Source organism: Pholis gunnellus (assembly GCF_910591455.1).
Source record: "Pholis gunnellus genome assembly, chromosome: 9".
Taxonomy (NCBI): Eukaryota; Metazoa; Chordata; class Actinopteri; order Perciformes; family Pholidae; genus Pholis; species Pholis gunnellus.
Window position 1 is genome coordinate 5,505,540 of NC_136535.1, and position 72,089 is coordinate 5,577,628.

Sequence of the window (72,089 nt, forward strand, 5' to 3'; positions counted from 1 at the left end):
CTTGTAATAAACTGACTATTTCAAATTATCACTATTTTATACTTCTACACAGAAACAAATATTGTACATTTAACTCCACTACATTATTGAAGATTCGGATTAATACGCCCCCCCCCATATAAAATCAATAACTGATCTAATATTTGTTGATTAAAATAAAAACGTTGATCGCCAGGAGATTTTACTTTTATTCTGAAGGAAGATTCGTCACGCTTCCTGCGCCGCTCATCGTGCCTCCGTCTCACTTGACGCATCTTCGGACGAGGAGGGTCTGAAAGTACGCAACACCTAACGATTGGGTCATAGTTTGAGAGAAACGTCCCGCAGCAGAGGACGGGAGAGATGCGGTCTTCATCCACAAATTATCACAGTCCCTTATTTTCTCCTCCAGCCTGCAAAGATGTGCACGGCAGCATAAGAGAGACATTAAAATCGTACAAAAAGCTTTCCCCACACAGATGAGTCATCGGCTGCAGCCGGAGAACGTATGGGCTGCGCATTGAGCGACGTTAACAGGGGGTGAAAAGAAGCGCTATGTCCTGCAGCAGCCTGCAAGGTCAATATCGTGCACAACACGAGGTTCAAACAGAAAAAGACGGCACTCTGGGTATTCAATATGTGCACGAGGCAGAATGCTTTAAATTGCCTGGTGAGCGGGACATTAAAGAATGCGTCTCTGTGGTGGATGAGTAGATGAGCAGCGAGGTCAGTGGATGTAATCATCTGCCTCCAGCTTTAAGAAAAGTCTTCCACCTCACACTGAACATTATTTCTATTTTCTCACAAACAAACCAAAACAGAAGTGGCTTCTCTTCCCTTCCAGTGGAGAACAAGTGATGCAGTGCCCTCTAAGGGCGCCCTTCCTGTGGAGAAAATGCAACGAAGAGCACTCTGTGTGCCTTACATGCTACAACACATGCTGGCGTCTCTCCTCCATGCAGCTGGTGCTCTTTTTATCCTTTAGTCTCACACCTACAGACGAAATCAGACCCGACTCCAGAAATCAGAGAAATACATTTATTGGCTAAATGAGAGGAACAAAAACTGATAAGCAACCGTGTGCTTTACATCTCATGTGGGCATTTATTTCATCAATGGCTTTGACAACATTAAAAAGCTTACAGTTTTGGATTCATGCTGGTCCTGATAATCTTTATGAAAACGGCTGCACGTTCTCAGAGCAATTTCATGTATCAATCAGGAAGACATTGTAGAAATGGATGTATATAGAAATATACCCTGCCTTAGTTACAATCCGTCATCGACGCTCAGAAAAACAAACATCGATGTGCAAAAAAACCCGAATATCTTTTCATAGCTCACAAGCTACATTTTGCACAAACAACCGACGTTGGAATGTTCTTTTCCATTTAAAAACTGTACATATTGCAGTTCCTTTCAATCCAAAAGCATCATCGTTTCCCTCCAATACAGAAAACAAAACAAAAATCATTAAAGCAACCCATTAATCCCAGTGACAGGCATGATTCAAAGCACAAACTAAAAGCCCTTAGTGTGCCGAGGTATCAATGAAGGCTTTCATTCCAAAATAAACTCTTCATTACTCAAGTAGTAATTCATGATACTACACTTTAATGCAAGTCTGTCTTTCCAAATAAGAGTATATCCTCTAAACACGGCTGTTCAAAAATAACTATTTAACGTAAAGCCAAAAACACTCCATTTACCATGACGCCATTTTGGAATGAGACCCTTGATTAAAGACAACAAGAGGCCGTGTGTCCCTTAAAGAGCTTCAGACCGATGAACAGAGTTCTCTGTAGAACTGATGATCAACAAAATGACAGCAGTCTGCGTCAGGGAAAATATCAAATGATTTCTGATTGTGACGCACGATTACATAATTAAAACAGCAAAAGGACCGCCGCCTCGAAATACATAATTGGTATTTTGATAGATTGGAGGCGAGGACGAGGTCACATGGTGTTCTGTCAAAGTGCCCTCAGGCAACACAGCGGATCCTTGAAGTTAATCTGAGTGGACGCTTCGGCCAGAGACGTGAACGTCTGATCGCTGAAGTCAGTTACTCTACAACAGCAGGCCTGCACAGCTGGCTCTGATGCAAAACATAAAACATAAAGCACACTTAAAACACCGCCATGTATCTGCAGTGAAGCTCGTGGTAACAGTCGGGCTAAAGGATTCTTAGTTTTGAAGGATCTTTAGTGCGTTCAGTTAAATAAAATGGAGCCTGTGGGTCCGATATGAAAAACAAAAGTACTTCTCTGTCCAAGTAATTAAAAGTCCCATAATAAACTCAAAGAGCAGAGCAGGCTGCAGGGTGGGGTCCCATCTCCACATTATGAACACTAATGGAGATCACAGAGATGGTAAACAGCCACAAGATGGCCACCACAATCACTCACAAGAGACGCTGGAACCAAAAGCTCAGAGCAACTGCAGCGAGAGGCGAGATCAGTCCATCTTAGAAGACACTGTGTGCATATAATGTCGAAATAAAATCAGATAGAGTCCATCGTAAGAATGTTTGGTGGGTGGAGAGGTCTAAGAAACTGGCAAAGCAGTTCATGATGAAGGAGAACTGACCCTTTGCTAATTGGCCCGCCCCTCAAACGCAGAATGGCCAATCATAGCGTAGCATCAGTCAGCTCCGCTCCATAGACTCTCACGCAATGGTTTCTGGTTTTCTTCCTCTTCAGGCTGGTTTGGTGGATTTGGAGCTCGTCGTTGTTAAACGTTGCGTAATAGTGATGCTCGTTACCCAGAGAGGTTTGAAGGAGGTATAGGTTTCTAAAACACTACGTTCATACGTAAAAACCTGTGTTAACATTAGCAGAGCACGCCACAGCAACACTTCTATGCTACGCTAGCTACTGAAGGTATACTGAATGTATACATATGCTATCGTGTTTTAATGATTGCATCTGTGAATTTAAAAAGTGAACCCTACGGACTAAAAGAGTGAAACCGCTAAAGGATTTTACTCTTCGTTAAAGGGTCCATCTCTTTAGGTTCCTTTCCATAATGTTGTTAGACGCTTATAATTATCACGCACTTGTGAGGTAGTGGTTCACACGGATCTGTAATGGTTGGCTTTAGCTTCCATCATTGGATTTTTAAACCTGTTTTTGCTGCTGAGTCAGTTGGACAGCCTGGATAGATCCTTCAAACACATACTGTAGATCCTACAGTATGTGTGTGGGGTGGGGGGGGGGGGGGGGGGGGGGGGATCTTACACACCAGTCTGTTCACAGGGGTTGAGGAGGACCTCGGCCCATGTGGGGAAAAAGCCGTATAAAATCTGATAATGTGCCTCAAGTGAGGCCACTCGTCAGGGCGTGGGAAGATGAATTCATCCGTTAACCCATTAATGAAGTGATCATTTCCCAACTGAAACCAACAGAAATGAGCCACGTTTGTTCCGTTCCGGAAAAAGCTGAGCGGTACGTTTAAAAAAAAAAAAAAAGATATTGACCTCCAAACTGGTCGGCTGAAAGCCTTTTATAAACCGATATGTCCTCACAAAGCCCGCCTGCACATCACCTAAAACACCCACGGGTCAGCCAATTCCAGCTTCCAAATTCATAAACTGAAAATCTCAGAGGGAACATTTCTGAGCGTGTAAAAGTGAGTTTACGTGAATGATCTTGAAGTGAAAACATATCTACACGTGGACAAAATCAGATCAAGCTTAATTTTCCCAGTGCAGAAAAACTCAACACCCCACAGTAAGAACAAAACATTAAAAATAAAAAAAACAGCAAATGAAGGAGATTTCACTCTTCATACTTAACAGAGTGAGTCAAAACATGGCGGCGGCCCAGAGGTGATCAGACCCACTGATCCAACAGAAACAGCTGAGCAAGAGCGCTGAAAAGAGGCCAACGCTGCACAGCCCCGCCTCCTCGTGATGGTAGTCATTTTATTTCTTTAGATGTGTGGCGGCCACTCCAGATGACAAGTAGTGTGATGCTCTTCATCCATCTCCTCTCTCCATCTGCAGCAGAAATGAGTGTCTTTGTCCCCAGCAGCCTCAGCCTGTTGATGCAAACACAGGGAGGAAGTGATGGTGCACGTGAGTCACTGTGCTGGATGCAGTTATCCAAAGATCATCACGGTAAACATGAAGTGTGCACACGAGTGACCCGGGTCACTCACTGGGACTCTAGCAGCATTATTAACAGCACCCATTCAGCTCCTCTGCTGAATAATTACAAGCAGTACTTTTATAAACAACACAACATCAAGCAAACATGCATTTATTGCTTCCTTTTCTAAGGTGTTCGGTTCTGCCTGCTTTTCTCACTTTCATGTTGCCACAAATCCTGAAATCTTTTGGATTTGGACCAAACATCCCTTCTGCTCTGGGTATTTGGGCTCAACATTTCTTAAAAGTTTGACATTTTGGGAAATGCACTGAAACTTGGCTTTCAATATGTTCAATATGTCGAATATGTTTTTGTCATCCTTGGTTTAATCAGTAAAAAAAAATCGGAAGAAATTACGTTTTACAAAAGAGATATAATTTGTTAGTTAGTGAGCTTTAGAGGTGCTGATCGGCTGATTGTGTTAACGTCAAACTGATGCAGTTTCCCCTCGATTCTGTGTGTTAAGCTGCTCGCTGTAGCATCAGATTTAGCACAGACATGACATCCAATAATAAACTAATCTACACTAAATAATGGTCCAGTGAAAGTGGACCTGAAAGTACACATTTTTGGATGAAGCTAGTGGAGGATGATTAGTTTTTCTTTACATCCGCCCATTTTTTTCCATCATGCTTTCGTTTTCTGAATTTGAACACTGACTAAAAGAGTGAACTTGTGCTTTTTAATAGGGGTGTTTGCTGGTACTCGAGTATCAGATAGTCCACTGAGGAGACTCACAAGCATCACAAGATTTAATTCAATCAGACTTCAAACGGTCGCCCTTCTGTCTGCCCGATCATCTGTTCAGCAGGCAGCAGCTCATTTCCTCTGGAAAGCCTTTTAAAAAACATAATTGTGCTTCTAATTTCCCTGGTTTCCTGATCTCCACCCTGACACCAGCACACACGATAACACAAGTGTGTGCGTGTGTGCATTACACAAACACACACCATGCCCGCATGAGCTCATCTGTCCGCTGCTGATTATGAGTCATAGGAAGAAGCACAGATGCAATCAGTGGCTTTTGCACCAAAGAACGAAAGACAACAGATATCTTTCCGTACCAGTAAAATGCTTCATCCGACATGTTTCTGTTCTACTGAACATCAGAAATTAAGAATAACAATTCCTGAACGTTTCAGCCTCTAGTTTTAGGCCCTACTGCTGTAAAGAGGGTCGGTTACTACGTCCGCTTTGCTTTTTTACACTGAACCAAACAATGTCGGCATATTGCTGAGAGATGGGACGATCCCAACCAGTGTCCATATCGGGTTCCAGTATGACATCATTTTACAGACAGCAGGTCACATGTACTCCACACACTCTGTAGAGGCCACTGAAAAATAGTGACATCTTCAAATGTCTCATATTGTCCAACCAAACAGTCAAAAAAACCAAACATCAAATCCCAAAAGCATTTTTGGCCTTAAGAAATGACGGTAATGATGAATTGATCTTTAAATAAACTGAGGATTATTAACTAATTGTTTCAGCAGCTTTTATAAAGACTCTTGGATTACTTTGTTGATGACTGAGGTGAACGACCCTTTAACAACCTAAATGATATCGCTGCTCGCTCACTCCTTCACTGATTAGGGTCAAACTAGTCCTCCGGTTCTCTTTAAAGGGAACATTCTGCATGTTTTATGTGGCTGTCCAAGCAGAGTTGATGGTAAATGTAGTCAATTAAAGCCATAACTTCCTTATTGGACATCCACATATAAAAAAGGTGCAGAGATTTCCCTTTAATGAAGCCACGTAGCTGAAATGTGTCTTTTTAATTTTAGGATTACTGGGGTTGATTTTTAAGTGCATTCAGTCTTTTTCTCTCTTTCTTTCCATTTCTGATGTTTTGACTTTGTGACGCTAAGCAGCGTGGTAATATTCTAACTTCTACGTCTTCACGCTCTGGCGAGCTTACATTTGGAACAAGTTGATCTAAATTAATTTGTTTTCTAAAACTTAGCCATTAGCCAAAGTGATAACACCACTAATGACTGGACTTCCTCATCTAGTTTGTGGTTTATTCACTTAGCTCACTTCTAAACCGCTGTGTGCAGACCGAGGAGGATCCTAAGCAGGGTGAGTGGTTCCTATTCCCACTGGGGATGAATCATGGTTCCATGAGGTGCATTTCTATCCAAGTGGCCCATTCTACTGTATCAACCGAAATAACAATAAGGCCACAATGAGTTTGCATTGGATCAACAACGACTTGAGTTTTTTAAAGGTTGTCTCTGGTTTCTTTTGAGTCAATATTAATAAATTCATTTTTATGAAAAAGCATAAACCCACTTTAAGTCAACAGTGCCATTAAAATGGTCTGTGCAGAGTTCTGACAGGAAGGCCATGAATCATGAGGAGCGCAGCAGGAAGCAGATTGGAGTTCTTCATTCATGGCAACCAGAACTGGAGGTCCTGCTGGTGTGACCGGTCATGCAGACTGAGATGAGCCTTCAGAGGCTCACACCGCTGTGCGCTTTAATAAAATGTCCTCAAGTATCAGAAAATTGCAGTGACATCACAGCCCAACGTTGAATTTTAATGTGCAGTGTTTGCTTTCTGGTCAGAAGCAAAAAGCAAACAGAGGCAGTAAAATAACTGGACCCATTGATCAAGTGTCTCAGAATCACTTCTCGGGTTGCAAAGACTTCTTTAAGAGATATTCATGAAGCTTCCTACGGCAACGTTCAGCAACAAGAGGGACGACTTCCAACGTCGCCATTTGACATTCAGAGCTGAAAACTAGAAACGGTCATGATGTGATGGAGTTTTCCAGACAGCTGTGGTTTGAAATATGAATATATATTATTAGCATTTACTATTAGCCTATTACTTTGTATACTTACTAAGGTAATCTATGCAAAAATGTTCAAATGAAAACCCATAATGATATTTAGAAATACAGCATTAACATAGACTAAAAGTCATTGTTCTTTTGTCAAAATGATCTTTAAATAAGCTTATTGTCATCAGGCATTCCTGAAACAGCTCTCCTCTCACAAAACATATCCGCATGAAAGCTCCAGAGTAAATAATCTGAGAGAAGACTGTTAGAAGTTAAAGTCCCAGTGAAATGAAAAATAAATGTTCCCAGTTTTAATCCTGTGTGCCTGTTTTAATTGTTCATTTATCTCTTATTTTATGCCAAATATTAGTGTTTCTTTAACATCAAATCCCTGTCTTTGATTCTGTGAAACGCTTTCATGACTCATCCTGCACTCAGGGGCCATTACAAAAAAAAGAACCGTCCCACCAAATGAGACGTTGGGCGACTCGCTAGCCCCACTGCTTCTATAAACACTACACTTCACTGCTTGTGGACTGTAGTCGGTTAAAGAGTAATATGAAGACGCTAGACGAGATGCGTGTTCCAAAACAATGAGGTCTAATTCATTCAAGGGACACTTCAACTGGGCTCTGTGTCACTGCAGAAGATTTGATTTACATCTCTCATTCAGTTTCACTTCACTGGGACCTCAAGAAAGTTGATAAAACGCTTTCACTCCTCGTCCTAAGAGGACTGAAAATGCATCCCTCTTGGAACTGATTTCCTTCTCGGAGACGCTTGATGAATACGGTGGTGATTTGTGTGTAGATCTCCAGTTTGGCTCTGCTAAGATACATGTTGTCATCGATGTTGGCGGAGGCATCGCCCTCTCAATCTGTGCACCATCTTAAGTCCAGATTTGTTTGAGACATTCAAAGGCCCCCCGAGTCTTAAACACAACAGGTTTACCTCCTGGGATTGTTGCTCAACACCTGGATGCAGTCGGATATTTCACTTGTGACTTTACAAATTTTGATAGAGAATGTGGTAATTTGGTTTGTTTGGGAGGGCGTCTGGTTCCCAGGGTCCCATGAACGTTCAGAAAACACGCTCACATTTCACTCGGATACCCTTTTTTCCCTCTCTTCAGCAAAGTGATTTACAAACTCACTTTAGCACTGAAGGAGCGAAGAAGATGAGAACACGAGGAGGAAGGATAAGGGCGGTATACACAAGGAGTAAATACAACAAAGAGGATTAAAGGAGGTGGAGTTAGTGCTAGTACAGTCCATCACAGTAGAAGCAGGAAGACAGTCAGGAGGAGATTCAAACAGGAAGTAGGGTCTCCAATGGTTGGCGGAGGCCCATGTCAGATCCAAAAACCAGGCAAAATGCTTTGTGAGTGTATAAATATGCCTTTGGATTTGTCATGCCACCAAACAGCTCCCACCATCATTCATTTAGAGATGGAAGGAAAAGAAAGAAGAAAGAAAGTGAAACGAAGACGAGGATATCGAACAAACGCATCCAAAAAATAAAATAAGACAGAGCGAAGTGTGAGAGGGTGTTAGACGTGTGCAAGGGGTTTCTTACAGTAAGGCACAGTCTCAAAGTCACTGATATAGACCGCACCTGAGGACGTCGGCTCTGAGGACGTCGGCTCAGAGGACTCAACTTCCTCTGCTGTCCGAGCAGCGTCGGTCCCAGTGGCCGTCGTGTCGTCATCTTTCCCTTCTTCCGGTTCAGAGGAGTTATCGTCAACCTCCAGGGCGGCTGGAGAGGGAGGGGTGTCCAGCTTGTCCTCTGTCAGAGAGAAAACATTTCAGCGACTGATCTATTCCATTGATTCCAATGGTTTTTTTACCCTCAAATAGCACTAGATCCACCACTTTAGTCTAGACCAGGGGTGGGCAATTATCTTTCACAAGGGGCCACATGAGACACAGGGAGTGTTGTGGAGAGCCGACCAATAGACTGAACTCAATCCTGCTCTTTATTATTCCACCTCTTTATAAAAAGCAGTACATTGTATAGTTTTGATAAGAGTAAATATTATGATCGGTGGTGGAATGTAACTAAGTATATTTACGTAAGGACTGTACTCAAGTACAAATTCAAGGTACTTTACCTGAGAATCTCTATTTTATTCAACTTTGTACTTCCACTCCACTACATCTCAGAGGGAAATATTGTACTTTTTACTCCACTACATTTGTCTGGCAGCTTTAGTTACTAGTTACTTTGCACAATACATTTTTCAAACCTTTCCTAACTACCCAAACTAAACAGAGTATAAAGGAGTTAAAATGAGCTCCACCTTTAACATCTGCAGCAGGAATAATAATCCAAACAAATATACATTTGTAATATCCATAATTAATAGTAAAACACTGACAGGGATCATGTTTCTGCAACATTTTTACTTGTATTACTATTGTTTGTAGTCCAATGACCTCATTCTCTGTTTTTGAGTTCAGTGTGCGAGTGCACTGAAGGCCGGTTGAATGTCTGAGGTGATATGAGAGGATACGAGACGGCCAACGGGCTGGATATGGCAGGCAGGCCGTACAATAGACAAATACTGAATAGATTACCTTGAAAGTTTGTTCATACAACCGTGGTGACCAGACTGTGGTAAACGTCACCATGACACACATTCGTGTTTTTTTCCCTCTGTAAATAGCTTCCTGCTGAGGCCCAAAGCGCTATGAGAGCAGTAAGAGTCAGCCAACAGTAGAGTTCTGGACTGAACACCTGAACAATGAGCTGTTTTGAGCATTTAAAGCAACGCTCCACTCTGCCAAAGTATAGCCTCAGAAAGCTGCTAGCATGACTGTAGACGTTTAGCCGTGTTTAGTTGGTTATTTGAGGTTTCGATTACCTTGTGATGGAGCAGCAGGTGTATCCTGGTCCATCGTCACGGCAGCCTTGCTGACCTCAGAGAGGGAGGGGCAAGAAACCTCAGAGGGGGCGGGGTCAGATAGCGGCGCAGCGACGGAGTCTGTGGGGACGGACTCTGGTTCTGACACTATCACACTCTGCTGGGCTTTAGTCTTTTGTGAAGGAGAGGAGACGTCTATGGCTGCACATGAAAGGGGGGAGGGGAAGAGATTAAGAATAAGGGAGAAGAAAAAGTAGAGATAAGACACAAGAAGTCAAGCAGAGAAAATACAGAGTTAAAGACAACTGGGTTTAAGTATTCTACCCGTATCCTCCTCTTTCTGTGGCTCAGCAGGTTCATTGGAGCCGACAGCTTGGCTCTCCATCATCGCCTTCTTCTCCTCTTCTTCCTCTGATTCCTCTGATTCCTCCGATTCCTCCTCCTCCTCTTCTTCTTCTTCTTCTTCTTCTTCTTCTTCTTCTTCTTCTTCTTCTTCTTCTTCTTCTTCTTCCTCCTCCTCCTCCTCCTCCTCCTCTTCTTCTTCATCCTCCTCTTCCTCCTTCTTCTGGGGTGGGCTGGCCTCCACGCTGGGAGGTTTCAGTGGGCTCTCGCCTCCCATGCTGCTGCGGGGTGACTGCATCTCCATCTCCTCCCCCCAGTCTGATACAGGCTGGTGGCTCTCCAGAGGCAAGAAGGGGCTGAGGGGCTTGCCTCCCTCTGGGGGCTCCTGAACTGCTGCCGGGGGCGGGATGTGGACCTTGGGCCTGGGAGGCCTCTGATCTTTGGGGCTTCCTGCTGATGTCGGTCGAGAACGAGGTGGGGGAGATGTAGGGGAGTTGTCTTTGCTCTTGGCTGGCTTCTCCTTCCCGGTGTCTTTCTTCTCGTCGCGTTCCAAGTCGCTCCCTTCGTCGTCTTCTCCGTCGCTGGCATCCTCCCATTCTTCGTCGTCATCTTCTCCGTTTCCGCTCTTCGGCTCCGCCTGAGAAAAGATTTGAAGAGGTTTATGGGAAAGTAATTGAAACGAGTTTGCAATCTAAAAACCTGCAACAAGAGTTGTTGGTCACTTGGGGGCAGCAAAATGAGCCGTTGATTCAATGAACCCGTTCGCATACAGGTTGTCAATTTACACAATCACCATTTAAATCACTTCTTTGTTGAGCTTTTAGGTTTGGTCTCTACCAACTCTCTGGCTAAGTAGCTGCACTATGTTCACCAGCTAGTTTACAGCTTTGTCCCTCTGCTGTTTGTTGCAGCAGTACAGTGAGGTTTAACGCTATCAGAGCTGGAAGACACTGAAACATCCTAAAGAGTTAGGGGGAACTGAAGAGTTGGGTGAATTAATCTTTATTATTAGACATTTTAAATGTGTCAATTATCTTAAGCACTTTCTTAATGAAATAATGGCTTTGAGATGCACTTTTCCAGGATTCTTCTTCGTTCTAAATTAAACTTATATCAAATCGGTTTCCTGTCTGGGCCTGACTCCAGCAGTCATTAATACAGATGAAGCTCCTCTACCTTCTGTGCTGCGGGAGGTTTGTTTTTTTCTTCCTCTTTCGCCTTCTTTTTAGTCTTCTCCTCTCTCTTCGTCTTGTCCTCCTTCTCCTCCTCTTCCTTTTCTCCTTCCCAGCGGTTATCATGCATGCTGTCAAAAGGCATCAACACACATCAACTTTGGAAGCAGCAAACTCACAAATAAAGACATCAAGTCTCCCAAAAACACACACAATGCATTTTACAGCGTAAACAAATCAAGGAAGAACAAAAACACAACTGGTTCGCTCGCCAACATCCAGAACTCCCTGATGTCCTGTACACTATTCCAGTACTTCCATCTTGTACTTAAGTAAAAGTAGCAATACTACAGTGTAAAAATACTTTGTTAAAAGTTCTGCATTTAGAACTTTACTTACGAGTAAAAGTATTAACATCAAAAAATACTTAAAAGTACTCATTGTGGAGAATGGCCCAATTTATAATAATATGTATTATATTACATTATAAATAAGACTGCGATAATGTGTTCAACACTTTAACTTTGCAGCTGGTAAAGGTGGAGCTAACTTTATGACTTTATACACTGCTGGGTAACTTCACTTGTAATATATCATAATATGGTTTATTTCTATTTTGTAGTAATAATCTGAAAAGTAACTAGAATTTTCAGACAGATATCTAACGCGGTAAAAAGTACAACAGAGTACAATGGAGGAGAAGTATAAGTGGCATAAAATGGAAATACTCAAATGAAGTACAAGTAACCTGAAGTACAGCACTTGAGTAAATACATTCCACCACTGCCAGATTCACAATAACAGGCCAACAAATGGAAATGATCAATAAATCAACCTTGAAAAAAAGAATCAAATGTTACGAGTGATAAAGCAACATCCCATCGGTTCCACAGTAGACATGTTTGAGCAGACAGATCATCTTTGGAGGACAGACTGTGATGGATTTACCTGTAGCTCGGTTTCTGTCCTCGGCCCCTCCCTCCTCCCCGGTCGCCTCGCTGCCCCGGGGTCCTGCCCTGGGACAGGAAGTCACCAAATGACGAAGCTTTCGGAGGCCGCTTGCTGTCGTCTGGAAAAAAAAAAAATATATATATATATTGATGGAGAGTGTAAATCATATCGTTTTGGGACACTTTATCTAAACGGTAAGGTGAATTCAAGAGGAGAGGGACTGAAAGATGGGAAAATAAATGGTGGACGTGTGTGGTCAGAGGGGAGGGGAAATACTTTACAGGAAGTGATGCGTAAAATTAAGAAGCAAGAACCACAACTCGTGATCCAGACAGTGAGTCAATAAGCTAAGTATCATGACATTTGATGTTTAAATTTGCAAATGAGCCATTATCTAATTTAGGAGAAATCTACAGACATAAATAGACAAAGTAGCAAAATAATAAAATAAATGTTTCCTTTCCACTGTGACAGTAGACGTGTTATAAAGCAAAATAACCCTAAATCTCAAAACTCATCACTGAATGAAAAACTTTTTTGCCTTTAATGTTTTGTTTTGCGTATTTAGTTAAAATAAATAAAAATCAGCTGCAGTCCAAGAGTTGATGTGTTACGTGTCAGAGAGGACACTTGTGTGACAGCAGCTGTCCTTCAGTGTCAAACTGCCTCAGAGTGCATCTGACCTCTGGCACGAGGTCAAACGTCTGTCCGTTAGCTAGAGGGTGATGAACGGCACAGAGGAGGAGGAAAGGAGAATTCAGATTTAAAAGAGGAAAAATGAGAGCTAAAGACTGGCTTCCATGATACTGTGTGTGTAACAGAGAACAGCTTTTAAAGCCCCCTGAAACAGAGCAAAAAACATGTGCTGCGTTCAAGTGAAGGGCAGCATAGGTTGTAATTTTAACATGGAAAGTCAAGTGTTCGACATGCTGAGGGTTCATTTGGTAGTGGAGGTCGACATTGAATGTTCCTGACGCGGCGAATCATTTTGGTTTTATATAAATAAAATAATCAGGAATGACAAAGACGATTTAAAATGTAAATGTTCCACCTAAGAAGCTGTATTGAAAACCACATTAATGGGTTGTAAATTAGTACATGAATGGAAAGATCCCTTCAACAAGAGACGATGAAATGAGAAAACATGCCCGTATGGGAGGGATGTGACGGAGAGAGTGATAGTGAAAATGATTGAGAGAGGAAAGACAAGTAACTAAAAAGAAGTCAAAATGAGAGAAATAGAAAAGATGAGCCGTCAATGGAGATATGAACAGAAGCAAGAGGGAAAGGAACGTGTAGATGGAAGACAGATGGGAAGAAAACCAAAGAAATGTGTGGGAATGTAAACCGTCACAGTTCAGGAACGATGTGGGAGGAGGAGAGAGGATGGGGGAAGAAATGAGAGAGAAGGTCAGAGAGGAGATGCAGCGAGGTGGGAGGAGCTCGAAGGGGAGGATGTGATAAAAAAAAAAGTACAAAAGAAATGAAGGGATCAGTGAGGAGAAAGAAAATTCTGGATGAAGAGATTGAACAGAGCACCCTGGGGCTGTGAAGAGGACACTCAAGTCATTCCAGAAATTAGAAATAGAGGGGAAAAAGGAAACACACACACACACACACAAGCCAAAGCAAGCGCATGCGTTAATGTGGGGCAGGTGTAGTGTCATAATCTGTAACGTGCTCTCCAGTCAGACACAAAGAACCCAGAACTGAACAGCTGTTAGGAATAATCTTCGGCTTTTGTTTGAACTTTCTTGCCACAGAAAAAGGCGAACATCCCCCTCGAGGTACTCAGAGAAGCGACACAAGCACTAAGAAATATTTCCAATTTCCAATTCCAAAGCAACACCCTGAGAAGAACTGGACTGTGTTTGTGGTCAAACCTCACTTTCACTCGGTTTTTTGTGACACAAATGGCTAAAATGTAAACAAGGCCTGTTTATGTTAATATGCAGAGCAAGGCCCAAATCATTTGCAGGACATTTAAGACTTTTTAAAGATTACACAGCCCTATCAGAAAACATGAAAAACATAAAATGGGAAGAATATTCTGCAATAATAAAAAAAATATTTACTGTGCATTTGTGTTCAGTCAAATGTTTTGCATACGACATGTTCGGTTATGTGCTTATAGCACATTAAAGAAGGCCACCGCTGGATGTTTTCATACTTTTAAAAACTGAAATGAATAACTATTCAGGTTGTAAGTTTGTGATACTTAAACATACTAACATGGTGAGACAGAAGTGCAAACTACAATTAAATCATACTAATAACAGGGAACTATGTTGATGAAAATGATAAATACAGCTGTTGTGCTTCAGACAGACACACAAATGGAAACAAAATAAAAAACAATGTAATCTCAGTCCCATGCTGTGGTCTAACCTGAGGCCCCGCCCCGAGGCTCTGTACGAGAGTTACGCCCCCGGGCTGCAGAGAGGACACACACAAACACATTACAGTATGTACCCAACCCACACACACACACACACCTTGTCCACAAGAGAAGTCAGAGACATGATAACGATGTAAACATTATTCACTTTGCTACAAAACCAAAACTGTCACTAGCGAGGTAAACGCGTGAGACACAGATGTATCGAGGGCTACCTGTGTAAAAACCTGCTCCACATAAGTGTTTATTTTACTAGAATGTTGATATAAGTTACTCCAATTGTTGAGTTGCATTTATGCATTCGAAAATATGAAATTGACAAAACTGTCTTCACTTCCATAAAACTGTAGTTTCAAATAGCACTTTGAGTATTTCTGTTGCCGTCTCACTCTAAACGCCTTAGTTTGAATCTTTATCATCTTTCACATGTCAATCAGTCCAGAGTGACTGGTTGTTTCACCAAAACATGCAGTTGTGCTCTTTAAATGTGCATTAGAAAAGCTCCCTTGTAAGGAGACGACTTCAGAGTCTCGATGTGCCTCGAGAACCACTCCAACGAACAGATTGCTTGTTAGGTGGCTCGTACGAGTCATTGAGGAGAACATGCTGCGTTCAACAATTTTCTCTTGGGACAAACTGTTTACAGGTGATCCAGACCTGTTAGGAGTCATGTCATCAGTCTGCTGTTATCCAAACCTAACTTTTTCATTAATTAATTATATTCCATTACTTTGAAAAACATATAAATTACATTTCATAAACATGCTGACATTTGAATTATAGAATTCCGATATAATCTAAATGTATTCATAAATACTAACAATATCATTAATTTAATTGGCTATTGTGTAACACTACAATATTAATTCAAACATATTAAATCATTTGCCCCCGTCCTGTTGCAGTTATCGATCGCCTTGCTGTGCCGACATGTTATATTGAAGCCTTTCCCTTTTATTTCACTGACCGTACCGGCCTCAGGTGATAATAATTTGGTGCTTATTCAATAAAGGCTGGTTCATAATGGTCGGAGCTATTTGTTCACTTGTTATTACTGTAATTTCACTTCATTGAGAGAGACTCAATTGGAGCCATTAAAGGAAAAGTGGGGACCTTCTGAAAGCTCCTCTCAGCACAACTTCGAAGGTTGATTTGGACTCCGGGGAAATACAGCGAGCATTTACATAACGAGCTTAATCAACTGTCATTTACATAACAGCCTTAATAAGCTGGAGGAGGGAGGTCGTGTTGTGTGTGTTTACGATGTGTCTACAAGACGGTGTGATGCAATGTCAGACGAGCGGATAAATGTGATGGAGGTGGTGACATCGTCCTGCCAGCTGTGTAACCACAGCAACAGCACGTGTGTGTGTGTGTGTGTGTGTGTGTAGACTTGCCTCTCCTGCCGCCTTGCTCGGGTGTGATGCCCTCTGAGGCCACATATGTGTCCTCCTTGAACCTGTGAAAAAGGCTGCAGGGTTAGAAACACACACACACACACACACACATCAAATATCAGTGTGTCCTTCTCATCACTCCTGTCAGCTGGAATAAAGATGACGAAAAACACTTTCTATCGTCCTAACCTGCCCTCTTTCCAGAGACGGAGGAAGCATTCAGATCCTTTACTTTAGTATACGTCATAAGTTAAGCTCCTGCATTAAAAAAGGGAGTTTAAGCGAAAGTATGTCAGTATAATCAGCTAAATGTAGTTAAAGTATAAAAATGTCTCGTGTGACTGGGACTACTAGTATACGTATATTGTATGTGTATGTCAGTGTAGACCAAATATTTCAAAGTGTTCCTCCAGGTTCTATGAAATGATAAATATCTGGTCCTCAATGTATGCGTGTTGTGCACTTTGGGGATGTTGAGGAACATTTCTCACAAAGCATAAATTGAAGAAGTTAATTTGATATTTTTGTGACTTCGACTGCATTCTGGTTGTTAGTCGTCTTGACGCTCCTTTTGAGATGCATGACTTTAATTTTAAATCGATTAATCGACTACTTTGATGATCAAATCGTTTGTCCCTTTTTCAGCAAAAATCCAAACATTTGCTGGTTAAAGCTTCTCATATGTGATGATTCTCAGATTTTCTTTCAGAGTATTTCTTGAGTTTTAGACTGTTGGTCAAATAAAACAAGCATTTTGAATACATCATCTTGGCCTTTTACCATTTCCTGACATTTAAAACAATTAATTAGTAAATCAAGAGAAACACCGGCCAGATTAATTGATAATGAAAATAATTTTAAGTTGCAGCACTAGATCACAGAAATCAAGTACACAGAACATTCTTGAATCAGCAGCTGCTCTGCAATGCGACGTGTTTCAAGCTGCTCCTCCTCAAGCAGCATCACACAAATCTGTTCAAACTCAGGTTCAATATCGTCTTCCTCACATGTTCTCCGTCTTCTGTGCATCCCACTCTCGCTTCCACTGGCCCGTGGCGTTCCGATGGCGTGCTAGTCTCTCCTCGTCAATCTGCTCACGCTCCTTCTTCCAGCACAGGTACTCTGCTCTCTCCCGGCCGGTCATGGACATGGTCATGTCCATGGAGCCTTTCGGTCCAGGCCTCCGACTCTACAAAGACAGCAGGTGTCACAAAGTGAGGAAAATGAATAATGCTGCAGCAGAAAGTACAAGACTGGGTGGCCGTTAAAAGCCACAGGACCTTTTCAAAGAACGACATTACTCACAGTCCACTCTTTCTCCAGTTCGGCTCTTGTCTTCACGTTATCAAAGTCCAGCCCTCCCCAGTTCCGGACATGTCTCCTGCTGCCCTCTTTGCGGTCTATGTCTGGTGCCGGGCCTGAACGTCTCGGGTCGTCCAAGAAGTTACGGAGCGGCTTGTCTCCATCCGGCTAAGGAGAAGATTCATTAATGTAAAGCTCTGCCACATTTGACGTGTCCTCCATGTTCATTTTGACCACAGACCAAGTAAAGCCTATACAAATGAAGCCTATAGCAGATAATACATCTGGGATCACTTTGAGAAAGAAACGGGAAATATGATTCATCCATGATTTAATAAAGGATTTTAATGGTTTTTTTCAGACTGCCAGCTACTAGGACTTCCTTCAAATGTAAGCAGGGCAGTCTTTTTTCTATTTTTGAGGAAATATGAATGTTGATCAATAAAGCTGAAATCTGAGAGTCTCAGAAGACAAGAGACAGGAATCTCGGATGGTTTTGAAAAAAATAATTAAAGCACAACAGATCAATACCATCTGATGAGCTAAAAACACGATAAAATAATCTGTAAACAGTGACTCTCATACCCGCTGTCCTCTCTCATACTCTGCTATTTGTTCCATCTCTTCATTCATCTTCTCAATGTTTTGTCGCCTCTTCTCCGCCCATTCCTGTCCAAAAAAACAACAACAAAGGGCTGCATCATTAGTGACAGATTACGATTCATTATTTTACAACTACAAGATGTTAACATTGGCACTCAGACCAAAAACATAAAGGATTAATCAACTCGGGAAAGTTCACAGCTGCAAAAAATTATATTTATTTTATATATATATATATATATGGGGCGACTCTGGTTGCAAAAATAAGTGTGGTTGTATAGAAGTCTATGAGAAAATGACTCTACTTCTCTCTTGATTTATTACCTCAGTAAACATTGTAAACATGAGTTTATGGTCTCAATCTCTAGTTTCAAGTCTTCTTCAATACAGCATGACGTTCATTTAGTAAATGATGGTTCATTTAGAGTCAAACAGAACATAAAGTGGAGTAAGCTTTAGGGCGGGGCTACACAGTGATTGACAGGTCGCTGCCGCTACCAGAGACATATACAGTGTCTCTACGTCACTCCAAATATAGTCACTTCCGTTCACTGGTTGCAAAACCCAAGATAGCAACTGTAAGTATTCCAAACAAAGCAAACCAATGAGTGACATCACGACGACTACGTCCACTTCTTGTATACAGTCTATGGTTGACACCAACGCCACCAGCCTGGCTCCATTCAAATGAATGAGGAATGGCTTGTCTTTCCAATACAGTAGTCTGAGGTCATAACGAACCACTTTCCCTCTCAGGTAAACTGATGAAAGAGGATTCCAAAAAAATAAAGAAAATACCACCAGGTGCATCATAAGACGTACATGAAAATTATAATTCTGCTCTTCTCCAGTTTCACGGTGACTTCATATCAATCAATTAAGTTTAGAAGCTTTAAGAATAGTAGTTCATCCACACTCACCTTGGATTTCCTGTCTATGCCACCTGGTGTCCCTCCTCCGCTGCTGCCTCCTTCTCCTTCTCCGCTTCCGCCTCTTTCACCGCCTCTTTCACCGCCTCTTTCACCGCCTCTTTCACCGCCTCTTTCACCGCCTCTTTCACCACCACCTCCTCCCCTTCCCCTCCTTCCTCCTCTGCGTCCCGGTCCTCCTGACTCCCCAGGTTCTCCATCTCTGGGTGTCCGAGGTTCCCATTCTCTTCTCTCCTGGCGGCCTCCTCCTCCTCCTCCTCCTCCTCCTCCTCCTCCTCCTCCTCCTCCTCCTCCTCCTCCTCCTCCTCCTCCTCCTCCTCCTCCTCCTCTCTGACCTCCCCGACCCATTCGTCCCGACCCCGTCCTCCTGGGGGGGCTGTGGCTATCACTCGGCCCTCCCCGGTTGCTGTCGTTCGGCCCCCCCTCTGTGGCCGCCATCGCTCGGCCACCGGCCGCCATCGTTCAGCCCCCCTCTGTGGCCGCCATCGTTGGGACCCCCTCGGGGGCCGCCATCGTTGGGACCTCCTCGGGGGCCGCCATCGTTCGGCCCCCCTCTGTGGCCGCCATCGTTCGGACCACCTCTGTGGCCGCCATCGTTCGGACCTCCTCTGTGGCCGCCATCGTTGGGACCTCCTCTGTGGCCGCCATCGTTCGGCCCTCCTCGGTGGCCGCCATCGTTCGGCCCTCCTCGGTGGCCGCCATCGCTCGGCCCTCCTCGGTGGCCGCCATCGCTCGGCCCTCCTCGGTGGCCGTCGCTTTCCTCTGATGTCTTCCGGCCGCGGGGCGTTCCAGGTTTCCAGTCGTTTACGACTCTCTTTTCCTGCAGGAAACACACAGTAATTACAGCATGGTTTAAGTTACTAAGAACCATATTTTAATAATTTCAGTCAGTATGTGGAGCAGGGGGTCTCAACATGGCGGTCCGGAACTTCAGGGGTAATAAAAGAAATCCTTTTCTGGTCAGAAGATTATTAGGATAGCTTGTTTCAGGTCTCTTAAACCAAAACATGTTGTAAATCACTGTAAATAATCTGAGCACACGACTGCTCTATCATATTCTATTCTAGATGAGTATTGCCTGTCCTGAATTTAACTTCTGTACGTAATTTAAACACACTCAATCTCCTCAATCTGAAGAATTGGTGCCATATAAAAAGTACAAAAGACTAATCAGGGCTGTAGATTATGCAAAACTACAACATGATGAAAACGGAGAAAAAAAAGGCAAAGACTGTTCATCAGTTTCTCAAGGAGCTCTTTAAGCTCAGGGATCAGGAGTCTGTTGAACAGACTAATGAATCAAATTTGACCTTTTGACTTTAATGAATATCATTTTAGACGGATACACATGTGGAGCAGATGCCCCCCTGTTGCCCTTCAGACCCGTCTGTCTTGTAACAATTGCAGGTTGAACTCCAGGGGGTCTGCAGTCACCAGTGGTACATTTTGAGGAAATTTGGAACTCAGCAGGAGCCGACGGCACCATTACACCAGCGTCCACCTCTTGGACCCGAGCTGCCCTGCTGCAGCCGGCTGATTAGAAACATGCTAAGAGTTTTAATTGCTACCTTCCTCATTCAACTATGTTAAATCAGCTTTTTAAAAGCAGATATTTTTCTTCACCGCTCTTGTGTCGTTTTTTGGCCGCAGCAGACAGCTGTTTTCCAAACCCACTGTACACTACCTGCTCAGTCGCAAACAGCAGACACACAGCAAGGGCATTTCTTACATCTATACTTAATTTGCCCTGGTCCGAATCAGGCGTCAAGCCTCAGACGTTTCTGCCGAGTGAAGTCGATGCGGGAAGTGTCTTACAACTTGCATTCTCTCTATTGACCAGCAGGGGGCGAAAATAAGTCAGATTGTATGGAAGTCTATGAAAAGAATGACCGCTTCTCACTTGATTTATTACCTCAGTAAACATTGTAAACATGAGTTTATGGTCTCAATCTCTAGTTTCAAGTCTTCAAGTGAAGTGTGTTTTAGGGCGGGCTTCCTGTGATTGACAGGTCGCTGCTGCTACCAGAGCCGTATACGGCGTCTCTACGTCTACGTCACTCCTCCGCTTTCCAAATATGGTCACTTATGTTCATTGGTTGCAACATGGCGGCGGCCGTATTCCAAGATGGCACGGTGAAACCGCCAAACTCGAGGCTTCATAACTGCAGTCCACAAACTAATGGGTGACGTCACCTGCTAGACTACGTCCACTTCTTATTTACAGTCTACGGTCTGAATCAGGGGCCAATTTGTTACAATGTTGCATAATGCCTCCAGTTTAATTTTGTGTTACAACTGCAACATTTACAAGCGCACCAACATTTGCAATGTGCAAGAAACTGCTCTTAATTGGTCAGTATTTCCATGCGAGAAAACTCCTGGAAGTTAACAAAGAATGAAAGAGCAGACTCCCCTCTGTTTCAGAAATAGATTAATGTGACACCGTCCAATTTTACAATGGAGGGAGAACTACGCAGGTCAGTATTGGCACGGGTCATCATTTTTTACATTGTCTGCATTTATCAGTTTAGACAAATCATTCATTTGGAAAATGACCACCTAAAAAAAATACACACAAAATTCTAAAAAGCTTCATGTGAAGCCAAAATCACTCCGGCTGCTCTTCTTTTTTCCCCATATTAAAAAAAGGAAAACTTTTAGGGAAGCTGACGAGAACGGAGCTCACAACGTGATCCGTTTGTGTTCATATGGTGCTGGGTACACTGTGATGCATTTAAACAATTTGCAGTACATGATACCAGATATAAAAGACTGAACTGAATTATATACTGAACAGGAAGAGTTGGATAACCCGATTAAAGAGCTTGTTTTACAGGATATAATCTGCTGGTACAATATGATGTCGCTATAACAGGTGCAATCATCTCAAATTGGCTGACCAACAGATGAAAGCAATCCTCTCAACTCTCTGATGCCAACTGTTCGTATTTTCAGTCTGTGTCATGTTTTCATTTTGTGCTAACAGCATGATTGTTTTTTTATGCCATTTTCCCAGACTGTATATTTTCTACACAGAGTATAGAATTGATAGTTTTGCTAACAATATTGCTGGTTTTATTGGGCCATTACGGGCAATGTGGCAAATTACTCAGCAGGACTACTTTGTGGTAAAACTGAGTCTTTCCTCAATGTGATGTGCATTTAAATCACCAGATTAACCAAGAACAGACATTGACATCTGTTAACTCTGAATGTAGAATGACTTAATTCAGCCTCCAGAACTACTATATTAAATCATTTATCAATATCAAAATGTACATATACTGTGATAGAACAGGATCACTGTACATTACCATTAAATACACAACGACTCTTCATCCTGACATCACTGTAGCTCAGAATGATCAAAGATCTTATCTTGGTGATAAGAACTGAAAATATAAACTAAACCATCTGTTGTCTTTGCTAAGACAAATAATCCACTGTTCATCCATATTTTCCCATTATAAAAAAATATTTCTGTTAAATAGACCTCATTGGCTTCTTTTCTCCTCTTTGTCAGCAATTTTATTTACAGACATCAAACATTCATCAGAAAAAAATCGTACTATATGAAAAAGACATGTAATAATTCTTATTCTAACTATGTTATCATATTGTTTATAGTTCACCTTGTTGAATATCCACTATTGCAGTTTTTTAAGCAGAGTTTATTACAGATATTGCAGATTTACACTACCGTTCAAAGGTTTGGGGTCACCCAGACAATTTCGTATCAATTTTCAGTTTCTTCGCAATTTCTCGCATTTGGAATAGCTTCATTTCTAAGAACAAGAATAGACTGGCGAGTTTCACATGAAAGTTCTCTTTTTCTGGCCATGTTGAGAGTATAATCCAACCCACAAATGTGATGCTCCAGATACACCTATGTAGATATTTCATTAAAACCAGACGTTTCCACCTAGAATAGTCATTAACCACATTAACAATGTATAGAGTGTATTTCTGATTAATATAATGTTATCTTCATTGAAAGAAACAGTGCTTTTCTTTGAGAAATAAGGACATTTCTAAGTGACCCCAAACTTTTGAACGGTAGTGTATTTAATTTTATATTAAGTAATATATTCATGGTTCTGATGTTTTATATTTGTGTACATTAGATTTGCTTACCGCATCTTTTTAAGTATGCTGCAGATAGGATTTTATGTATATTAATGAAGATATATCAATCCCAAATGCAACTGCTGGCCTACACATGCAACACAAGCAGTGGGCAGAGAACAGATGCATGATGGGTAGACTAGCAGGCGTTTGGTTGGTAAACTGATAAACACAGTAATCAGAATCTGTCAGTTTGTAAGCTGCGTCTTCTGTCTGCAGGATCATCATAAACCAGATAAAGAGGTTATCGTTTCTACAGCGGACATAACATCATCACATGATGGAAAGACGCGTCACGATTCTTCTACAACTCATCTGTTGTGAGACGGTTATGGATGATTGTGTGCATCTGTGCGATTGGGAGTAAAAACTTTGAAAACGTGCCATGATTGAAAAAGAAAAATAATTAAGATCCACATCTCGCCTTACCCCCGTCTGCTTAGAAAGGTCGACTGTGACAGTGAAGTTTTCTTTCTCCGTCTTCCTCTTGTCCGTCTCCGGCTCATGGGGGCGGGGCTTCCGGGGTGTTGTCACGGCGATGCCCTCCTGCTCTGCCTTCTTCTTGTCTTCCTCTATTTCCTGTTGAGATCAGGTGACCGAATGAGTGAGCTGAGACTACAGCCGGGCCCCAAATCTAAACTCTGGACTGTCTCACATTTTAGATTTCTATTTACCTTTAATTGGCCGTGTCGGATTTGATTCGACATGAATCAGCATATTGTATCATTTCAGGACAGTAAAAAGTTAAGGGGATGTTTTCGTTTTGTATATTATTTGCAAAACAAGTACAGTAAGACCATTATTATGTATTCACTGTATACATTGGTATGGATACCATATTCTGTGTAATGTTGGAGGTACTGCTGTGCTGCTTTCCAGCCACACACTTGATATAACGTCAGGTAGAAGAAATGGTAATTATTATATAGAGTAATGTTGGTTCCAGATTGTTTTTTTCATAATACTTTAAGTTGTGTCGATACAACGGTTTCTCTCCTCAGACCATCTGCCAATCCTAAATGTCGATCCGGAACCAGTGCTCCCCAAATAAAAAATCTGTATTCCACGCTGTGTGGAACTTACTGGGACCGTGACTGAATGATGGCAGAGAGACTTCTAAACCTTTTTATGACACTGGTAAAGAAACTGTATTAAAAGGAGCAGTGTGTAGGATTTAGTGGCATCTAGTGGTGAGGTTGCAGATTGCATCCAACTGAATACACCTCTGCTCACTCCTTCCTTTCCATGCACCTAGAGAACGACTGCGGCCTTCACGCAATAGAAAACCGCGAAAGGGTCCCTCAAATTTTAGTGTTCAGTTTGTCCGTTCTGGGCTACCGTAGAAACATGGTGGTGCAACATGGCGGACTCAGTGAAGAGGACATGATCCCTATGTAGATATGAAGGTCTCATTCTAAGCTAACATAAACACAACGATTCTTAGTTTCAGATCGTTATATATGAATGAAAACAGTTGTGGTTAGATTCCATTTCTGCCAACAACGCTAGACGCTGTTCCTTTAACTGTAGCCTGTTTACATCACGACTGATACCTGATCTGCTTAATAAGGTCAGCATCAGCACCTGTCCCCAGAAAATAATTACAAATGCAAATACTTTGTGTGGTGGAGCAAGACTTATACCCAATATCTGTTATTATATAGGAGTGGACTTGAAATGCAAAAAACGTTCTATAGTGAAAAATGAAGACCTTTAATAACTGTTTAAAACATATTTCTTCATAAAGCTTTCCACTGAGCTCAGAGATATTTTCCAGATTTTTTTGAAGGACACGGTGGTACTAACATATAATATGACACCCATTAAAGTCATGTGGACAGTTATCAGTTATCTTTTCGCATCCTCTAGTAGTATCACTAACTTGATGGGTTGATACAAAAGATATATTTGTGTGCGTTTGTGTGCAAAAGCACTCCGTACCTGGTACCTCTTGACCAGAGCTTCATTCTTCTTCCTCAGAGCTTCGATTCGTCTGTCCAACTCTGCGTCCTTCTCCTCCTTCGTCTTGAGATCCACCGCTGAAGACTGGCACACAGATGAAGAGGAGGAGGGTAAGGAGAGTAATGAAGTGAGGAGGAGGCCAGTCTGTCCTTCCATATTCTTATTTAATACACATTATGTAAACACAGCTGTGTTTTGACTTTGGCATCTTCCTGTCTGTATGAACCCCAACTTCACCAGAGCAGACAATATTTTGTTCACAGTCATTTGTTTCTCCCTCTTACTCACCATAGCTGCCTCTGACTTGTCTTCATACACAGGCGGCCGACTGCTTTTTCCTCCTGCGGGGAGGAAGATGAAGAGGATGAAGAGGATGCTGCAGTGGGATTTTTAAAGCAGCCTCCTCACACAGAATTGGGTTTTGCTTAATGTTCACTTGGATGTTTGAGTTTATCCGAGTTCCCCTTAAACCTGAGTTTCAGGCGTGTAACCTAGTGACCGTACAACCGGTTTAGAAGACGACCATGTGTGATGTGGAAACTTGAAGCCTCCAGTCTGTGCGTGTTCACAGAGAAAACATCTCGTGTCCGGTCAACTTTTGAAATAAACAATATTTGCATTTTTCAGGATTTATTAATGAGAAAGAAGGAGTAGATTTAATGTTGAGATAATATTTTTTGTGCGGAAACACTGTATTACACATCACTATATATTTATATTAGATTTTACATTTTTATTTTCACTTTACCCCAATATACTTTTACTTACCGTTTTGATACTTTACGAGATTGCCGTTTACAATATAGTTAATTCATTCTGTATTTACTTCACCTTTGTCTACCACAAAACATCTATACCTATATTTAACTTTTGCATTATTTTGTGTCTTAGGTTCTCATATTTTACTGCCGTGATTCGTTTTATATATATTTATTTGAACATTGTTGGAGGGAGCCGGGGATCTAAAAAGTTTAGTTCTTCTATGTAATAACAACTTGATACATCAAGCAGAGTATTTTATATGTCCTAAAAACGTGCATGGAGGTGATCTTTAAAATCTGATAAACAATTATAGTTATTTCCTTAACAAAATACCAAATATTTGTTGTTTACAGCATAACAAATTTGACTTCCCCATATGTTAAGCAACAACAAACAGTGAATGGCTCCCCACGTGCAATATGTTGACGGTCCTGTCGAGGTCAAATCAACAGAATCTTGAGCAATAACATTGTTCATACTTGTGCAATAACAACATTTATTCTAGAGTAAAATTACATTGCATTTATTTATTTCACTCATTATTTTAGAACCTGTGTTGACGGCTGTGGATGCTTGTTTGCTAAAGTTGTTTTGTCTTTTGTGGTGTTTTTCCTTTGTCTTAAAATAGCACTGATCACGAGTAGCACTCCTCGAGTTGTTGTATTCTGTACAACGACAATAAAGGCTTTCCATTTCAATCGTTCAGGGAAAATTATCATAAAAACCCACAGATTAATCAATAAATTAATCGATAACCTAATAAACAAATGGCGGTCCCTCTTGGCTCCAGTCTTAATGGTCGACCCCTCTTCCCTTTGTGATATGACTAATCAATGTTAGAGCTAATCACAGGTGAGGTTAAAGCCAGGTGTGTGTGTGTGTAACACAGGAACCCAAATGAATAAATCCTTCATGCGTTCCCAAAGCTTCTGTAAGCGTATTAGAGCTGCAGCGGACAGAAGATAAGTTACCCGAGTCTCAACGAGCAACCGCGGTACACAACACGCGGACAGCACGTGACGTTAAACCCTTACCGTACTCTTACAAACTGTTGTATTAATATGTTATATTTTACTCTGCTGGGTGGTAATGTAGGCACACTGAGCCATGTCTGCTCCGGTACAAAGCGCCAAAAACCCCACGAAGGAAACACACCACACCACTGACACGACCGACATACAACAAAACAGCCAAATAAACACGTACAGCGTTTAAGCACCACTTTGTTTGTTTTACCTGTATTAGAAGGAGTAGTAACGACTGTAAAGAGCAATGTTTGGACTCGTTGCTCTTTGCCAATTCCTGCGCCTCAATGTGCCCTCATTATTTAGCTTCCTGTTAGCTGCAAGCTAACTTCCTGCGAAATAAGGACCCCGTCTCGGTGGTTTTAAAGAGACAGTTGATAGATAACTTTGTGTTGCTAGAATTCCACTAAAACAGCGATAAGTTGTTGTTATAATTAATATTTAATACATGTTTTGGACAAACAACGATGTGTATCATCGAAACTAATATATATTACGTAAAGCTTTAGGAAATATAGTTCGTTGACTATCCACAAGAGGGCGCCCGCGGCCAGTGGATTAATTTGACCTGATTACCCGGCGGTTATCAGGTCAAATATCCTGCCGCCCAAACTCTTAAAGGTAAATACACAAGTAGGAGCCACCTAGTGTCCTTTCACGTTTTAAATTTACAATGAAATACCATTTAAAAAAGTGCATATTCATAAATTCAAACCAGGCAGTGGTGGAAGAAGTACCCATATCTTGTACATGGGTAAAAGTAGAAAGAAAAAAAGATATTATATTTAATATTTGTTGATTATACAGAACATAATATTGTACAAAAACTGCATTTGGGAAAGTTTTTAGTTTCGGTAAAGCTTTATATTAAGGTCCTTGTAGTAAGCGTTGATGCTTATTAAAATCATGATGTGTTAATAGGACTTTATAAGTATTGATAACAGCGTCATAAACACATTTATCGCTCAATTATAAGAAGTTCATCAACTATTTATCATAAATTACAAGACACTTGTTAACAGTTTATAGACAGTATGGAAGGTCACTACAAGTTTCTTATTATAATTTATAATAGCATTACAATCAAATTTAGTGAGTTTAATTAACTGACTATCATTTAATTGTTAAATCATATTTTGTTGTTTTATTAAGATTAATACATACTTTATTATGCATTTATTAAGAGTTAAGTATTATTTTTGCAGCTACCACATCTAAAGCAAGAACAACGCCTTGTTAGGGTTCATAAATCCTTTATTTTGCACACAGGTAAGTTAGTAAAACATAATAAATAAGTTTATTATGATATTATTTTATTGTACTTTACTCATATACCCAAACATGGAGATCTTAACTGGATTATAATACACAAAGTAACTGGATCAACCACCTTTATGACTAAGCATATTTCATTAACCTCTCTCCTCTTTCAGTAGGATGACGCACCTGTTTTGAACAGGTTAGTCTGGACAGAATAACAAACAGGTGAGATAAGACTTATTATATACTGATATAATATTCAGCAGAAACAGAGACTGTGACCAGCTGGCCTTCCTTTTTATGCCTCTCCAAGGGATCACTGGGATGTTCATCATAGCCCGTATTATTTCTGTCTGTAAAGCTTTAAAATACTCCCTCAGTTTCGCTCTCACTCTCTATTTCAATCACACACACACACTGTAACACACGCGCACACATACACACACTTATACACACTTACACACAGATGACTGTCCCACTTTCAGTCAAAACAAACAGTTATGTTGTTGTGAGGCAGATCGCTGAGGAATGACCACGCAGGATTTGTCAATCACTTGATAAGATCGTGCAACCTGAGCTGTGCCATCAAGTAGCCTGCAGACATACAGGGACCTGCTGCCAAGGTAAAGGTGGAGACGGGTGGAGAGAGACACAACAGACAGCAGCGTAGGTTACACTCATAAGACCGGTCCAACGTCACAGACAGAACCAGGGTTCCCTCTAATCATGTAATGATATTCAACACCATGTTGTAGCATGTTGACAGCAAGCAACAATGATGAAAAGTATGTCGCGGTAGGAAAACCAATGGTGCAAATTATGAAATGAATGATGGCTGAATACCATTTAGCTGCTACAGTTTCAGGGTCCTGGTACGAACGAGTGCGTCAACAGCTCAGAACGCTTTTGTCCCCTGATATTTCGGTCACTTTGTTCGGCGAAGACACAGCCATATAGGACGTTCACCCAGAAGGCCGCTGTTCGTGTCCCGTGCTAAACCAATAAGTCAACATTGACTTATTTGTCAGGTAACTTCTGTAAGTTTAACCCTAGCCAGGATCTTTTTCCAAACCAAACCAACTAGTTATGTATCCTAAACAGGTTCTGCACTGCTCCCTTGCAATGCTGGACATTCGTAAAAATAGCAGGAAAAATAACCTGTACGTGCACTTCAAACTTGTCCCTTTGAGTGATTTTTCTGCACAGTTGTTTTAACTGTAAAAGAATGTCACATTAAAATAATAGTAATTTTTGATGGTTATTGTATGGATCACTGTGATGACATGTCCAGAAACATAAAATACAACTTACAAAGAGTCCTTATCTGCTCATGGCAGTACATTTGAGCTGCTGTACATTCATATATATTGCATAATGTTTTTTTTTCCGATCCAACCAAGTATCCATGTGAACCAGGTGACTTGAAGTTGAGGTAAACCCATGTGATATATATAATGTATATAATGTTACGTCATGTTATGTTGTGTTAGTGGGGTTAGGGACACGTTATGGAACATCATATCATGTGTTGTCCTGCCGTGTTATCTTTACATCATGTTATGTTTGGTGACCTCACATGACATTGCATTGCATGACCTTAGATGACATGGCATATTGTACCGTATGTGCTGTGTCATATGATCTTGAGCCTCCCCAGGTTTATATTCATGTTATTTATCTCAATGACATAGTGTCATTGAGATAAATAACAAAATCAGTACATGTAGAGAAAAGAACAGCACAATAATGAATGTATTGACCCTGTATATCTTATCATTTTACTACTGATCAACACGTCTCTGCTCACACATTCTTGAGAAGGCACATTTCAAAGTTTCAGTTGACAAATAATCTGATCCGCTGGTTCATAAAAAACTCCTCCTGATTTGATAATCGCGATTTATTGATACGGGTCAGCGGCAATGAATGCACACCTGGCTTAATCACAGTTTAATTATCCCGCAGCTCCTCACGCTGGTTTCAAAAGGCAGAGTTGTGGATCCGCTCTCTGGTGGAGCCTGAGTTCAGAAGGAGGCTCAGATATGAGCTCATTGTTGTTAAAGCCAAACAGAGCGGCCTCGCCCGGGGACAACATGAGAAGCCCTCGGGGCCCTGATCACGGAGAGAGGAAAGTGACGACGGTTCCTCTTTGTTGACATAAACAAGCGGCGACTGCATGGGGCTGGAGTTTCCTCTTATTTTGGGGGGAAATCACAAACTTTCCTCTGAGAAACTTGGGAAAACACCTGAAGTCTGGCCTCCGTCCCACTTCACTCCACCACTGCTGTCTATTGTTTCTGCCTTTGCAACCTCATGAAGCACTTCTATTTCTCCAGAAAATGTTTAGTGTTTAGTGAAAGGGCAAAAGTACTAATCAAAAATATACTTAAGGTACCAAAAAGTAATTATGCAAAATGTCCCATTTTACAATGTATGTCATAGTATTGACTTATAATGAATGATGCTTTGTCCGTCACTTTAATGTTGCAGCTGGCAAAGGTGAAGCTCATTTCAACTACTTTATGTACTGCTGGGCAGCTTGTGAATTTATCCCTGTAGATCAATTCTTATCTTTTCTAAATCTATAGTAATATTCTATCTATCATATTTCATTAGTTGAATATATATTAATTTATGTTATCAAAAGAGTAAAAAGTACAATATTTGCCTCTGAGATGTAGTAGAGTAGAAGTATAAAGTAGCAGAAAGTATTTCCAAATTGTACTGTACTGTACTAGAATACATTTACTTAGTTACTTTCCAATTTCAGTCATTTTGTTTGTTAGTACAGTTACCTCAGTTAAACATGCAATTTGTAATCCAATCACATAAGACCGTCAAAACACATGACGGGATGGAAAGTTGCTTTTAATTCCAAGTTGATTGGTCTTTTAATATAATATCATAGGATTGAGTTATCCAGATAACTCTGTAAACCTGCATCTTGGTGCATGCCCATGATGTGATCCAATAGTTTTATTGTATAACCGATGTTTTAACCTAACTGTGTGTGTGCGTGTGTGTGTACTTATTACTTCTCCTTTTCCCTGTTGATGAAATGAAGATTAATGTCTTTGTATGTCTTATTTATTGTTTAGCTTGGGCTCCTATACAATTTTTTGTAATTGCTAAATGAATACAGACCCATGTGTCCATTTCTTTACATGATACTCTTCAAACTGGATAATGTGAACATATTTTGTCCACATTTTTACTGCCATCACACCAGAAAACACCAGCAACACGTATCTGAGATATTGAGAGTATTTGTGAGTATATATCTATGCTCAACAGACCCAGACGTTCCCGGTATTGCAGGAGAAACAAAGCCGTGTGTGAACCGACGTGATGTGCTGCAGATGCACATTCCTCCACATTGTGTTGACTTGACTTATCATAACAGGGATTTGTTGGGCTGTCAGACCCCCCCACACACACACACACACACACACACACACACACACACACACACACACACACACACCAGGTCCATCTGTCCTGCTCTGTTTGAAGGATGAGGTAATGGTGTTGCTCCACAGAAGCCTTACACCTTCTCTTCTCTGGTACAAGCTGCTGTACATGCTAGAAAACATTCTCCGCACATCAGTCTGTCACATTTATATTAGAGAATTGAATGAATTGAATGTGACCATCAGCAGGGCTTCTTTTCATTTCATCTCTGGTTGCAAACACAGAGCACCTTTATTGCCCCGTACATATAATAGGGTATCAGTGAGTTTTGGGCTGCCCTCTCAGACAGCTCTACCTTTATCTGTTAACAGGCAGCTTCGTGGCTCCTGACATCACCCGCTGACCAAGCCAGGTTTGTCTCTCCCACCTCCTGCGGTGCCTCTTTAGCAGATAATTATCACAACAACAGTGGGAGCTAATTTGTGAGATGCAGGTGAGAAGAGAGAGAGGGAGGAGGATGATGAGAAATAAATGAAGACACCAAAGAAAGGAAAGATTCAGGAGGATTTGAGATAATGCTTGGAATTCAAACTCCATTAAAGACAGAAGACATAAAACAGAATGAAATCAAACTGTGTGTGTCTGAAGATATCTGTGCAAAGATAAAAGGATGGAAGGATGCAGGGATGACCGAAGGAACAGAGAGGGGAGGAAGGGAAGAAAGTTGAAGGATGAAGATACAAAAGCAACGAAAAGAAGAAACTCAGGCTACATCCCCACGAATACGTTTTCTGTTTTAAAATGGCGTTTTGATATGAGTGTCTCATTTTAAGGTAACAAAAACAAAACTATTCTTAGTTTCAGGTGATTATACACCAAAGAAAACATAGTTATTGATATTATATTCCATTTCTGCCATTAGAGCCCCCTTAATGCTACACTGGAACTTTAAATGACTAAAAAATGAAAAAACAAGTTCAAACGTACACTAAAAGACTAAAAAGACGCTAAATGACTAAAAAGCCAAATCAAATGACTAGTAAGAGACTAGAAAGAAAGGCTAAATGACCATAATAAATTACTAAAAAGAGACATTTAAAGACTAAAAAGAGATGCTAAATGATTAAAAAGACAAATTAAATAACTAATAACAGACATTAAAAGAGTAAATTGAGAGGCTTAATGATTATAAAGACACTTTAAATGACTAAAAAGAGACATGATGTAATGATGTTAAGATTGGGGCAACAGTAGCTCAGTCCACAGAGAACTGGAGGGTCACCGATTCCAGAAGTCCAGCACAAATTAAGTACGGAGTGTGGCCTGGTAGCTGGAGAAGTGCCAGTTCACCTCCTGGGCACTGCTGAGGTGCCCTTGAGCTAGGGCAACTCCTAACCGCTCAGCAACCCATCATTCCAACATCCATCCACATGGATGCCTGTGTGTGTCAATCAAGGATAATAACAACAGAATGAAAAACAATGAATGTCCCCAGGAACCAGGATTTGGTGCTCCAGCCCTGCCCCCCTCCCCGGTCAGATGTTTCTCAACCCGCGGCCTGCATGGAGGGGGGAGGAGCGGGTTGACATGTGGAGGAGGTGAGGGTGAAACCGATGATGTCATTGTAGCAACCCAAACACTGGCTCAGCTTTCAGTTGCGGGGACACATGCTGAGGCCTTCTGTTTTGGTTACCACATGGACAAATATCGGACACACACACACACTTGTTGGGGATTTCTCTCACCTGCAGGCAGCATCCATGTCAAGAAACACCACTCTTTGATTCCCACTATTATCCTTAAAAATGGCAACTCTTAAGGAACTAAGAAAAACAAAGTAGTACAGTCCGAAGCCCAACAACCACGTGTTTCTTTCAGTTTCTTAAATTAGTTTTGAGAAGGTTTCATAGACCCAACTGTTAGTGAATCAAATATAATAAAAAATCTCCATTCAAACCACAATAGGTATGCCTATACAATGACATAAACATGTTTTTTCCATGATAAAAAAAGCAAATAAAAGTATGACAATTATATTTAGCAGTGACATAATGAAAACGGTTGCGTTTGCCATAAGTCAAATATACTGTCTGCCTACTGATAAAATCACCTCACTCTTTGTTACGCTGTAACTCGATGTCTTTACAACCGTCAGGATTTTAAACAAATTTCTTGTATTCAAATCACATGAGCAGAGCCTGATAAATAGGGAACACTAAGCTGTTTACTGCCTCAAAACTAAAAGCGTGGTTAGTATGAGTAAAATCATGGAAATAGCTTTTGAAGTTGGTTTACTGTAACACTGAATATTGAGAGGATAAAATTAGCTTTTCCTTCGCTTTCGGAGGCATTTGATGACTGAACATAAGACATGTTTGGAGGGTCTGAAGGGCAGAGAGAGGGAGGAAGGAGTTACCAGGTTCTACTGCAGAAGTGAGACAGATATAATTTACATGCTTATCACAGCTGCAGGTGTGTAGATGACCTGTCAAAGAGAGGAGGGTATGGTGTGTGTGAGTGTGTGTGTGTATGTGTGTGTGTGTATGTATGTGCATGTGCAAGAGAGTGAGAGAGAGACTGAGATGCAGGTGAACACAGAGACAGGGTTCAGAGAGCTGTGTGTTCACCTTATCTGGTGCCGTCATGTCTCTCTAGTTGCATAGCTGCACTCGGGTTACATACATGCACTTACACACACACACACACACACACACACACACACACACACACACACATTTTGCAGGACAGAAGACAATGTTGCCGATGCACTTTGGAACCAAAACCCCGGCGGGTGACATCATCTCGGGCGGCATCACTCATTGGCATCAGCGGGTGTTTTGGGTGTTGATGTGACTGACCCTTTAGCCTGCACTTGTTCTCCTGTTGCGCGAATCTACATAGATAAAGACTATCAGAATCAGAACACCTAATTAAGATAATCATTCAAAGTCGACATAAACATGAACGTCCTTGTTTAATAAGGGAAGAGACACGGCCACAGAGAAGGGTCACGATGAAAACAAAAGAAATATCAACTAGAAAGGTCTCTTCCAGCTGTATCTGCAATAACAACTGCTGTAATGTTTGATTGAATGGATACAAGCCACAGTTGGTTACCACCGTAAGTGCAGTTTTCAGCATTTATATAGGCTTCAAGTCAATTTTCTTCAACAATATGCGTGTAAACGTGAGGTTAATGCCCCAATAAAAGGCAGGAAATAACCATGTCTCTGACTGCAGTGGCAGCAGCTGTGTGTAGTTCAGTCAGCTGTTGGCGGCTGCGATGCACCCACCAGTGTGTGCACAGTAATTCTGTTAGCTGTTAGCCAAACACGCTACAAAACAATAAAAGTAAGCAGCCTGTTTCCCCCCCACTGTTGTCCCTGCCAAAGAGCAGCGGCTGAGCGGTTGGAGATGCACTGAGATGTGTTATCATTAGCGGCCCTACCGGACCGAGGGCTGGTTAAGAGTAGTGAGTGAGGAGTCGGCAGGCCGTCAGTGGCAGTATAAAACAAACAATAAAAGGTGTTTTGATAAAAAGTGAGTCACTACAACCACGAGAGGTCCTTGAGCACGCAGCCATAACAGGCCACCCAGTATATTATGCAGTTTGCTGCAGCTGTATGCAAGATTAGCTGTGGACGGACACATAGATGCACGCACAGGTGTCCACACCTTCAGTTACACATGACCCTTCTCATTATTTCCTGGTGGAGATAATAATAACTAGTAGCAGAACAATGAATGTCAATGAAAGACACTTTGCTTAACACAGTCGCCTTCCAAACACTTTTGTTTGATAATAAAACTGTCAAAAAGACTCTGATCCACCAGTCCAAGCTGCAGTCTGAATATAATGGCAAAGCTGGTTCGACTGGACATTGTCATAGTAAGTTGTTATTTCCAAAAATGATGGAAATGGTGCTCTGCTGATGATACTGACCTGATGATCCTCCAGCATTTGAATTTATTTATTGACGTACATTATATTATTCTAGCGAGGCAGAACTGTGGGTTTATTTTTCAAATCTCAGGTTTTGATTTGTGTGTATAGGTGCTGCAATCAATTCAAATGTTGTGTCTCTCGACATGTGAAGGATGTGGTCATGATACACACAATACATGAAAAGTACCAGCGACTTATTTTCAAATGAAATTTCTGGATTGAAGCTTTTGACAAACTTTTGACAGTTTATTATAATAAACGTAATCCAGAAAATAAATAACAATATAACAAAAGCACCATAACAGGATTTTTGATGGCAACCATCTTGAGTCCCATTAGCATTCACTATAGTGTCTACAAGCTAACTGTTGACTACGTCGTGCAAAGTGCGTCTGTCTCAAAGCTGGCAGAGGAGGTTTGCCTGGGCATGTACCTGAGAGGGGAACCACCTCCCGTACACTCCCCCCCTCTCCTTCCCAAATAGAGTGGTGTGCATCAATCTGCTGCTGGAGGAAGTGTATGTGTATGTGTACGTGTGTGTGTGTGTGTGTGAGAGAGAGGGGGGTCTTGAGACAAGCTGCCATTTCCAGCCGATTAAACACCCACCGACCCCGCAGCTAAGCTGAGCCGCCCCTGTCTCATGCCCTGCAGCTCAGGGGGCGTGCTCAAAAGACAATGATCTGAGGGTCAGGGGTCAAGACAGCGGGGGTGTCTGGAGTCATTTGGGATGCTAATCTTATGCAGGCTTTTCAGACCAGAGAGGGTGTAAAAGCTTGAACAATTAGGCTGCTGTTGTGACTGCAGGTTTCTCACTTTTGATATATATATATATGTATATATATATATATATGTATCGGCCAAGGGCCGATTAAGACTATGAGTGAGTGAGTGAGTGAGTGAGTTAGCAGGCAGGCAGTGGCAGTATAAAACAATAAAAGGTAGTTTGAGAACGTGTGAGTCACTGCAACCACGAGAGCTCCTTCAGCATGCAGCCATAACAGGCCCCCCAAAATACCGTACAGTTTGTAGCAGCAGTACGCCAGATTACACACACACACACACACACACACACACACACACACACACACACACACACACACACACACACACACACACACACACACACACACACACACATACATACGCATGAACACCTTCCATTGCACACTCACTCATGCACACACGTGACCGATCTCATTATTTCCTGGTGGTGATAATAATAATAACTAGTACCAGAACAATGATGGAAATGGTGCCTTCCATATATATATATATATATTATATAATTATTATTTTAACTGACAGTGAGGAAGATCTTGGGTAGATAATGATGAGAATATATATGAAACTAAATTGTAATAATTTCCTCTAAAAATAAATCTGGTATGAACTAAATTCAAACACTATTATTAAGCTTGTTTACAAGATATTTAGTCAATGCTCTAATTTGGAGTTAGGAAGTCTACTTTAAAAGGATTTCTATTGAAACTTCAAGTGCAGAGATACATTTTGCATTTCAAAGAAACTCCGCTAGTGTAGCCACCACAGTTACCTCAGAGGGAAACTAATTAACGCACAAACCTTTTTGGTCTTTGCCTTAATGTGGAAGCAGACCTGCATTTTCAATCGATCTACTGTTGGACATGGCGACATTCAGAGAAAACAAGCAAACTAAAAAAGTACAAGATTTACCAAGTATCAGAAATCACACATGACAACAATGAAAAATGTAACAAAAACGGTCTTATTTTGAAGGGCAGATTGAGGCTTCATTGGTGCCAAAGACAAAAAAACATGAGAAGCTTTTCTCATTAAAAGTGTGCATGTTTCTAATCAATAAATAATGCAAGACAGTCTGCCAGATAACAACCCCACAGAGCCAGAACATCTGTGCAGCTGCAACAAATAATGTGTTCACTGGACCGGATTAAAATTCTATGTATAGTATTTATACACTTCTTAAAATATTTATGTTCACTGTTATGATGTAGTCCGTGTCTGACTTGTACTTGTGTATTTACTCTCCAGTACTCTAGTTACATCTCACCTCTATGTCGAAATGAAATTCTGCAATGAAAACCTAACAATCCTCATTCAAAATGCCGTTTTTGATTGCACCATTTGAATTACCCTTTCGAAGCAGCAACAACACACAGTTGTACTTTGTACCAAACACTGCTGTCTTAAGTTCTTTCCATGCCTTTTTCTATTTTCTCATACAGGCTTCTGTGAAGGATTGTTCCAGTACAGTACATCTACTCACTATTATTGAGCTCAAAAAAGATTTTTTTTTTTACAACAAAACAGCACCAAGAAAAGTAGATGTTACTGTAAATGCAAGGAATCTAAAATAATTGCAGTAAAATATAAAAATATATATATATATATCCTTGAGAAAGCAGTCGCAAATCAGTTGTGTGACTTTCTACAAAACAATAGTTTATTTGAGGATTTTCAGTCAGGATTTAGAAAGCATCATAGCACAGAGGCAGCTCTGGTGAAAATAACGAATGACCTTCTAATTGCATCAGACAAAGGACTCGTCTCTGTTCTTGTCTTAGTGCTGCGTTCGACACCATTGATCATTACATCCTGTTACAGAGACTAGAACATTTGATTGGCATTAAAGGAACCGCACTAAGCTGGTTTAAATCCTATTTATCGGATCAATCACACTTTGTATATGTAAACGATGAAACCTTGATGAAGACCAACGTTAGTCATGGAGTTCCACAAGGTTCTGTGCTTGGACCAATCTTATTCACCTTATATATGCTTCCTTTAGGCAATATTATCAGAAAACATTCCATAAACTTTCATTGTTATGCAGATGATACGCAATTATATCTATCGATCAAGCCAGATGAAACTAACCAGCTCGCTAAACTTGTGTTAAGGACATAAAACACCCACTGCTACTATCATTATTTTTAGCAGTTTTTTCTCCCCATTAAAGTTTTTTTTGGGGGAGTTTTTTCTGTACTGATGTGAGGGTCCTGAGACAGAGGATGTTGCATGTTGATTGTAAAGCCTTCTGAGGCAAATTTGTGATTTTGGGCTATACAAAATAAAAAAAATGTAATTGATTATATATATATACTATTATAAGGGATGATGGATGGTTTTGGATACACTATATGTTAATGTCTGGGCGACATCACCTCATCCACATCACAAGCAATGTCATACCTGGTGTCATCCCTTTCTTTGTTCTTGTCCTCCTCTTCCTCTCTCCCTTCATCTTCCTCTCACACTCACTGCCTCCATGTTTGCAGAGTTCTCACATAAAAGGTGAGCTTATGTTATCAGATCTTATTGTAGTGCTTAAGCTCTGAAATGTGTGTTTGTGTTCGTTGCTAATTTCAGGTATGTTTTGCATTTTGGACAGTACAGTTTTTTCCCAAAGATTGCAAGAAATTTCATTCTTGAACGTGTGTGACAATTTTGAGGTACTTGTACATCACTCCACTACATTTCTTCCTAAACGTTGTTTACTTTGCAGATTTATTTTATTAAAACACAATATAGACCAACAAAATGATGTTGTATCGTTACAGGTTCAGCTCCCCAGGAGTATATTAGTTAATGGAAATCAGCTCAACATTTATCAGATGAAACATTAAAGTGATGAACAAATGTATCATCAATAATTATAATACAGTAATATAATGCACATGATTCTGAAATAAGACGGTACATTATAAGTCATTTTACTTTTGGTACTTTAATGCTGATTCTTAAGATTATGAATGCAGAACTCTTTACTTGTATTTACTTAGTAAATAAGATATCCTGCTAATAATGACCTAATTAATGAAATTATAACTCACAGAATATGATCACCTCTTTCACACAAAACACACTAGTCACAAGAGGCGAATCAGCACGCTTCATTGTCACCAATTCGGTTGCAGTCCACGTAAAAAGTAGAGCATTTGGATTCTAATCACAGTTAGTCAAGAGTAAATACTGAGTCTCTGTTTGCACAAGACTCGGGTCCACAGGTGTAGTTACACATCACTTGCTTTTTCTTGAAAGGATTCAAATGCATTGAAATGTTACCTGTTCAACTTCAAGTTTTTCTATTAGTCTGTTATTTTATGAAAATGGTAATAATCCTTAAGAAAGTATAAACAATCCACTGGACTGCAATTCCACACAATAGGGCATTTTGCAAACCTACACTGGGACTCTCGTGATGCCACATGAGGGTTGTTGACATGGTGGTGGACCATCAGAGGTTTATCTTTCTTTGCATGAATCGCATGCAAAACTATATCACAACTATCAGAAGTGATTATAGTAAGTAGTGGCTTTAACACTTGCAATGGCTGAGTTGTAATAAAGAGTAACACCTCACACTAAAGGCTGACTCAGCTCCCCTCCACCCAGGATCACATTGTGTTAGTTCACAGCTGCTGCTGCAGATGCAGATGTGTCGAACTGCAAAGGAAATGAGGGGGAAGCCAGCTGAGGGGAGGAGCGTGTGTCTGTGTGAGTGTGTGTGTGGGGGGGTATGTTGTTGATTCCCGTGTGGAGGTGTCACGTGATGAGGAAAGGTCTTGTGTCCTGAGATGAGAGACACAAAGTTAAAGAGGGAGGAGGGGGAGGGGAAATACAGGATGTGAGGAGCATTAACTGCAAAATTGTATTTAATTGACAATAAAGTTTGCTGGACTTGACAGACAGAGACAGACATGGAAATAGACATGTAACTAGAAAGAGAGAGAGATAGAGCGAGAGGAAGAGGTGGAGAAAGTGAGACAGCAGCCTCTTGTCAGAGAGCATGTCAGCACTTGTTGAGGAGAAGGAGGAGGAGGAGGAGGAAGTCATCTCAACCAGACGACTCTGTTGATTCGGCCATCAAAATAAAAGGATGAAGGAAGAAGGAAAATTCTAATTAAAGACCAAATGTGTAGTTTCTGATCTTTATGTCTGGCTTTGGACTTTTTATGAGGTGGACATTTTTGTTTTATTTTTATAATGCAAGAGTACATACGGTTTTTTGTAAAAGTGATAATATGCACACTTTTACATTTCTGGCATACATCGAAAAATGGAAAATAAAATGGAAAATAATATGTACAATATATCTGTTTTTAAAATGAAAAGGTTTGTGTGGAATGTGCCAACTATTGACCTAGGAATGTGCAAAAGTTCCTTTGCATGATAAATTAAATCAAGACTAAATCATTTATTCAAAAGGGGTGTTTAAATCTCAGCTAATCTTCAGCATAAAAACATTTAAACAACAAGAAACATAGCAAGAAACCATAATTATCCTGCTGGGTTCAATAAAGTTTCACTTTGGGTTTTACTCTGAAAATTCACACCGGACATGAGCTCATCTTCTTCTGTATTTACAAATAGTCTCAAAGCAGGAGAAAATCACTCAGAACGAACGGAGACGAGCACCGCGAACGAGGTGCTCTGTTATTCGGTACATAGTGTCGCTATTTATATGTTTTGATGGGTTAATACAACAGAAAACCAGGACAAATATAAACTAAAACCTTTATAAACCGGGAAACTCGACATGGAATGACACATTTTCACCGGAGGGGACTTTTAACATCGTCTTGTGATCCTTCGCCGGTTGTTTTGGCACATTGGTATCCCTTCTGATGTGCACCTGTTCCGGCCGGTTTCTGACCCGCAGACAGCCTCACCACGGAGCGTCAGATAGACCAAGTAAGAAAAACTTAATTGTAAATTAATTTACGCTATTTTTACAGCTGCAGAAGTTGGTTTCGAACGTGATAGCTTTAAGTTGCATCATCTGTTCGACTGTCAGGGAAAAAGATCGACCCCATCGACCTCTTCGACTCGACCACTTCTCTTTCGTGTAGTTTATTTTACCTTTCAGACTAGTCCTGACATGTTAGATACAGAAATGTAACAACATTTGCGGGCAAACGTAAGATAAAGTTTAGGCTTGGCGATACCCGTTATAACTGTTATTACGCTAACATGTTTCGCAGTATGTGCATAAGGGCCGGTGGAGGATTGTCAAAAAACAAAACTTATTTACTACATTAAACATGAATTAATTAATGATTTTACTGATTAAACTTCAAGCAGGGCCTTCGTTTGCCTAATGGTTATTTTATATTTATACTACTTTTCCCATTTATATTCGGACGGGGGGGCGAAATTAATATTTACACAATTTATCTGCTAACGGGCGAGAGACACCCGCGTGGCTCGCCTCTCAGTGTTTGTGTGCGCGTGTGCGCTTCCTCGTGCTCGGACTGCACGGATCTGTTTACAAACAAGTCTCGTGCTCTCCTGAACGGGGAGCCGCAGCTGCCCCCTAGCGGCCGTTAGGGGAAAATCTAGGTCGGTGGGTCAAACTGGAAGTGGAGAAAGAAAAACAATGGTGCTAAAATTAGAACCGTGGATTTATTTATATTTATTCATATTTCTCTCACTGTGTCAAGTTAACCTACAGTTTGTTTTCTGGTGTTTTCATTTTTGAATGAATGTATTATTTATCATTAATGTATTATTATCATTTAATTTTTAATGAATATACTTTTTCAAAAATAGTTATTTTAGTTTTGTTTTGTTCTAAGTATTTATTTGTGGTTTGTACAAATCTGTCCTTACAATTTTTCTGGGCATTTTAAAATTATTTTCTTGATTTTATATATTTTTCAGATTAACATGTGTTTCAAACTTGTTTTGAGGCAGCAGAACACAGCGTCTATCGCTTACCTATGGGTGTGTAACTTGTTTCTAAATGTAGCACTTTAAGGAGTTTAGCATATTTGCTAAAGTTGAAGAATGGTACAAGAATGATTCTTGCAGTTTGCAGTTTAAAAGCAGCAAAGTGTCATTTATTTACATAAGTGGCATGTCTGTGTGTGTGTTTTAGTCTACTACTGAGATGGCCCGCGCAGAGACCATCGAGAACGTTGGGGAGACTGGAGGAAGAGGAGGAAACGACCCTCTTCCTGGCCACCACACCTGCAGCATGGAGCTGCCCCGCCCCTTCTACAACTGTCCCGGCCTGCTCACCACTACCGCCTTCAGCTCTGGGACCGCCACACACCGCCACCGCCAGAACAACCACCACCACGACCTGCATCCTTTGCAGGCTCTCTGTCTGACGTACCCGCTGCCTTACCCCCACCCGGAGGACCAGGACGAGGCCCGGACTCACCAGCGGTCACCTGTGTTGTCGCCATCGCCCACGCCTCCACGTTCGCCACTCTGCAATCGGAGGGAAGGGAGGGGCGGAGCCGCAGTAGCACCCAGTGCCTTTACGGGAGAGCAGTCGGGTAAGATAAAAGCATTTACTTATAATTAACTCGACAAACAGTGGCTGTGGTTCAGTGGTAGAGCAGGGTCCTCCTTCAATCAGAGGATTGGCGGTTCGATCCCCGGCTCTGCTAGTCCATGTCAATGTGTCCTTGGGCAAGACACTTAGACACTTGGGCAAATTGCTCCCTATATTGCTATGAATGGGTATGAATGTTAGTGAGTCCTGATGGGCAGGTGGCACCTTGCATATTAATAGCATTGTCGTAGCATTTTGTCATTAAAACCAATGTAACGGCAAGCACATCAGTAACAGAGCCAGCGGTGATTTAGCATTAGCGCTGCAGGAAAAACAAGCTGCAGATGATCAGCAGCGGAAGACCGTTTCTGACAAAAACGTGACCCGACCCCACACGGCGCAGTTTGCCTTTCAGACCGCCACCCTTAAATAAACACCAGGGTTATCAGTTGGCGAGAGAGTGTCGGTTATGCGTGCGTACTGTGCTTCCATGACAGGAGAGTGTTTGGGCAGTGTTGTTAGGTGGGACAGGTGGAGGGATGTGTTACTGTCACAGGGATAAACGCGTGAGTCTCTCTGGGCCTCGCATTACCACTGTGCTGCTGCGTCATAAGACTAAAGGAAGAACTGCTCAAACCGGTTTGTTCACCAGACAATGTTCAGTGTCTGGCTGGCCTGAGGTTACAAGGTGTGAGGAGGAGGAGGGAGGGGTTACAGTGATAATAACAATTGACAATTCTTTTGACTCAAATTAGGGAATAATGGAAAGGAAAAATTTATATTTATGGACATTGCACCTATTTCTTGGCTGTGCATTTTCAGAGAGCTGGCGCTCTTTAGTATTGTTTAGGTATTTGGGGAATTAAAGCTGAAAAATGTCTTAAATTGTTAATCAATGCCCCCCCCCCCCCCCAGCAGTTTGTTTCTCGCCATTAAAGCACTTCTTCCACCCTTGCAGTCAGCGAGTGGTTCCCTCGGGCTGCAGAAGTGTATTATTTCTCAGTGTTTGAGTTGGGCGAAAAGTGAGACACCTTTGTTATTATCACGGGATGACTCACTGGAGAGCCAGTCTGGACTTCTGTGTTTCCCGGAGGGGAATTTCGGAGACCCGTAAGAAAGGGAAATTCAGGTGGCGGCACAGGAAAGGCAGGTTTGCGTTTTGGCACCAAACCGCAGTGTTGTGACAGATTTGTAACAATGTAAACAGATAAGTCCCCCCCCCCCCCCCCCCCCCCCACCTCTCCTCCCCTCTCAGCTGCAGGTCAGCTGTGCATCTCGGGCATGTTCAGACTTGTCCTCCACAGCACAGCCTCTGGCTGCAGCACAGAGACAAAAGCTGCTGCATTTCCTGCTGCTCAGGGCGCTCAGCCAGGCAAGCACAAAGTCAAGTCAGTCGTACTTAAATGTGGACGCTCACTTTGAAGCCATTTATCTCATCGGCTAGTTATCTTTGTCGGTTGGTTTAGTTTGTCGGACTTACAGTTTGTTAATCAGGCTTATCAGCCAGTCTACTCACAGTCAAGCAGTCAGTGGGCTTGTTATCTAGTCAGTGGGTGAGTCAATTGTTCTGTACTAGAAACCTAGTTAAATAATGAACTCATTAATCAGTCAGATGACAGTGTAATTAGCCAGCTAGTTATGTTATTAGTCAGTTGTCAGGGGATGAATATTAACATGATGATGATAAACTTTATTTATATACATAGCAGCTTTCATGACGTAAAATGCAGCTCAAAGTGCTTTACAAGAGATACAAATCAGTACCGCAGGTATTTAAAAAAGAAAGGACACACAAAGAGCGAAAAACAATTAAATAATAAAGTCCCAAGAAAAACTTTAAAAAAATAGGACGATAACAATGATTTCAAGATATAAAGAACATAAAACAAGTATGAGAAATGAATATCGAAATAACAAGACGTTAGACAAAGGTGGAATCGATTAAAGAAAAATCATTTTTCTTTTTCTTAAAGCTCTCAACAGAAGCTGCCTGTCTTGTTTGTGAAGGGAGTTTTAGTCATTTCTGACCCGTTCAGTGAGCCAGAGAGGTCTGAAGGTGCTGAACCGTTCAGGGCGCTGAACATAAGACGGAGTTTTGTGATCAGTCCTCACTGTTACAGGTCGCCAGGTTATTGATGACAGTTCTGGTGTAACGTGTTCTCATTTGTTAGAATTATTGCTGCTGCAAGTTGCAACATTTCAGTGTTTTAGGTTTTTTTGAGGCGGGAAAATAAATAGGTGTGGCCTGACTTTTTTGCGTCTTCCAAAAATAATGAAATGTTGATAATCAGAATCACTTATCCCAGATCATCTGTAATAAGACAGTCACTAAGTGAGTTTGCCGTTAGCGAGTTATTGGTTATGTTGTTTTTGTTTTGTCAACTACTTGTTTAGTTAATCAGTCGGTTAATTAGTCCGTTTGTTAGTTAAGTAACAACAGAAGTCATGTTGGTCATCCAGCTCACCGTTAATCTTTTATCTGGTTAAGTCTGTTTTGATTTTTAACTGTAACCAGGTCACAGGGTCTCTGTCATCGTGTCAGTCTGTCAGCCAATCAAACAGACAGGTTCACCCCTCCCAGCCCCGCCCCCTCTCCTCCCGACACCCTATCACAGCTCAGCCCCCCCCGCTCTGCCAGCCAATCGCACGGAGACGTCTCTGCCAGCGCTGCCTCAGAGTTACCTTGGCAACAAGCCAGGGTCTCCCGTTTGTTTGTTGTCTTTCTAGCGCTCTCTCTTTCTCTCTCTCTCTCTCTCTCTCTCTCTCTCTCTCCTTCTCTCTCCATCTCTGTCTAGTCACCTGCATCTTTAGAGGATCAGCCCTAATCCTCCTAGCAAAGCAGATGCTGTGGTTGCCAGGGGTGCCCGTTTCTGTGGCAACTAGGGTTGTTGGCCACCGCGGGCACGGAGACAGAAAAGATGAGCACAGAGTGAAAAAACACGTGTGGTAGAAAGGTTAGCACAGGTTATATGATTAACTGAAGGAGAACGGGTTAGTGAACCACACAGGGTCAAAGACATGGGGAATCAATGCAGTATAATACAATACAATACTATATAATACACATATAATACTATAAAATACACATATAATACTATATAATACACATATAATACTATATAATACACATATAATACACATATAATACTATATAATACACATATAATACTATATAATACACATATAATACTATATAATACACATATAATACTATATAATACACATATAATACAATATAACACTATATAACACACATGTAATGCAATATAATGCACATATAATATAATATAATACACATATAAAACAATATAATACACAAATAATACTATATAATGCAATATAATACAATAAAATGCAATATAACACACATAAAATAAATCAATCCTTAGATCAATCCTGTCTTCAGTGAGTGGAAACAAATGAATTAAAATGATATCTGATTAAATTACAATTGTGAAGTTTTTTAAAATGTGTCTTGTTTTACGTGTAAGAAGAAAAGATGAAATTCATGAAGAGAATATAGAAGATGTGTTGGTGCTTTGGTTTAGATCAATAAATCATGAGGATGACACTCTTCTACATAAAAGGATTTAACTGATTAAAGAAGCAAAGTTAAGCAAGAAAAAAGCAAGAATGTTTACATAAATGGAAAAGAAACAAACAAGTTAATCCTTTTTCAGAAAACGTGTCACAGCAGACCAGCTCTCATAACATGGCAATAATCTAGTAGCTTGAGGCCCGTTAGTCACGTTAACGTGGTCAGACAGAAGGTAACCGGTGTCTGTCTGCCTTTAAAGCAACATACAAACAAAAAGTCTGTAAACACAACAAACACACACGCGTTCAGTTCTTCTCTATACCAGACTTATTAAGCAGATTAAGAGATTACTCTCCCAAATTCCATTAAGAGGAAAATAAGTCACCAGATCCGGCTCCTTAACAAATATGTGTGGCCGGATAACTAAACAACCGCAGGAACTGTTTGCACTATTTTTTTTAAATGTCAAAAGTCACGAATATCATATAATATTATATATGTATAATACATGTGTATGGTTATCTATCTCGGTTCAGCGATGATTTCTGGTGAGGTCTGTGCATGATGTTGTTGGATGTGTGAGGTCTCTCTGTTGCCTGTACAGCCTGCCCCCCCCCCCACACACACACACACACACTTGAACTGTCTACTATTAGTGTGTATAAGGAGGCTATTAATGCACGCCGCTTGTTGAGAATCAATTAAGCATAACCAGAGGCTCCGCGTACCCAATAAAGTGCTTCTGTCTGCTCATACATGAAGAGACAGAAGCACAAGAGAGAGTCAGAGAGTCAGGGACAAGATGCAAAACCTTACAAGTAAAATGAGTGAGTAATGAATCTTTTCTTCTTTTGTGTGTGTCTTGTTCTCTGAATTCATTTTTGCCTCCTCTCGCTCCAGCATCGCACAGAGACGAGCGCCAGGACGCCTCCAGCCGGCAGGGACCTCTACCGGACCTGCTGCCCCAGAACGAGCACCCATCCTGGGCTTCCCCGCGTCGCAGAGCCCCCGGAGAGGAGGCGGCGCAGGAGGTGGAAGTCAGGAGAGTGGCCGACCAGCTGAGGGCCATTGGAGATGAGTTTAACACCACGGTCCTCCACAGAGCGGTAAGAGGGCGGGGCCCCGGGTTTCCATGTGTCATTTATAGCGTGTTTAGTTCGTATTTAATGTCGATGAGTTAATATGTGACCCGTGAAAATGATTTGGTGAGGACAATGTCAGCAGATCAGCTGACCGTATTTATTTTTCAAATTAGCCTATGATTGGCTTTGTCGCACTTTTAATGCGTTTTTTTCCTGCTGTTCTATGAGGCTCATAACAATATCACTTTAGACACAATAGCCGCTACGTCGTCTCTGCTCTACTCATTTACAATTGAAACGGTCGTCAGTGTAACAGAAGGTCACATTAGTGTGTGTGTGTGTGTGTGTGTGTGTGTGTGTGTGTGTGTGTGTGTGAGGGAGTGCTGAGGACAAATCAATACTTGTGTGTGAGTGTGAGAGAGTGAGTCACTGTCAGAGGCCAGTTTCTTTTTCTCTCGCTTTACTTTCTATTGTTTTATTTTTGATCTTTATACAAATTACAGTCACACTAAAAAGTCTCTCTGCCTCTCCTCCTCTCTCTCTCTCTCTTTCCTTCTTCTTCTTCTCTCCAGAAAGAAGAATGTTTTGAGAAACTTTAATACGCACAGTCGTCCATATTCCTTCCTTTCTTCTCTCCCTCATCTTTCCTCCCTTCTCACCTTCTTCCCCTCTCTTTTGTATTTTAGTTTCCGTCCTCATCACTCTTGCTCCACCCTCCACATGGATTTAATAACTTTATTCGCACAACAGCTTTTCAGAAACAACAGTGTGAGACAACAAAAAAAGACATGACACGCTCAAACAATGCGATACAGCTTAAATGATATGTTTCTCCTGATTATCTCTTTCCTTTTATTGTCACTTCTTCATCTCACCCCTCCCTCCCTCTGTACTCTAGATCGCGTGAGGAGTTGGCAGCAACTCTCCGCCTCCTCCCCCACCACATACATACACACACACACACACACACACACACACACACACTTCCCCGCTGCGCTCTCTCTCTCGCTCTCTCTCTCTCTCTCTCTCTCTCTCCTTCGCCATCCCGCCTCGTGCACACAAACAAAGACGACGTCACCTAGTCTTGACTCACTCTTCAGGAGGATGTAACTGCGCCTGTTGCAGACATGTTGAGCAGGTTTCTGAGACCGCTGCTCTCTTTGAACTGTCTGTGTGTGTCTGTGTGTGTGTGTGTGTGTGTGTGTGTGTGTGTGTCTGTGTGCGTGCATGAGACAGACAGACAGATACTGTATTCCCCGAGGGGAATTGGGGGAAATTGTGTGTGTTGTTTACAACCCGGGCTGGGGCCGAAAGCACAGCCAGGCACTTTTTCTAAAAGGAGCAGTTTGAGAAACAAAAGGAGCGAGTGAAGGAGGGATGGAGATTGTGAGGGGGGGGGGGGGTGTTACCACAGGCACGTGAGAGGTTCAGAGCAGCATCTTTTGACACAGACACACACTTGTTTATCCTCTCGTTCAAGCTGTTGTGTGTTGTTCATAATTCCCCACCATGCAGACATGCTGTCGCTCTTTCTCTGCTGCTACTTCTCCATCACTCCTCTCCCCGAACATGACATCATCTTTCCTCTGGCTTTACGAGAAATCAAATAATAAGCTTCTTTTTCCTTTCCCCCCTCTCCGCCCAGGTTGTCATTATGTTGTTTTCAGACGATTCTTTTTATTTTTTTTACATGTGTCTGGTGTTCAGAAATGCCTCTGCAGCTCAGACAGCTCTGCGGGTGAGAACTGTGAGAACAGTAACAGTAAAACTCGTTTAACCCTCTGAACCCCAGAAAGGGGAGAAAAGAAAAACACCAACTACACCGTCTATCACAGCCACAAGCTGTAAAACCCGACATTATCGTCAGGTTTTCGTCTTGCCGATGGTCCTCGAACACATCGTGTGTGACAAGCGCCTCCGGCAGAAACGAAGCCTAAAATTGTGATATTTCATGTTTCATTTAAAGTCTTTGCTAAAACCACATACTGTAAAAAACCCATTAAATTCAGTTTTTGTAAAATCAATTATCTAAGAAATTCAACTTGCATTTTTTGTTGTCTTTTTTTTAATGATTTATGGCATTATAACTGTGTTATACTGCACAAACGTCATTTTTGAGTTCTCTCTACTTCTAGCCATGTGTGTGCTGTTTCCACAGAGGTGCAGGACTTGTATTATATATTGCAGTGAAAATCAAGGCCACAGAGGGTAAAATGTGACTTAAGCAAAAAAAACGCCCCAAAACTGCTCAGAGGTCAGAGGTTAAACACAGATAATGGTTCCAACTTGTTCGTAGACATCTACTGTAAATAGATTTTAAACTGTCTGTGTGAGCTGCTGCTTCACATTTGCCTACGGGGACAAAAGGACACATCATTGACTTGCATGAAGTTGCGATCACATGATCACAAGTCCATCTCGGCGTGTGAGCTCGTTTGTAGGTCGAGTCAATAAATGCGCATTTTTTAGCATCTTGGCGTGCCTCGAAAAAGTTCAGATAATGAATAACCATGTTTTATTAAACATCCGTGCGTTTAACAGGCATTATGTCCTCGAGTCGTTGTTCTGTAATTACGCCCCTTTCTCCTGGAGAGCGTTTGTTGGTGGTCAAAGGTCACCGTGACCTCACAAATGAGAATTCATACACAAATATCTTTTAGGATAAAACAATTAAGTGATGACATTTTGTGGTAATTCTAGTTTGGACTGACATCTCTTCCTGTCTGCCCCCCCTTCACAGCACGCCGCGCCCCAATGGCAGGACTGGAGGGACGCCTGCCGAGGACTCCTCAACTTCATCACCCAGACCCTCAGCACTCTCTACAGGCTCACGTAGAGAGAGCCGCCTCGTCACCGGGCCGCCAGACTACTAGTGAACGGACTGGTCGCTGCGCTCCGTTTGAACCCGGAGGATTAACGCGGCCTGGAATCAAAAACATTTTCGTGGGGACAAAGAATTCAAGGAGCAGCCATCAGTCCGTCAGTCAGTCTGCTGGTACGGACTGCAGCTGACGGACAGACGGTCCCTTTCCTACCTGTATATTTTGTAAAATCCACCTGCTTCGCTGTCTTTGTCTCGGTTCTCATCTCCTGTGCATGGCCGACGTGGGTCAAATGAATAAATTGTGTTTACTGAGATTTCAGCGCAAAATGGGAAAATACAGATATTTCTAAATGTCTATTCCACAGACAGGTCTGTTTTAACGTGACCTGCTTTGGAAGCCTTCATTATCTTGTGGAGCTTTTTCATTCAGCTTTAATATCACCATTTTTCCTGGAGGATGTGTTTTTTTTAATTTGATTTGAAATGGTCGATATCGCTCCAAAATTCTTCCGTTTGATTATGTCAACATGATTTGACCTTCGTCTGTCGTGTCTCTGTCTTACATACTGTGAAACTGGACGCTGTTTTTGCATCGCAGGGAATAAAAAGGGTGTCATATCCCACAGGGTGAACCTCTCTGACTGCTTCGTTCCGTCATACGACGACGTGCCTTTCCTCTCAGCGCTCTGTTGAGTCCCTAATCTCCGAAACTAGGACAGTCGCACACATTCAAAGAAACACACACACACACACGCTCTTCCAATGCTTTGTTTGCAGGTGTCATTTGCATCACATTCAAATGCACCGGCGTCAGCATGGTCTGAGGTCATCCGAGGACAGACGTAGCGTGATTCTCCCGCCCACATGTTGGGCCACTGTACATTCCTCCGTTCACCGCTGCCAGTGTTGGGAGCTGGCAGGGTCCCCCCCCCCCCCCCCCTCCCACGTTGACAGTGTTTATAGTTACTTGATCGTTTGTAAATACTCTTTTGGAAGATGAATCTTAACTAACGCGGACTTTAAGAAAGTACTATTGAAAGTGAGCGTGTTCACCGTCGTCAGGAGATCTTCTTTCTGAGCGGCCAGAGTTTGAATTTAAATCCAGTGGATTTGAGATTGTATTCCATGAGTTAAATGAAAAAATATATAATCTGGATCTTTTCATTGTTAAAAAAGTATTTGATGATGTTTTTGTAAAATGACCCCCCATCGGTTGTGCGATAACTTTCACTGTAGTTTGTTTGTTTGGGAGAAAATGTTGAATTGCTCCTATTAAGAGCATAATTTATTTTGGACTGTAGCGTATCTGTAGCTTTTTTTTTTTTTATTTTTTTTTTTACGTATTTATTTTGTTTCTTACATTCCTGATCAAACCTATGAATTAAGATGTACTTGAGTTGTAAACTGTTAAAACAGAGATTGTATAAAAAGGGAGCTAAAGCGCTGCACTACACGCTGAGAGTGGATGCATCACTTTGAAAAGCAGAAGAAAAAAAAGTGAAATGATATCCGCTTTAGAATTTGGTAGTTTTTTGTCCTCTGCTAGCAATAGAAGAAATGTCCCAATCATTTAAAACGGTACTGTGTTTTAAAGCAACAAAAGGTGATGCATTGGCATGAGACGCAAAAGTACCAAAGTTCTCCCGTTTTATTCTCTTGAAACCACAAAGAAGAGTGATACTGACTGAACTAAAAAACCCTGTAATTAAAAATAGGATTATTTCTGATGTGAATTTAAATCCCAAACTGTGTGCTACACCTGCTAAAACTATACGTTTATGTACGTTAATGTACTCTGGATTAAAGTGTCCACTTCGTGGAGTAGCTACATTTTCCAAATCAGGAAACATTTGACTGAAACCTGGACCCTTTTTGATGCCACTCCCACTTGTCCTTAGCGACACTGTTTTGTTGTCTGTAGCCCAGGCCGTTGTTTCTAACGTCTCTCAAAGTCGTGATGTTTAAAGTCGTTCCTGCAGATGCTCGGCTAACGACGCTAGCTCCAGTAGACGCTTGTTTACTGCGTGTTTTTAGATCGGTTCGCTAGCAGTGCTTTTGGCCATGTTCGCTGTCATCACATAGTAACGTTAAGTGGTCTGGTCCACACACACACACCAACGACGCTCAGTCAGTCACATGCAGTGTGTATTTGCTGTTTTTCAACTTTTTTCTATTGTAAACTTTCTACATGAATTTTGTACTTTTTTCTCTTTTTTTATACAATAAAGATAAGGAAACTATATTCCCTTGTTTGGTGATTTATGTCTAACATTAATGAATGGAGCGCCCCATAGCTCACCTGGTAGAGCGGGCAGCCCCCATTTGTGTCTGTTATATAACATTCTTTCAAGTAACAACTATTTCTAAAACCGAAGTTTTGTCGTTCAGGATGTGTCCATTTTTAGTGTGAGTATAATTTGCTTTAAAAGTTTTTATATATTTTTTCCACACTTGTTACTGCACTTATTGAACAAAGAAAACAGTTTTGGGGCTGTTCCTGTAAGACTGACCAGACAGGAACTACAAGGACTGAAGGTTTTACGAGGAAACGTGTTCAATATTTTTTAAAGAGAAAGCTAACTTTTTGAAATCCCTGAGTAAAACATGCAATACAATTGTAGTTTAAACGTATGTTTGTGTCGCAATCCTGCAAATCAACTAATCAGGGGATTCCAGACACTGTTTGTATCTGCGGGAAGTAAGATCCCAAAACACACCTGCAATTACTGCGTATCGCCACAGGTGCCTCCAAAGAGAACTAAACGGAGATCTTCAGGATTGTACGTGAAAGTACAAAAGTGTTAGGATCAAAATATACTTATTCTACCAAAAATAAAAGTACCCATGATGCAGAATGGCCCATTTCAGAATTTTTCATCAGAAATCATGTTCATTGCTCAGTACAAATACACATACAAGGAATTTGGCAAGACGAATATACTGTATATCAGTGGTCGCCAACCCGTCGATCGCGATCGACAGGTCGATCTCGGAGACTTTCCCTGTCGATCTCCAAAATAAAATAAAAATAAATAAAAAACAAAAAAGAAGAAACAAAAAATTCTGTGCTTTTATTTTGAAGGGGATTTTGTCTGCAGCCTGTCTGCTCATCATCTCCGCTTGTGTTCACGTCTCAAAACGCGCAACTGGTGGGCCCCACCGAGGCGGGTCTATGAAGCAGTTTAGTAAATTGCTGATTAAAGATATAAATGAGTGACATACAATTTAGCCAATCAGCGTCCTCAGATAGATTCAGAGTGGGGCCAAAACGATTTGGCCCCAAGCTGCGCGTTCTCGTCAGGAGAAGTCTCTACAGGCGAGCGCGAGCGCCAGCGCGAGCACTGCTCCTCCAAGACCCGTTTGAGAGGAGAAGTTTCGCGGAGATTCTGCAGTTAAAGAGCTGATCCCAGATCAGCCTGACCTCACAATCAGACAGCAGACTAGCGGGAAAGGGAAGCAGAACATGAAGCTTCTCTACTAGCTACCTAGTACCAGACAGGTTTGGCTAGCTCAGGGGTCGGCAACCTTTACTATCCAAAGAGCCATTTTGCCCTATTTTCCACCAAATAAAATGTGTCTGGAGCCGCAAAAGCTATTTGATGTCAAATTTCTCGCCACATATCAAGCATTCAGGTAAGCCAGCATCGTTGGCAGTGAAAGCAAATTAATACGTCCACGCAGAATTAAACTCTATTTTCCTCCGTGACTTTTCTTCTTTAGGATTTATCCATCGATAGTTTACCGAGGGTGGAGGTCTGCAAATCATGATCAATCAGTTACAAGAAAATGCGCGTCGTGATGTAAGATGCAAGTGGCGGATCGCATAACGTGGCCGTTTTGAATCTATTACTATTTTGCTAGACAGGGTTCGAATCCAGGTTGATGCGATCTTTCCATAAATATATTTTCTTCAATGTATTTCTTTATACGTGGCTGTGATGTAGTGCTCACTTATACAATCGTAATCCCCACAATATATATGAGATGTGGCTTTTAGATCTCCAGCAATATGTTTGTGAATGTCATGCTAACAACTTATTTAGCTTTTTAAAACAACAGGGACAGATCCAGCACGGACAGTTAGGGAGTGAGGGATGAGGAGGTAAGGAAACATGAGAACAGCAATGTAGGGAGTGAGGGATGAGGAGGTAAGGAAACATGAGAACACCAGGGTAGGGAGTGAGGGATAAGGAGGTAAGGAGACAGACACCTCACAGACTGCCTCAGACTGGCTGTCTGTGCTTATGAGCCGAACTACAAGGCACTCTCAGTGTTCAGTCACAGCATCACACTGACTTGAGTCACATGACTTCTGATGGCATTGTGATGGGACACAGAGCTGAACTGCACTTACATTAGTTGCACTGACTGAGAATGTTGTCAGTGTTGTGTTGTAACGTCAGTTGATAAATACAACAGTTAATATTGGTAGTTCATCCAGCCTGCTCATTGCAAATGTGTTTTTTCTTGTTCATATTGTGTGCGGTTAACCAATAATTTCCTTTTTATGTTGCACTGAAATGAAGTCATTTAGTGTGTTCTTGGTCACATCCATTTGAAAGCTGGACCAAAGTGTTTGATTTCATTCAATTACAATTAGGCCAAATAAAAAGCCTCAAGCTGTAAGTACAGTCTGGACAGTCTTTTTCTCTCAACGCCTCAATAAGTAGATCTTGCCGGTCACCAAGGCAGAGGTCAGGGATCTTGGGCTTAAAAAGGTTGGTGACCACTGCTGTATATAATAGTTATATATATATATATTTGTATTATTAATCTGAAACTGCAAGGTAACTAAAGTTATCATAATAAATATGCCCCTTCAAAATGTGGTGCTGGAAATAGAAATACACACGTAAAGTACAAGTACCTCAAAATTGTACTTCATTAACTGAGATAATGCAGGCTCAAGAGACCTGGTTAAATAAAGGTGAAATAAACCAAATGAGTAAATAAAGGATCTCCTTTACACTCCACAAAGCCACGGGAGTAAGATGATGACTTCGTTCTGCTCGGGAATGAACTTCACAGGGTGGAATTGTCCCTTTGCGATGACGCCACTCTCAGGCGAGGACAGCGGCAGTTTATTGGTTCGGCAGATGTTTACAGATGTTGGCGGCTGTCTGGGGTTTAGAGCGGCAGCCCTCTGGCCATGCGTGACAGTGGATGGACGGACAGCGCTGTGGTCTCCGTCACATCTGGAGAGCAGCACGGATTAGCGGACACGAGGTCAAGACCCTCGCTGCTCGCACACACACACACACACACACACATACACACACACACACACACACACACACACAGATGCACCACAAGTGTTTACAATGATGGTCAACATGACAATCCAGGGCAACATGCTCATCAAAATAGTCCAGACCATGTTTTGATGCTCTTACAGAGGCCTAGAACAACCCTGGAACTGCACAGTGGATGCATTGTTATTATAGCATTTATTCATGTTGTTGTTCACATCACCTGGTTTATACACGTAACGTAATACAGCAGGAATGTCTTTGTTTTTTTATCATGTATTGTCTGTTTTTATTTACAAACAAACAGACACTAAACACAACGTACATAACTGGCAATTAAAAAATGAAGAATGACACTTGAAGTGTTGTGATTACAGACTAAATGTCTGTGACTCTCTGATGATCCTTATCTGATCTGATCTTTGACTTTAGACCATTTTACTGACTTCTGAGTAATAATTTGTGTTATTTTCACAAAAATGAATGTTGGCAAATACAACACATTCATACGGGCCTCTACAAGAGCTCGATGTCTAGTCAGTCTTTCCTGGGAAAAATACCCTGACATTATACTATATTATGCTATATTTGAAGTGAGAGCTCCAGATTTCTGCTCCCAAAATGAAGTAATATTTGCTGCTTTAATCTTTGCAGCTGAAACGGTTAATTTATTAGTTCATCGTTTTTTAAGCAACGGTTTTCCCAGCTTCTCAGATGTGCTATGAAAAATGATATATATATATATTTTTACTATTTAATTGAACTTAGAAAATAATTGGCCGATTAATTAAGACTGAAAAGAACTGTGAGTTGCAGCCCCACTAATCTTTACATCCAGCTATAAAGCGAGGAATCTCTGTTTGTTCTTTGCATATCCTGAGAACCGCTCATCGGATCTACTTCACACTCTGTGGTTGTTTTTTCTTGGGTCCCCATGGTGCAATTTGAAGACACAACATGTTCAATATTAATAAACTGTAGCTTTGGGGGCGGAGCTTCAAAGCTCTGCAGACTTGAGCTTGTCACCCACAGCGGGGCATTTCAGGCCACGGCTCGCTCATCGACAGCAGTTCACTTTTGCTGTTGGATGGTGAATATACTAAACTTCCTAGCAACACTTCAGCCACCGGGAGCCGAGCAATGGGTTCGTATAGGGACAACGCTGTTCAGCTGCAATGCAAGCGCTGCACTAGCAATAAACAAACTCAGGAATTCACCAGTTTCTAAGGAATAGCAAAGACCTTCTGTCGAGCCAACACACAATAACACACCCTTCACTTCTATCTTTGTGAGGACACTTTGTTGATACAAAGTATTCTCTTTTCCCATTATCCTAACCTTAACCATCACACCTAAATGCTTATGCTGAAACCTGACCCTAACCCTAACCTGAAACTAACTCTAACCTGAAACTAACTCTAACCTGAACCCTCAAACGGGCTATTGAAGGTCCTTCCCAAAGTGACGACCGACAAAAATGTCCTCACTTTCCAGAAGCGTCCTCAATCTGAAGGTCTAAAAGTTTTAATGGTCCTCACAAAGATGGTTGTACAAGTAAAGACACACGCACACACACACTTGTCTGTTGCTGAGTCAACAGGCAGCATTGGGACCAGATATCCTCACTTAAACTCCTCTGCAGAATGAGCCAATCACGCGACCCTCAGAGCCAAATCAGGGATCTGATTGGTTGCAACAACAGACACTTGGTCTTTGCTGCTAAGTGGAGAGAGTGACCACACAGCAGGAGCTCCGCACTGGGATTTAACTGTGTGTGTGTGTGTGTGTGTGAGAACACAAGCGAGGACATGAAAGACAGAGAGCAGAGTCAGCATGAAGAGCGCATTGAATGTGTTGGCAGATAAGAGTTTAGGTTTAATTAAAGGGGCAGAATGAGCTTAAAGGGACATTCCGTAATTAATCTTCTCTCCTAATCCCAGGAAAAGAGAAGTGGCACTCTGTGCTGCCTCACAGCTCCTTTGGTTGTGTTCCTAAATCAGCCGTAAACACCAATCAAAAATAGACTTGTGTTGTTTAATATGTATTCATGGATATTATTCAATTCTTTTCTTATTCTCTCTGAACTTGCAATGAACCCGGTGTGTGAATGGACTCAATCCTGTCTTTATTCAAATCAATTGTCACACATTTCTGCAGCCGAAAGCCTCACGGGGGAATAAAAGTAGATATCAATTTAGTTACAGTAGGAATGTATCAAGGGACCAGGAGTCCTGAGTTTCACATTTGCTTTATCAGTAATTTATAGTGTGGTCGGTGTATTTTTTTTTGTTCAAAGAATTAATTAATAACTAGTGCATAACTGGCAATTAAAAAAAAAAATTTAATAGTAGGTATCCAAGCATTATCACAGATGCATTGATGCAAAATCTGCGTTTTGCTGTTGTACCTGCAAATGTAACTGTTTGGTAGTCAAATCTGTAACCAGGCATCATATTCTACAAGATGATCCCAGGATGTCTATGTTGAATCTTAATTTGCAAAGAAACTAAATCTGTCAAATGGGGATATCACTTTTTGTGTTTTATCATTTGGTTGACGGATTCATGCAACCTAAATCCAAACTGTGTCTGGACGGGGGGGGCACAGTTCAGAGTGATCGCTTTTATGTGGAGCAACATTTGTGTTGCCACCACAAAAATACAAGTTTCTGGTTTGCTTTCATTAGCCTCAGTGTCGGCCTCCTACTTAAAATGACGGTTCAAAAACTGACATCCAGAGGCAGCGATTCCTTCTTTGTCTTCTTACAGTAACATCCGTTACCTTTGAAATCTCCCTCTGGAGGATTTGTGTCATGTATGTAATCTTGGCTTCACACAACAAACTACACTGAACTTAATAATAAACTACAAAAGTGCTGTTTCCTGCTAGGTGTCTTTCGCTCCCCGTTCCAAACAAAGAGGAGTTGAATCTCCCCCGATTCTCCCCCCCTGGCTCCCTTACAGTCAAGACGGCAGCGAAGATAACAAAAGCAGGGATTTATCCATCTTGTGTCGTGCCTATAACTTTTCTATTACCGGAAACGATTGGCTACTGAAGCAGTTGTCGCTCACTTGCGACATGCGGTCGTGAAGAGTCAGCAGTCACTGACGAGTTCTGCACTAGTTAATACAATATTGTATTCATGAAGTCACCCTCACACACCTCTCCCTGTCATTGGATTGTATTATTGTAATGTATTACTGATTTATTTTGTCTAGAAAACTATTTGTGAATTAACCGACTTGACAATGCAAAAAAAGTATTTTACACAAGATGACACTTTCCTGTTTTCTTTTAAACAGCAGAATGACTCAGCGACCTCGTGGCACCTGCTGTTCAAAACACAGCAGTCGACCCTTGCAGGAGTTAAACTGCATCACAATAAGCATCATTATTTCCATCTACAGTAAGATGTGTCTCTGCGGTTTAGGTTCCCCAGGTCCGGCTGGATAAACAGGTTCAACCACGGTCAAACACGGGACCACAGGTCTGGTTCCCCCCCCTGCAAAGCTCGGTTGTTGTCGTTGCCTTATTTGTCACTGAGGCAGCCATGTTTGGTTTGGTGAGTCACACGCTGGGGCGGTGAGAGGTTATTACCAAATACGGGCATACACTCTGCTAAGCATCATGTCACCATCTACAGTCCTTCCCCTTCAGATTTTTTCATTTCTTGCATAATTCAAGGCCACCGTGTTTCATGGATGCACCTTTGCATCAAATGGAAAATGAATATTGATTTACACAGATTTCCTTGCACACCATTAGTTTGTACTAATTTACATGACACAAGAGTGTCACATGATTTTAAAATAAGTGGGAAAAAAAATCTAATTTTCCAAATTAAAAGAATAAAACAACATGATTGTTTTTGTTGAATAAACCCAGAAACCTGAGGCCGAATCATTTCACTTAACAAGGTTTTATTAGCAAATGTTAAAAAAAAAACAAAGACCAAATGCCAAAAATTGGAACGACAACAGATTAACTTTATGAGTAGTGGAGCAAGAACTGATATCACTTATCTGACAGAACAAACTAAGGAAAAGACATAAATTTGCTGGACATGAATTTGTGTGTAAAACTGTTTAGTTCGGGCCAAAGTAGTCGACCACGCCGTTGCCTTTACGACCATCGAAGAAGAAGAAGTTGCGGTGAGGAGGGTCTCTTTGGGAGAGAGCCTGAAGGGAGACAGAGAGAGAGAAAACACGTCAGCACACAGAGTCATTGAGTCCAGTCAGGTGTCTGAGAGGACACATCTTTATGTCTGAATGCTCTTTCATGCTTTTATCTTGTAGAAAGTCCTCTTTGCTGATATGTGTTGTTTAGTACATGGAGATCAGAACTCTGAACAACGGTTCAGTCAGACTGACGACAGAAAGAGACAAAGATCCTCTGAGCAGCAGCTGAATAAGAACAGAATAAATCAGTCGTTGGAGAAACAAACTGATTTAAAACAGGAACAGCTTCCTGTTTCAGTGTCAAGTGTTAAGAACAAGCTGGAATATTAACAGGCAAAACTATTTCAAATGCAAATAAAACATTTGGTGTAATGATAAAAAAAATAAAAACAGCTGATTACAAACTTGACGGTAGTGCACACAGTAAATAAGTAATCACTCTGACCGCCACACAATATTTTGGCAGGTAACTGTTCACTTTGTGAACTAAGAAAGAATCAATTTAATGCCAGTTTTCTAGTTTTCTTAGAGCCAGCAGACACACACACACACACACACACACACACACACACCCGTCACGCTTTAAGAAGTTGCATCGGCGAGGCGAGCTCAGTGAAATCAGTCAGATTCACCCGGCGAGACATCAGTCGGCCAGTTGCAGCGGGTTTCATCATCACCTCCATCATCATAGAGATGGCAGGTTGGCCTTGTGCCAATATAATGCAGTCAGTCCTCTCCCTCTAATACACACACACACACACACACACACACACACACACACACACACACACACACACACACACACACACACACACACACACACACACACACACACACACACACACACACACACACACACACACACACACACACACTTACCCTGACCTGAACTCCTGTTACCTCAGCTCACCGTGCACGCAGCTCAGAAAGAGATGGTTTCTAATTAGCTCAGTAGAATCTTATTCAGGTCATGCACTGAAGAAACAGCCCAATCTCTCTCTCCGTTTACACACACGCACTAAATAATGATACTGTTTTTATCTGAGACATGAATCCTAACGACCTCAGTGACCGCGTCTGTGAATCCCATTTGAAGTTCCAGATCAAAATCTTTTTAATAAATGATCTCGAGTCCTTTTTTTAGCTGAAATTCAACAAAAACAAAGTCACTGAATTCAAAACAGGCACATTTAGAGGATTCATGTGTTACTCGAGATCTCTTCACTTTAAGAACTCGTGGTGGAACTGATCCGTCTGGATTATCAGAAAACTTTAAGCACTGATGCATCTTCATAACTCTAAAGTTGATTAATAATAAATAACAGCGCTGGCTACAGGATGCACTAATATCCTTATGTTTTTATCTGTACTGTATATATTCATTTATACATCTTTATATTTATAATTTCTATTAATTTCCAGTGAAGTTGGCGGTTCAAATGTTTTACTTCAACTGTGACTCAATACTTAGAGCCCAGTTCAACTCATCATTTTGGATCACTGATGCTTTTGTGGCCTGGAAAACAAATTCAACATCATCTCATTCAACCCGCCATGCAACACTGTGAGGACGTCAACTAAATGAAGTCTGAATCATTTCTCCCTTCAAAACTATTTCAGATGTAAATAAAACATTTGGTGTCCGGATTAAGCTGCTTTTATCGCCGTTAAAATAGTCATTATTCAAGTTAAGAAGAGAAACATCGATGTAACAAATGAACGGTAGTGTACATAGTAATCAAGTAATCAGTCATAACGCCACAAAATATACGGCCAGGTCAAATTGTGAACTAAGTGAAAATACATCTCAAGTCTTTTTTGCTGAAATTCAACTAAAAACAAGTTGGTTGGCAGTAAAGAAGTTGGCAGTAAAGTGTATTGTTCAATATCTCTGCCACACACTGTCACAGCCCATTGGCAGAGATCTAAGACAACAATGTTTGTGTACGTTCAGGGTTCAAACCGCTTCTTTTAAGAGTAGAATTTAAGCATTTTCAAGCTCTCTAAACACAAAACGTTCAGACTCTCGAAGCCTTTATCACCACATCTAAATTCATACTATAAGTGCAAATGTACATTTTTTAAATACCCACAGCATTTTACCAGCTGTTCATGTTAAAATGATTGTATGTTCTGATCCTGATTATGTAACGCTGAGCTGGCTCTGGTGAGACAACGAGAACATATGACGACGTGACTGTTTCATTTGGAATATCGAAAGACTTTTTGGTGAGCGATCGTGTATGAAAATGAAACGCAACATTATGAGTATGTTCCAGTTCAAGCACATTCACAACCGTGAAAACATTTTCCAGACTTTGTACGAACCCACGTGTATGAAAGGAACATTGTCCAATATTATCATTATGAAATATCAATGAGTGATTTATGTTGTTCAGCTCGAGGACTTTATAAATCAATCCCCCCTTTCTGAGGGGCTTCTGCCAGGAGCGTCACACTGAGTTTGGCTGTGGTCACAGTGACAACCCTCCTCCTGCACAGAGAAGAGTCTCTCTGAAGCCGACCCAGATAACCAGCTGAGCGGCCACCTGTCAGCTGACCGACTCCCTCACACACCACTTTCTCCATCGTTCACCGCGGCGGAGTGAATATCGTGAGACGGCATCGATAACGTTAACCTCTGCAGATCGTTTCCCGGAGTTACGAGGCTCCTTTTAATGTTTACATGCTCACCTTGACAACTTCCTGTCCCAGAACTCCTCCCACGACGGCGCACACCGGAGACATCTCGGAGAAGCAGTAGCTGAGGACAAAAGAAAAGTGTGACGTTGATGACAAACAAAGTTAAATGTAAAAAAAAAAGAAATACCTCCATCTGGAGCCCTGCTAGTGAGCCAACCAAAACGTCAATAATCCCCTCCCACAGATGTAGACAAACTGGGTTAATGTCGGGCGGATCTGCCGAGTGAAGCCAAGTGTCTTAAAAATTGCATTCTCTCTACTGACCAGCAGGGGGAGACTCCTCTGGTTGTATAGAAGTCTATGAGAAAATGACTACTTCTCTCTTGATTTATTCCCTCAGTAAACATTGTAAACATGAGTTTATGGTCTCAATCTCTAGTTTCACGTCTTCTTCAATACAGCATGATGTTCATTTAGTAAATTATGGTCCATTTAGAGTCAAACAGACCATAAAGCAGAGTATGCTTTAGGGCGGGGCTACTGTGATTGACAGGTTGTAGTAGCTACCAGAGTCGTATACGGCGTCTCTACGTCACTCCTCCGCATTCCAAATATAGTAACTTCTGTTTATTAGCTGCAAAAAACAACATGGCGGCGGCCGTACTCCAAGATGGCGACGGCCAAATCGCCGAACTCGAGGCTTCATAACAGCAGACCACAAACCAATGGGTGACGTCACGGTGACTACGTCCACTTCTTATGTACAGTCTGTGTGTAATGTGAAAGTTATTCAGTCTCCAAAACCCAGTTTGAAAGCGATTGAGGCCACAGTCTTTGTGGAAATAATAACACAGACGTGCCGCTTCTGTGTGGATGTGAAAGTGCAGTAATTGATCGATCAGTCCAGATTTTCTTGCATTGCAATACGCTGAAACACATCATTTCATAGAAATCTGAAACATGAATTTTTAAAAGTGGAATTTGGGCCATAAAAAAAAGTAAGGAGTACACAGCTATTACACTGTATTGTTGGTGTCGGGGCAATTTGGTGAAAATATGTTTTAAAAATGGACTTCATCTTGTTGAAAAGTGTAGGTTTGAACATTTATCTCAATGGCATTTCTCTGGATGCATTTCCAACATGTAACCGGATCGACACATATTTCTTGGTGAAAGCAGTTCAAAATAGGAATGTGTATATATATGTATGTTTTATATTAAAACTCAAGGACACTTCCAACAGGACATATGGGTGCTGTGGGGTGTTGCTGGATCCTACAGCCTCCATTTCCGATCCGAGCTAATTCTTCATTCAACGTGTCACTTGTCTAAAACTAAAGTCACAAGAGGCGCGAGGACGCATTTTATACCTGATGAAGTCATCATTCAGGAGGTCAGCGCTCACTGCCAAGGCCTCCAGGACGTCGTCCCGGATCTGTCTCAGGAGCCGGCTGTCCTCTGGGTAGGACTGCGGGTCGGGGTCGCGGCCTTTGTCGGTGCGAAACTTCAACAGAACTGCGGAGACGGGAGGAACGTGAACAGAACGGAGACGGTTAAGAGGCTGGAAACAAATTGTTTCCATATAATCTATTGCACCTTTTGCCATTCGTAATTTCATCACGCTGTCAAGGGACTTCCACAGTGAATTATCATCTCATGGAACGACAACATCTTATCTCTGAAACAGGATCAGATCTGAGTGCGGTTGCGCCGTGAACCGCTTCATCCGATTAGGGCCCCACGTTCCCCCGCAACAAATTCAAAGAGAGTGAACACACAGACTGCCAAGACGCACACAGACACCTACACATGTTCAGTGAGGAAAATATTAGGGTGAGGGGGGGGAAAAAAAACTAAACTCTTTCCTGTGTCTAAGAGTCGGCTGCATGACTGATTGAGAAATGAACAATCAGAGGCGTGCACATTATTTTGGTCATGAGCAAAATTTCAAATAACCGACACCAGCTCCAACTGTGCCACACATCAACACTTCGCCCCCGTATTTCCTGTTCATCCATTAACTTAAACCGCATGAGGAAGTCAAGTCCTCCCACGGCCATTTCCACCAGCGTGACATGCACACGCACGCACACACACACACACACACACACACACACACACACACACACACACACACACACACACACACACACACACACACACACACACACACACACACACACACACACACACACACACACACACACACACACACACAGGCAATGAATCACTTTTGCACCTCGGCTCTGCTCTTTAAAATCAGTGAAGTTGGCGTTGGCAAAAAAAAAGAAAGTAAAGAGACTGGCACAAAATGGCATCACTCAGAATTGCGCCAGGCAGGAAAACCTACACATGTAGTCGTGATACGCAATAGTCTTCAGATTAAAGTCGAGGGAGATGGCCCTTTGCGTCAAACAGATTTTTTTTCCCGTGTATCAACGCAAAATCTGTACAAAGAGAGTTCTTGTGTATTTGGCAGAAGTGTTTTTGAGGAGGACTTATATTATTCTGTATTTGTATATATTGTGATATAAAAAATCTTCTGTTTCTGCTTTGTCCAAATATTTAAGTCATCTTCTCTCTTGCACTTTAAAAAAAAAAGGGGTTTTAAGTAGATCAGAGATACTAATGATAAAAAGCACACACACACACACACACACACACACACACAGTCGCGCTTCAGATCACCCGACTGTTCCTAGTCAGACAGGAAGCAGTTGTAACAGAGGAAGAGCCACTTCCTCATCGGTCGCCCAAAAACAAAAAAACCGCTAGCTCCAATTATAGAAACAGCGGAGGAATAATAACACTGCCTCCTGTGTGACGTTCACTCAATAAAACAACAACTGTTTCCACTCAGAGTGCCGACTGAAGGCAGGGGCGAGGCTACCGCTTCAGAGCCTTTTGTCAGAGAGGGCAGTTGCTGTATTAGACTGAAGGTCACGGCGCCTGTCACACACCCGACATGCACCGGCCAAGAAGCATTCAGATCCTAAACTTAAGTACAAGTGCTAATCCCACGAGTGACACACTGCACATCAGCAGCTGGCTGGTATTGTGTTACGTTGTCATTGTTGTTATCTGATGTGATTTTAAACTTCAAATTTGCTTTAGGTGCGTCAGTGATGAAGGCTGATATTTTATTTATTTTAACTAGAGCATTATGCCAATATATCATAGCATCTGATTGCCTCTGTCCATACATGTGGAGAAGTTGTAGTGTATCGCTGTTAAATACAATATAAGTCCTCCGCTAGAGTCTCATCGTCTGAAGAACCACGTTTTCAAGAAGTTTACATAAAGAAAACATGTCATATTTGGACAGATGTTATGACTTTCTAAAAATTCCCATCATACCCGTTTCCTAAATGATGCTTTCAGGGTACAGGTTATTTATAGTCGTGTTTTTATTCAAACTGACATCGTTTAACAACTTTTATCAAATAAGTAACGATCTTTGTGACTTACAATGTAGTCGTTTTGTTTTCTTACTTATTGCAAAAAGAGTAAAGTCTACCTGAGCAGAGAATGAGGTCGCTCACCCTCTGTGTGTGTGTGTGTGTGTGTGTGTTGTTATCAGAGCTTCCGGTTCCCCCTCAGGTAAACACCGTTAGCTCTGTTAGCACTGATGCGATAGTTTGTACCGTTAGCACCATTAATCTCATATAATGCACGTTCAAATAGGACATGAACGTGCATCTAGTGTTTGAGACCTGTGCATCCTGTCAAAGTCTAACAGAATTGTTCATGTTCAAGTGTGAATGTTCAACATTCAACTGTGCACCTAATACCCATTTTCTGGTTACTTCCTGCTGGTGTGTGCTTGTCGTCATGCGGTGATGTCGGGCTGTTCTCTGCTCTACGCTCAGTGCACATGACTGGCCATGGACAGCCTGTGATGGAAACTAGCATGCAGTGTGTGGGGATGTTGCAGGGCCAGGTGACAAGAGGGACAATAACAACTCTTAAAGAGAAGGTCATCAGATACCGTAAATAACCTGAAAAACAGGAAGGAACATTTCAGATTTACTTAAAGGGTCAAAGTGTTCCTTTGGATTTGATGGTTCCTAAACATTTTAAACCACAACGACATATTTGGGTTTGACATTTTAACCGTTTGCCCTTCTCCCCTGATCGACATTTAACTGACTTTATGGACATGATTTTTGGAACCAGTGACTTTGCATGTTCACGGTCGGCGTTTCAGTCTCGCTGCGGGGTCCCTACGCATTTTCAGTTTCAAATTTCTATTCTTTTTTAGACCTTTCGGAATTCTTTGCTATATTTGATCAATTCTCTGTATGGAAATTCTGTTTGTGTCCTGCCTCCTACACAGAAATGTCACAAGACCTCTCGTGGGCTCCACCGCTTGTTATCCCTTTTAAATCATCAAAATAAAAATCTCATAATGAAACTACAGTTTCGCAACAAATGGGAATCCCTCAAAACATTTTTTTACAAAGTCTAAAATTCTTAGAAAACACTTCAATATTTGTCATTTAATAGAATGAAATGGTAAAATGTAAAGGTAGAGCGGCCTCCAATTCAAAAATAACCCCTCTAAAGAGCTTAGCTTCAATTTCAAAACTTTTTAAAATCTAGAAAATCTACTTTCTGCGGTTGTAACTACTAATTATTTTCATTAATTATTAGTTTGTACTGACTTTATTTACCTTTAGTTGATTAATTGCTTAAAATGCAAACACCCATCAGTAGTTTCCAGAGCTCACAGTATTTAAACGTCTGAAAATTGATTATTGTTTCTGACAAAGAAAAAACAACAACAAAAGGTTTTGAATTCGAAATGACACGAATCCCAGAAAATGCTAACTTGAAAATTTAGAACCGGTTTCCACGAAAACGTTGACTTTATGAAATGAGGCTTTAAGTACCGTGAAGCAGGAAGTAGTCCACTGGTGTTCTCTTCATCCCGGCTTTGGCCTTCTCAGTTGTCCAGTCGACCTCCAGAGCTTCCTTCAGAGGGCAGAAACTGGCCGTCTGATTGGTTTAGAGAATATAAAAACGTAACGTCAATAAGAGATGTATTAATTGATTCATTGCTTATCTTAGGACAAATAAAATGACAGTCTGGTGGTCATTTGTATAGATATCATGTATATACATTTTCTTATTTTGGACTTTTTATAAAATAAGGAAATAAGACTCACACTTCACAAATAATCATGTTTTTTTCCTATTTTGTGTAATTTTCTTAATGTGTTCCAATTTCCCCCCCATTCCCGACATGTTTGGTGTCCACCTAAAGAAAGTCATTTTATTCACCACTCAAACAGTTGTTCCTTTGAGCCAAATAGATGGAAATGATCTTCATATCGGACAGTTCTTTATATCAGTTTAGTTTGTTTAATGTGTTTAAAGACGTTCTCATTGACCTTTTTCACCATGGTGGTCTCGTTGGGGTCGACTTTGGCCTTCTTCGCCTCCGGACCGTCGTTAGAACTTCCGGTCGGTTTGACCAGTTTTGGTTTCTCCCTAAAAAGAGAGAGAGAGAGAGAGAGAGAGAGAGAGAGAGAGTCAGCCTTACATTAGATAAAGTCTGTTCATTTACATACACACAAACAACTATTTCACTCATTCTAGCTGCAGCGTAATAGAATTTGACCTACAATTAACTAATTGCAGTTCAACTTGTCAAATAATGCCATGAAACCAGATAGTTAGTAATTAAAATGAAAACACTTAATTAATTCCATCAGGAAATATTGAAATTATATTTTTAAAGTCAATTTTAAACCTAACTTTCACCAAACTAAAATCCCATTTGGACACCACTTCGATAGCGCATACAAACGTATCAAAGGCAAAGTTTAGTGATGTAATGTCAACCGTTAGCATGGATGCGTCCAGATGGCAGAGCAGAGAGTACAAGTGTGCAGCGCGAACACTGCCGTGTAGAGCTGGGTGATATATATCGATATGAGACAAGATGCTTTCTGGGATTTGTAGTTGTCGCACAATAATAATAATAATAATAATAATAATGGTAATAAACTGGAGCTTAAATGTTGAAAATCTCAGTTACAGTTAAGTGACACAATTCACTGACTGTTATAACAACCAGTAACATGCATCCGCAAAATATAATCAGTTATCAGACGCCCCATTCAGACTTCACTGGGATTTTAACATCACCTGCTCTCCTCAGTGGTGTTAATGCTATCGGCAGCGCTTAATATGGGTCATTTTTAATTCCCACACCAGTACTAATTACAACTATTACCTCCTGTTAACCAGCAGACCCGCTGGTCCTCCTGTACTTTAAATCCCGTCCTTCTACGTCAGAGCTTTTTTCCGTGGTAAGAGCGGCTCGTCTTTCTACTTTATCTCTTTTAATCAGCTCAGTGTGATATTTGATATTTGTGTGAACATGGAAGGAGTCAAAAATGTTTTTGAAATCTGGTTGACGGTTAATGCGTCTACATAAAAGGCCTGTGTGTGAACCAACACAACGGCGGTATCGTCATGTGGCTTTGACCTGCAGAGTGTCACAGTGTTACAGACCACATCCTGTAATTTCACGGTGGTTCAAATCAGGAACAAAGAGTTACGTTTCAGAGCAGCGGTGAATGTTTTCTCTTTTCTGTGCTCATTCTTGTGTCTTTTGACATTCTGTTTGCTGATATGGTAAAGACGCATGGCAATACAATGTGTTGCTGTCTTGGACGGTGCTTCACAATGAAAACACTTTTTGATATCGCTGAAAATAATCTCTACTGCAGTGCTCTGGAGCAAGGCACTTGTCCCGCAGGCAGCAGCTCCCTCACTTCGAATTGTCGTCGGCCTGCACTTACTCAACGTATTTGTGCTCTTTTCCGAGGTTAGAGAACATGTAGCCGTAGTAACCATAGACGTCCCCACAGAAGACCTTGATGTTGTGCTTAGAACAGAGCTGGTCGACCCGCACCATCAGGTCTCTGGAGCAGCCTGTCAGACACACCTGAGGGAGAAAAGGAACAAACACAGGGACCTCTGGTCAAATGGTTGCCTGATCAATTACCAGTAATGCCAAAGTGCTTCTGAGCAACAGCAGCTGACCCTTCATGCTGCAGGCACGCCAACAAATACCCATCGTTTTACAAATACACTCACTACAGTACAAACCATGTTGCATGAGTGAACTCAGCCTTTTCTCCGTCACCGTTAATCTGTAAATAAAGATATATTTGCAGCGTCTGTGTCCTACAATAAAACGTCAATAGAGGATTTAATCCAAGGCGAGAGTGAACTGTGAAACAATTAGCTCCATCCCAGTAAAGCAAATAGCTTGTTTGCATATAAAGAAAGCGCAACAAAAATCCTCTTTCTGCAAATATTAAAATGCCACGTTTGTGCAGAGATGGACCGCTGGATGAGACCCTTCCTGTCAACAAGTACTGTTTACATCTCAAGAATTTGCATTTCCTCCACCTTTCAGCACCTTTAATCTCTACAAATTTCAATGCATGAAACTGAACTCCCGCTGCGTTTGGTCCGTCGGACATCTCCTCCTCCTCTACCACGCTTTGTTTTTGTGCCGTCATTTCCATTAACACAGAAAAAACGCTTGCAATAACAAAAAAAGATCAGACGGTAATTGTTGTCTTGCTTTGAATCCCTGAGGGACAGACAGACATCTAAACAAAAAAACGAATAGGTTTCAGCCTGCTCAATTCTTGGAAACGGCTGACCGGCTGCCAAACCGAGTGAGACACACCTACTGCAGCAGCCACAGCAGCATCTAGTGATAGCCGGCCTCCCTCGACAAAACCACCAAAGGAGGCTAAAGAGAACACGGTGTTCCACGGTGAAAGCAGGGTGGGCTGGTGTCTGAATGTAAACAACTGACCGCTGGGCTGGGTCCACCTTATCCTGCCGGCCCAGTCCAGCACGCCCCAAACCCCCTCAGCCCACTGATAAGAGTCCCACATGGCAGCAAGCAGACCAGGGCCAAGGACCAGTGCTCCCAGTGTTTACAGCAGGACGTCGCCATCGGGAACATTTTACGAAGGGCTGAAAACTAATTCTATCGGTCAAGTCAAAACTAAATGTCACACTTTTGAATCTTTCTTTCACAAAGTGCAACAACGTTAGAAGGACTCCTTGAACAGCCTGGTGGATGCACAACATCAGCCGTTAACCTCCACCTGTATAAATGACTTGCTTACAAATATTTGACCGCAGAGCACGCGAGTGATTAGAGCATCAGAAAGACAGCAACGCTGGAATCTCCATTTTTTTAATGAAAAAAGCAAAAACAACCTGCTTCCTTAATGAGAATCTACTCTGCAGTCCTAGACGCTGACATGGTCGTCAGCGTCAGTATTGATCAATACTGGATATTTCACATGAGATCTTGTTTTTTTTCTTTGTTTTTTGGAAAAAGGTGACTTCAATGCACCAATGACAATTATTAAATATATAAAAATCAGAATCTGTCTGTGATGCAGGCCCTGTTAAGCTGATTAGTTATTTATAATCTCTATGTATGTGTGTATATACACACACACACACACACATAGCCTGTCCTGGTGTATTGTAGGTAGTATTTTCTAGTTAGTAGTAGTGAGTCAGCTGTACTCTGCAAGTACCCAGATGGACGGCATGTTTTTTTCCGATTGTATGTCCTCCCTCAGTAATTAGGCCTCTCATATGAAAACTGTGACCGCAGTCCAACCGCTCCACTTTAATCACCCTCCATCTCCCCGCTGAGCCACACACAGACCCCTCCCCCCCTTCCGTTTTCCATTTTTATCTCAAGCTTTTTTAATTTGTCCTGCCTCCTCTCTCTCTCTCCTATCCTCTCATCTTCCCTCCTTCTGTCCTACTAACATCCATCTCATCCCGTCCTCACTTCACTACTGTATGTCTCGCCGCTATCTTCCTCCCCGCTCCCCTCACTCAGCACCCCCAGAGGGAGGAAGACCGCCGACAATTCCGACACAACAGGAGGGTAAAAAAAAAAAAAAATGCATAGTCGCCTTCAAAACTGAGATCCAGCCTGTGAGTAGAGCTGCCTGTGGAAATTAATTTATTGAAATCCATTTATTGCTGCTCACTCTAAACCCATCTGCTGGCTTAACTACAACAGCATAATCATAATTGTTTGTTACAGTTTAATGCGCAAACGCCCAGTGGGAATGACATTCCTGCAGCAGGTTGAGTTATGACACAATAAAACCTCATTTCTTCCCAACATGGAGAGTTTCTTTAACAATGTTTAAGCACATGTACACATCCATATGAAGCGTGTGTGGCTGTGTATTGTTGTGTGTGTGCGGTGTATTGTTGTCAGACATGTACGGCGCTGTGGAACAGCCGTTCTTCTACACAGTGCAGCAGGACATTGGCAGCGCTGCATTTCACACTTACTTTACTGTTCATCCAGTGTGGATGTGAAAATAAATGAAAGGCCTCATAGTCATCGTTTCATCTCAGCTTCAGAGCAAACGTTGTAAACTACAAAATACAGATTCACCATCATAAATGACATTTGGTTATTTAGATCAGATTTCATCAAGCTGCTGCAGAAAGGTGCCCATGTTTGTCTTCCAGGTCGGACTTTTTTAAATAGCCAACCGAGAAAGCTCATCCTCCACCCACTGCTGTGAACCCTACAGGACCATATAAGGCAAACACCGGCTCTCTAAATAAAAGCAGCTGTCAGCATTACCTAATGAACAGGCTAATCATATCACAAGCCAGCGGTAAGACAGACATTTGAATCAAGACAGAAAAATGTGTCCATTACGGTTCTGCCTGAAGAGTAAAGCTCAGCGCCGCTTTATGTGAACCAGGCAGGTGTTCTGTTCCTGGAGCCTGACGGAGCAGAACAAGGAGCAGCACGATGCGGGCGACGAGCGACATCTAGTGGTCAGACTGGGTGCTCAAATTAGTTTGAAGTACTTTAAGTCAAATCATATATTTTAG

At 41.5% G+C, this 72,089-nt stretch overlaps 3 protein-coding genes across 4 annotated transcripts in view; 1 reads left to right on the top strand and 2 right to left on the bottom strand.

The window, feature by feature from the left end:
- Nucleotides 1–1,003: 1,003 nt before the first annotated feature.
- ccdc9 (coiled-coil domain containing 9) lies at nucleotides 1,004–27,044 on the bottom strand. Of its 2 annotated transcripts, XM_079166872.1 has the most exons (17): nucleotides 26,961–27,044; nucleotides 25,251–25,303; nucleotides 24,942–25,046; nucleotides 23,430–23,579; nucleotides 19,613–19,695; nucleotides 18,867–19,281; nucleotides 17,929–18,012; nucleotides 17,347–17,511; nucleotides 17,049–17,230; nucleotides 16,042–16,103; nucleotides 14,635–14,679; nucleotides 12,244–12,364; nucleotides 11,300–11,426; nucleotides 10,106–10,760; nucleotides 9,782–9,982; nucleotides 8,533–8,703; nucleotides 1,004–4,020 (listed from the first exon to the last, which is right to left on the bottom strand). In XM_079166872.1, exons 2-17 carry the CDS (start codon nucleotides 25,251–25,253, stop codon nucleotides 4,016–4,018), a joined length of 2,574 nt encoding a protein of 857 aa, XP_079022998.1. In that variant the 5' UTR covers nucleotides 25,254–25,303; nucleotides 26,961–27,044; the 3' UTR covers nucleotides 1,004–4,015. The 2 variants fall into 2 exon arrangements, with proteins under 2 accessions (XP_079022998.1, XP_079022997.1); XM_079166871.1 differs by lacking the exons at nucleotides 14,635–14,679; nucleotides 19,613–19,695; nucleotides 23,430–23,579; ... (1 more) ...; nucleotides 25,251–25,303; nucleotides 26,961–27,044 and having other exon boundaries at nucleotides 18,867–19,465.
- A 13,777-nt stretch (nucleotides 27,045–40,821) lies between these two features.
- Nucleotides 40,822–52,265, top strand: bbc3 (BCL2 binding component 3). The gene is made up of 4 exons (XM_079166874.1): nucleotides 40,822–41,057; nucleotides 42,244–42,649; nucleotides 47,087–47,292; nucleotides 50,009–52,265. The coding sequence occupies exons 2-4, from the start codon at nucleotides 42,256–42,258 to the stop codon at nucleotides 50,102–50,104; spliced, it is 696 nt and encodes a 231-aa protein (XP_079023000.1). The 5' UTR covers nucleotides 40,822–41,057; nucleotides 42,244–42,255; the 3' UTR covers nucleotides 50,105–52,265.
- A 6,982-nt stretch (nucleotides 52,266–59,247) lies between these two features.
- Nucleotides 59,248–72,089, bottom strand: part of sae1 (SUMO1 activating enzyme subunit 1) — a 15,411-nt gene continuing 2,569 nt past the window's right edge. Inside the window, exons 4-9 of the mRNA XM_079166873.1 lie at nucleotides 68,975–69,120; nucleotides 67,556–67,655; nucleotides 67,055–67,160; nucleotides 63,533–63,677; nucleotides 62,214–62,283; nucleotides 59,248–59,519 (exon numbers count right to left, since the gene is read on the bottom strand). Coding sequence (XP_079022999.1) covers nucleotides 59,427–59,519; nucleotides 62,214–62,283; nucleotides 63,533–63,677; nucleotides 67,055–67,160; nucleotides 67,556–67,655; nucleotides 68,975–69,120 — 660 coding nt within the window. The 3' untranslated portion in view covers nucleotides 59,248–59,426. The remainder of the gene's footprint in view (nucleotides 59,520–62,213; nucleotides 62,284–63,532; nucleotides 63,678–67,054; nucleotides 67,161–67,555; nucleotides 67,656–68,974; nucleotides 69,121–72,089) is intronic.

Coding starts and splice junctions, on each gene's coding strand:
- ccdc9 (XM_079166872.1), bottom strand. Junction 23,580..24,941: donor CTCTGGTCAAGAGGTACCAG/GTACGGAGTGCT, acceptor TGATCTCAACAG/GAAATAGAGGAAGACAAGAA. Junction 18,013..18,866: donor GCATAGACAGGAAATCCAAG/GTGAGTGTGGAT, acceptor TTTTTTGGACAG/GAATGGGCGGAGAAGAGGCG.
- bbc3 (XM_079166874.1), top strand. CDS start 42,256: ATGGCCCGCGCAGAGACCATCGAGAACGTTGGGGAGACTGGAGGAAGA. Junction 42,650..47,086: donor CTTTACGGGAGAGCAGTCGG/GTAAGATAAAAG, acceptor CTCTCGCTCCAG/CATCGCACAGAGACGAGCGC. Junction 47,293..50,008: donor CCACGGTCCTCCACAGAGCG/GTAAGAGGGCGG, acceptor CCCCCTTCACAG/CACGCCGCGCCCCAATGGCA.